General features: G+C 38.4%; 4 protein-coding genes and 1 long non-coding RNA gene across 7 annotated transcripts in view; 4 read left to right on the plus strand and 1 right to left on the minus strand.

Annotated features, from left to right (window-relative positions):
• The first annotated feature begins 11,683 nt into the window (after nucleotides 1-11,683).
• Nucleotides 11,684-12,028, plus strand: LOC116206167 (keratin, type II cytoskeletal 2 epidermal-like). The gene has a single exon (XM_031538962.1). It carries the CDS (start codon nucleotides 11,684-11,686, stop codon nucleotides 12,026-12,028), a length of 345 nt encoding a protein of 114 aa, XP_031394822.1.
• An 8,228-nt stretch (nucleotides 12,029-20,256) lies between these two features.
• Nucleotides 20,257-21,830, plus strand: LOC116197334. 2 transcript variants are annotated; one of them, XR_004155026.1, is made up of 3 exons: nucleotides 20,257-20,536; nucleotides 20,678-20,893; nucleotides 21,230-21,830. It is a non-coding gene; the product is annotated as an uncharacterized LOC116197334 (long non-coding RNA). The 2 variants fall into 2 exon arrangements; XR_004155024.1 differs by having other exon boundaries at nucleotides 20,678-21,830.
• A 679-nt stretch (nucleotides 21,831-22,509) lies between these two features.
• Nucleotides 22,510-29,957, minus strand: LOC116192685 (CSC1-like protein At1g32090). The gene is made up of 11 exons (XM_031521298.1): nucleotides 29,273-29,957; nucleotides 27,702-27,854; nucleotides 27,345-27,480; nucleotides 27,129-27,230; nucleotides 26,801-26,920; nucleotides 26,618-26,698; nucleotides 25,734-26,074; nucleotides 25,257-25,502; nucleotides 24,524-24,848; nucleotides 23,562-23,795; nucleotides 22,510-23,116 (listed from the first exon to the last, which is right to left on the minus strand). Exons 1-11 carry the CDS (start codon nucleotides 29,584-29,586, stop codon nucleotides 22,865-22,867), a joined length of 2,304 nt encoding a protein of 767 aa, XP_031377158.1. The 5' UTR covers nucleotides 29,587-29,957; the 3' UTR covers nucleotides 22,510-22,864.
• Nucleotides 29,958-50,122: 20,165 nt separating this feature from the next.
• Nucleotides 50,123-55,868, plus strand: LOC116206191. The gene is made up of 3 exons (XM_031538996.1): nucleotides 50,123-50,523; nucleotides 52,160-52,487; nucleotides 54,708-55,868. The coding sequence occupies exons 1-3, from the start codon at nucleotides 50,123-50,125 to the stop codon at nucleotides 55,692-55,694; spliced, it is 1,716 nt and encodes a 571-aa protein (XP_031394856.1). The 3' UTR covers nucleotides 55,695-55,868.
• Nucleotides 55,869-70,207: 14,339 nt separating this feature from the next.
• LOC116192815 overlaps nucleotides 70,208-72,089 on the plus strand; it is a 2,997-nt gene continuing 1,115 nt past the window's right edge. The window contains exons 1-3 of one of the 2 annotated variants that reach the window (XM_031521463.1): nucleotides 70,208-70,682; nucleotides 70,769-70,872; nucleotides 70,989-71,073. In XM_031521463.1, the coding sequence (XP_031377323.1) occupies nucleotides 70,461-70,682; nucleotides 70,769-70,872; nucleotides 70,989-71,073 (411 nt within the window). In that variant the 5' untranslated portion in view covers nucleotides 70,208-70,460. The remainder of the gene's footprint in view (nucleotides 70,683-70,768; nucleotides 70,873-70,988; nucleotides 71,074-72,089) is intronic. The other variant, XM_031521464.1, reaches the window with a different exon arrangement.

A 72,089-nucleotide genomic window follows, 5' to 3' on the forward strand; every position in this document is an offset into this window, starting at 1 on the left:
CATACAGAATCATCCTGCAACAAACAAAGTGACTAAAGAGCTCAACAACATCCAAAATCGGCATTTTCAGAGTACATTGCGGACGGTCCTATTTTCCGATAGTTCGCTCGACCATCGGAAGATAGCCAATATTGAACTCCAAAAATCCTTTGCGGTGCCACACAGATGAAAAGTGTCTTCAAACACATTTCGCAAATCATCTACTCTATACAGAATAACTTTATGTATACATAAAACTTTTCAGTGGAAGTCCAAAAATGTTGGTTTCTCAGAGAAAAGTTAATGCCAAATGTCAGACACAGCCATGTCCCACAATTATACAAAGCATGAGTATTGCTTCATATTGTCTCTCAGAAGTCACATTGACTCCTCTAATGACTACCGAGCGGTAGAACAAGCATACATTTTAATGAAAAACCATATCCGAAAACTGGTCTGACAATATCGGCAATCCAAGTTAGTCATGTATTGCCCTGAAAACTACAACGGACATACGCAATTGGGCAAATCAGACTACATAATCCTTTTCAGTTTCCCCGAATGACCACCGAATAATAGAAAAGATCATTTTTAACGGAAATTCATAACCGGATGTCCTTTTCATGGAGACTTGACGTCGAATGGTTGGCTAACCTAGTGCCGCTTATCCCAACGCTCAATGTGAAATCCTCAGACAGAATCTCACAATCCATCTAGGCCCTCAAAACAGTGCTTTTAGAGTTTCAGATGTACTTTTTCAATTCTTCGGAGTCTGTTCTCAACGAACAGAGGTCGCAGCGACCTCCAGATCATCCAAGCAACTCAGAAAGCATTCTAAGAAATCCGGCTTCGGACTCCTAGGATATCTCTGGCTTCACATTTGTAATACCGGCTTATTGGTCAATTATTCAATCTGATTAACAATGCACGTCAAAACGACCAATTCGGAATGTAGACACGAGATACATTCTCAAAAACGGCTAACTTTGCTCTGATCGCCTGAAACAAGCAAAACCGGCTTCCGAGCCCAAAAATCACACGAACATTCTTTTGGGCAAAATGGATGATTTCGGGCTCGTTTGAACCGTTTTCGCGCACACATTGACAATTCAACGTTCGTTTTAGCAACGAGTCTCGAACGCGCGATCAATCGAGACCCGGACTTTGTCCCGGACTTTGTCCCGAACTTCCTCAATGGTCGTGGGACCCACGGGTTGCCCTAGGGCAGCCATGACTTGCCCAATGCCGCCCTCTCCTTTTGGCTTCTTCCTCAAAGGCAACTTGCATTTGTCTTCCATTTCAAAATATCTAAGTGTTTGAAGACAACACTCCAAGTTCATCAATGCTCATATCTCTTCTCCATTAATGCAATGGATGAGGATTGATCTTCATTTTCTCCTCATCTAACCGCCCTTCCCTTAAGCATTTCATTAATCAAGTTTTTCTTCACTTAATTGCACTTAAGCTTATCCTATTTATTGCATTATTGTCATTAACTTAATCACAACTCACTTCATGCCATCTCTTTAGCTTTCTCACTCTTAAAATGCTCTCAAGAACCTAAACAAAACCGCAGCTCAGCTCAGCTCCAGCAAAACCAAGCAAGAAACACCAAAGACTTAAGTCGGAATCATGGTATTTACCATCTCGACTTAAATCTAAACTTCACCAAACTTCATATCCCACATGTTTTCGACCCCCTCTACCCATTTCTGAGCTTATATTTTAAGTTTGAAGCCTCTAACCCATCGGAACAAGCAACCACAAAACCGAAGCCCGTTTTGGTCCTCCTCGGGTCAAAACTCCCAACCCGGGTTACAAGCCTTTCCGGGTCTGTTTGAGTTTCCAAAACCCATCAAAAACCTCCCCACACAACCCTAGGGAATCAAGGAGTCAAGAAATCCAAGAAAAACTCGTCGGTTTTAACCCAGCACGAAGAAACAGCCCTACTGCCTAGTCGGGTCGAATTTTCTGATTGTTCTTGCGGTTTTCTTGTAGATCGGGTCGATCCGAGACTCTTTTCGCAAAACAACCACTGTAGCCACCTCTGGGGGTTAGTTAAGAGTTAGGAGCCATTGACCTTGCCTCAAAATTCTATCGAGAGACACCGTGGTGACGTCCGACCCGAAAACTGCTCAGTAGGGTCTGTTTTTCCAGACGTACTCTGTTTTCCGTGATTTTTGCAGAGATATAGGGGTTAACCCGATAGGTCTGGAGAAAAACGACCACCACAGCCACCTCTGAGGGTCAGTTAGAAGTCGGGAGCCACTGGCCTTACCTCAAAATTCCATCGGGAGACACCGTGGTGACGTCCGACCCGAAAACTGCCCAGTCGGGGTTTGTTTTCCAGACGTACTCTGTTTTCCGTGATCTTTGCAGGGTTATACGGGTCAACCCGATAGGTCTGGAACCAAATGACCACCACAGCCACCTCCAGGAGTCTCTTAGGAGTCGGGAGCCACTGATCTTGCCTCAAAATTCCATCGGGAGAGTCCGTGGTGACGTCCAACTCGAAAACAGTCCAAACCCGACCCAACAAAGGCATGTCTGTGCAATCCGGGTCTTTTCAAGCGAAAACAGTCCAAACTCGACCCAACAAAGGTCCAACCCGACTTTTTACAGTTCCATCCCGCATCCCGGTACTAGGTATGACCATTCTCGACTTAGAGGAGCTAAGACTTTTACATTTTTGTTGTGTTTATAGGGGTTATAAGGGGTTTTATGCATGTTTCAATTCCAAGTTTTAATTTTTATGCAATTTCAATGTTATATCATGCATGTTTATTATCGTTTAACGTGCTAGTAAGTCGGGAAATGCTTAAATTGAAGTCGAGGAAACCATATCGACTCGGAAAAGCCGAGATACCTCTCGGATTAACCTCTTGGAGAGGTAACCGAGGGTACTTTTGACCTTTTCGGGTCAAGACCAGTTTCCTTGCCCCGATTTGAGTTGTTTCCCGAATCTTTATGTTTTCTCACATCCATGGAGCCGGTATTGTTTTATCAATTCCATAAATAATGTGTTTTTGCATGTTTGTATGTTTAAATGCGTTTTTCAAACTCATGGCGATACCAACTTTGTTAAATACGTGTTATTTACCATGTTTAACGTTTGAGCATGCGAGAAATAGTCGAAATTAGGTTAAAGAGAACGCGTGAAACCCGAAACGAGTCAAGGAAACCCACGGCTATTCCCAAGAGGAAAGAGCCGAGAGTTCTTTGACCTTATTTGGGTTAAGAACGGTCTCTTTACCTCAATGAAATCCATTTTTCGGATTTTGTGCAAATTGTAAAATTTCAATATTGTCACAAATCTCGCATGCTAACCACTTTAAAACATTGTTTTTAAAGCAAAATGCATGAATTCATGTATTGGTGACTCTTTCGGGGCCATTTGGGTTCAGATGGTATTTTGATTATTTTGACTAAATTATCCTCGACCTTCCTAGACTCGTCTTGGTCGCTGTGTCATGAGTTGTTTTCATTAAATTAAGCTTTTCGGGTACTCAGACTCCATTCAGTGGATCAATCCATGATCTGTCTGATTATCTATAACCCGCACATTTACCGCATTCGGCATTTAATTTTAAGTTGTAATCCACAAACGGGTGAATCGGGACGCTCACATAATTAAACCCACTTCACACTAACAACTTTTGCATGAATTAACAATTAACTGATACCTTGCGTCGATGAGTTGTCAAATGACGTTAATGCCCTTTTCAAAAAACTTGTCCATTTCAAAACTTGAAATGCACAGTTCGATGTAGCATGGACGTCTAAAAAGGACTTGTGTGTCTGAACTTGAGTTTTCACCTTATTTCAAGTAATTCAGGTTAGGATACATAAGATCTTTCTAGATCACGTCCGATTCGATCGACCTGTTCTTTGACTTTTTCGGGGTTCTTGCATAATCCTAGACGATCCAGGGAATTGGTCAACACCGGCTACAGGCCGAGGTGGTCCGCACTGCGATGTTTCCCTTCTAGATACAATTTTCAAATAAAGGGTAGAATCGTCTTTTCACAATTCAGCGACACCCCTAGGGTTAGCTTGACAGAAACAATATGCTATCATGATAAGAATAGGCTACCTATTCAGGTGCAGGTTCATCTGCAAAGTCTTTTCTTATCCACTAATGAGTTTCTGTCATTCTATCGTAGACTCGGGTAACTAGAACAGTTATCTATGTCACAAAACATGCAAAACGCTGATTAACATTTCACTCGACCTAACCAAATACTAGATAATGGTTAGGCGGAACTCTAGGTTCCAAATTTAGAGTCAAAACACGAGTTTGGCTAATTTAGTGGAATTTCAGTGTCACAATACAGAACAACTGTAAAAGCAATCCATACACACGAGATTTGACTCTATTTGTCAAGTTCTCAAAGCAAAGTCGAATGCAAAATGCTTTACACAAGTTTGCTTATTTAGCATATGGCATTTGCTTGCAAAAATACACCTGGGTTAATAACTTGTTAATCCACGTACACTCGGCAATAACAAACATATTGTCTGCAATTTGCATGATGTTTGTCAATTTTCTGCTCTTGTTTGTCCATGTGAGTCGAGCCCGACCCATAGGACACATTGCACTTAGGGTTCAACGCCCTAACCATCGATCACAGGGTCCAACGCTTTATTCACTGAGAGCACATGTTGAATTTCAGTTTTTCAGTTTTTCCCTGAACTCACGGTGAGTTGGAGCAGAATAATAACCGAACGTGAACTGACTGAGATTTGATCATTTGCTATTTGTAATTTGTTGTATTTTGAGAGCATTATAAGGATTTTATTTTGTACATTTATTTCTGTAAGAATCCTGGACGGTGAGCGAACGGTCCGAGAGTCGAATCAATCGAATCGGTCCAATGCTTGCCCAGACAAGAATAATCCTAAGATTTCGTGGTTCCGGTTCACGCAGGAATTCAAATATCATAGCTTGATGAACTGTAACGCAAGATTGTGAACCGATTCCCCGACAAGCGAGTTTACTTCTCTCTCGGCTTTTCAACCAACATCGTTTGGTTCATCGATTTTCGGTGTCAAAACGTGCAAGCCGAGTGCAGCCTAATTTACGCGATAAATGAAATTAAACTTGCAAGCCTAGCAAACCAGAATACCGAAAAAACGTGCGGGATATAGGCTCGCACGTAACAGAACTCCCGAACACGGGCTTTCCGGTTCCGCACAGATCAATGCCTTTGCAAAACTAGGTATTTCATACCCCTAGACCTAGGTAACTTATCGACCCTCGACCTTTGGGTCGTAAAATGATAAGTGGCGACTCCTTCTCAAGCGTGTCCGTCACGCATCCCCAGGAAGGTGGACACTCTCAAGCCACGCAATCCAAAAATGCGTATGCGGGCCCCGACGAGAGTCCACATTCGGGTTCGTACAGGGGATAGATTTGGAAAAAAATTAAAACCATGGAATAGGTTTGGGGTTTACTTACGTTTCATCGACGAACAAATTAACGCTGTGATAGATTTAGAATAAAATATAAATCATAGACCTTTTTGGGTAATTTTTAAAGTATGAAATGGATTTGAGAAAAGTGTAAAACCATGGGATATATAGCGAAAAATTCACTTATTTTTATATAGATGAAACCGTAACTTTTATTAAAATATTTGTATAAAACAATTTGGAATTTTTTAATGGGAATTTTTACCTCATATAGCTCATGGTTTACGCGTTTTGTCAAATATATCATATGTTTTAAAAAGTGTCTAATATATCTCATATTTTACATTTTTCTTCAAATTTATCATGTCGTTATATCTCCGTCAACGTTTAATGGTCTTGCCATTGTAGCATGGTATATTCGGGATAGATTTGAGAAAAAAATTAAAACTATGGAATAGATTTGAGAAAAAAATTAAAACCACTGATAGATTTGAGAAAAAAAATTAAAATCATGGAATAGATTTGGAGCCTACTAACGTTTCATTAACGGAACATATAACGCCGATGTCAACACCCCATTTTGGTCCACCGGCTCCAGTGGGGTAAAATCATCATTTTGCCGCCAGTATGAGGGAAGTATTTTCGGTTAATTGCTCGAACACTCACGACTTTTGGAAATAGGATATTTTATCAATTTAATGCCAATTTGCCATTTTTCAAAAAATATTCCACGGGCAGTCCTTGAATTTCACGTGCGTCAACATCAATTTTCAAAATTCGGGACGAAAATTAAGGCCAGAAAATATTTTATTGCATAAACGTTGATCCATGAATTTTTCTAAACACAATACCGGTCCTGAATCATTTTTTTCGACATCCAATTGTAAAGACGAGAATTTTGATTTCTACGCGTGTTAAATTTTAATTTTCCAAAAAAAGAATCAAAAGGGGGTCAGAGTCGGTCAGAGCTGGTCTGACCGACTGTTGACCCCTTTTTTTAGGAAAAAAAAAAGGTCAGAGGCAACGGTCCTCTTCCTCCTTCCCCCATTTTTTTGTTTTTTTCTGCCTTCTTCTTCTTCTCCCTTATTCTCTCTTCTTCTCCTTCCTTCCTTCTCCTTCTTCCTGAATGAAAAAAAATCAGAAAGAACCTCAGCTTCGATTTTTCCTCCTTTTAGCTGATTCCCCGCAATCTCCAGCTGGCCCCTCCCTCACATTCGAAAACCCTAGCCACACTCCTCTTCTTTTTTCCATTTTTCTTTCTCAGCTAAAAAGGAAAAAAATAAAAATAAAAAAAATAAAAGGAAGAGAACAGAAAACAGAGGACGCTCGCTCTCTAGGGATCCGGTAGCCGCCACCTTGGAGAGAGGATTTTGATTTTCCCTGAGCTCCTGGATGTCCTCTTCTCGGGGGGCCTTAGACGAACCCTCAGCTCATCATCGAACACCTCACGATCCCCACCCAATCCGACCCACGACGCCGTTCCTCGAACTTCCCCATCTTCCAACTCGCGTCTCTCCCTCGACTCAGTGACCGAATGACCCGCGACCCCGGCAATCATTTTTCTCGCGTACAGAGACCCGCCAAGGGTCACGCGTGATCGAATCACGCCATCCGAACCGCTCGGATTTCTCCTCCCCTCTCTCGGTTCTGTTTTCATTCTCATTGGTTTTCGTGTCTCTTGCAGGTCAGACCAGGTTTCTGGTGAATACGAGCCACGCACGATCACCTTCGGGAATCCACAGGGAGCCCAAAGTCACCCAGTTGGCTCAGAAGAGTCATCCGAGCCGTCGGAGCCACCCACTCCCCCTCTTGGGCTATTCTCCTTTCAGTCGGGCTTGTGCCAATCCGACGGGCGCCTGACTTGCCCAGCGGCCCAATTCGGCCCAACGGCCCACTCGGCCCAGCAGCCCAGTCCAGCAGCGGCCCGTCTGGCCCAGCAGCCCACTCGGCCCAGTCCGGATCTCAAAGGCCCAGTTTGGCCCGCGTCCCAGTCCGACCCAATCCCCAGCAGCCCAATTCGTCCAAAACCTCCTCTATTTACAGAATTGCCCCCATTCTTCTCAAACAAGGTAAATTCCCGACTTAGTGGCATGTTTAGGGTTCCATTTTTTTAATATTAATGTTTGCCTAGATGGATATGACGTGAAATGAGCATTCTTGGGTTGCGTGGGTGATCGGATTTGTCCCGAACTCGATTTTACGAACTTTCCATTTTGTCTCATTTCAGTCCTGAGGATGCATTTTATTTTTTTTAGATCTGCCCCGAATTTAAAAAATTGCTTCAGTCTAGTCCCGGTCTTTTTTGCCATTTTCCAATCGGTCCTAGAATTTTCCAGAATTTTTCAATCATCCCAAGGAACTTTTCAAGTTGTTTCAGTTTAGTCCCGGGGCTATTTTCCGCCCTTTTCAGATCTGCCCCGAATTTTAAAATTCTTTTCAGTCAAGTCCTAGCCATTTTTATTATTTTCCAATCGGTCTTTGAATTTTCCAGAATTTTTCAATCATCCCAAAGAACTTTTCAAGCTGTTTCGGTTTAGTCCCGGGGCTATTTTCTGCCCTATTCAGATCTGCCTCGAATTTTAAAATTCTTTTCAGTCAAGTCCCAAGCATTTTTACCATTTTCCAATCAGTCCTTGAATCTTTCAAAATTTCTAAACTAGTTCCAGTCCCTGGGGCATTTTTCACTTTTCAGATCAATCTGAACTTTCAAATTATTTTCAAAAAAAGTTCTAGGACATTTTCAGTAATTTTTACACAGTCCTGAATTTTTCCAGAATTTTCAAATCAGTCCTTGTTCTTTTAAAATTATTCAATTTAGTCCCCCGGACATTTTCTAAAGATATTCAATCCTTTCCTACTTGGATTCCCGACGTGTGTGCCCCGCTCAAATAATTTTGTTTCAGTAATTATATGTATATAACATGACAATGTGTGTTCTTTTATGTTTTCCCGCTTCCATGAGTCAGTGCCGTTTTATCGATTCTGTTAATGTTATGTTTGTATGTTTATCGTGATCATGGCGGAACCGATTGTGTAAAAATATGTATGTTTATCGTGCTTGACATGATAATGTGCTCTTAATTCGTGTTTTAAACGCTTGATTTTCTCGTTTTAATCGAAACCTCACATGAATCGGTTTAATCATGCAAACTTGACCTAAAATCAATTTTTAAAATTTTAAGACGGTCGGAAATTAGAGTTTACCGGGCAGTCAACTAATGGCTATTCCGATGACTCGAAATCCGTAAACTAAAGCATTTGGCAAATTTCTAATTAACCTAAAATTCTAATTACGGGATAATCGGGAAGTTAAATTTGACTAAATTAAATTACTTGACTTCTTTAAATGAATTGTACAAACCGATTAACAATTTGTAATCACGTCGACGGTTCAAGAACTGTTAGCCATGCCATTTTCAAATTCACAATTTCAAAAGCACCGAGATACGTGCAACGTAATCTTGATTTTCATGCACGCACATATTTACCGATTCAAGGGCATGACTACCGGTTCTTGTCCTGCCGTAATCCTAGCGTAGGTTTGTGCATAGAATTGGTCAAAACATGGGAAAACAAATTAATCACAAACTCGGCTTAATCAAACATGGGCATATAGTCAAGCAGAGGGTTAGGTTTCGGGTTTTAGGTGAAAATACTCTTAATCTGTAAAAGCCATATTGTCACGATACAGAATAATCTAAAAATAACCCACACATTCAAGACTTGACTACAGAGATCATGTCTGTCGAGTCCGTTAAAATAATGCCGAATGCTACATGCCCTATCTATCACTTATTTTGTTTGTTTTAAGGTAGGATTTGTATGCCAAGATACCCCGGTTAATAATCAGTTAATTCACGTAAATTCGGCGATAACAAAAACCCCATTGTTTGTTTATTTGAGCTTGCTTGTTACATTTTTGCACTTGTTTGTTATGCGGATCGAGCCCGATCCTTCAGGACACGATTCACACAGGGTCCAACGCCCCTAACTGTCGATCACGGGGTCCAATGCCCCCATACACCGAGTGCGCATTTAATTTAATTTTCGGTCTTTTCCAAAACCATACGGTGAGCATGAGTGAAATAATGGCCGAACGCGAACCGACCGAGATTCAGTCATTGTAATTTGTCTTTAATTTATTTGAGAGAACAATGTAAGGGTTTATGTTGTATATTTATTCATGTAATAATCTTGGTCGGAGAGTGGACGGTTCGAGCGTTTCTTCGAATTTACGGTGTCAAAACGAGCGAGTCAAATGCAACCCTAAATCATGCGGTAAATAAATAAAATGGCAAGTCTAGCAAGGTAGAGTACCGAAAGGGCGTGTGGGATATAGGCCCACACATAATAGAACCCCTGAATTCAGAATTTTCGGTTCCATACAAGACCATTGCCTTAGCATACTAGGTGTATCCATACCCCTAGACCTGGGCGACTCACCGGCCCTCGACCTTCGGGTCGTAAACAGGTAGTGGCAACTCCTTTTCACGTGCGTTCGCTGCGCGTCCCCGGGAAGGTGGATACTCCCAAGCCGCGTTGCATAGGCGCGCGCATGCGTGTCCCGACGAGACGAAATTCTAGTGCGCACACAGCCGAGATAAATTTGGAGCAAAATGAAAACCACGGGATATATTATATATTTTTTAAAGCATATGATATATTTGAAAAAACACGTAAACCATGAGTTATATGAGGTAAAATTCCTTTTTAATATTATTTTGAAATTAATCACTTATAATATATAAAATCTGACAAAAACGACGTGGAAGCTATCCCACAAGCTCTTTTGATACCCTCTGCTCGTGGTTGAATATCTCTTCAACGGCTTGACCAATTAATATCATCAATGAAATTATAATCATACTTATCCATTATATCGAAACATGAATGATTATGCGGTGAGTAATTAAATATTGAATATTTTTTTGAAAAAATAAAAATCTTCTAGATTCATGAATAAAATTGAAAGCAATATCAAAAAAATCCCCAATAAATTACATATTTTACCATAAATATCAAATAAATTAATTTTTACATACCTTGCAATGCGTGAATTTGCACATAATTAACATATAGTTTTAAAAACATTCAAATGTTAACACTAAATTAATTAAGGAAAAAGGTATGGATGCGAAGCCTGCTTAATTTGTTTTCTTTATAAATAGTTTGAAAATAAGAACAAACATACCATACTTTGGTGACCGATCATATCCTTATCTTTCGGTAATCCTATTTCGTTACTTATACAAAACCACTCAAACGAAGAAATGTGTCATAAAATGACTCGACTATTTACTCAACTATTCTAAGTTATAGCGATTTCATTGATTAATCACAAATCATTACCAATCAGGATCATTTAAAGTCCACCAAAAAACAGGATCATTTATAAATTTTTCAGTTTTGGCACTGAAACTTCTTAAATTAAATATAATGAAAACAGGTCCCTTATTGGATAATAATAATAAGAGTAAATTAACAATTTGGTCCTCGATAGATGCATGTTACATCAAATCTGACCTCAAGAAATTTTTCACATCAAATTGAACCTTGACAAATTAAGTGTACATCAAATGGATCCTTTCGTCAGACTGCCGTCCAATAATGAAAGGAAAAATCTAATGTGACATTCTAAATCTGATGTGGCATTTGTTGATTGTTTTCTTTCATTTTTTTTACAGTAAATTAACAATTTGGCCCTCGAGAGATTGGCGTTACATCAAATCTGATCTCAAAAAAAAAATACATCAAATTGGACCCTAACAAACTAAGTGTACATCAATTGACCCCTTCCGTTAATATCTACGTTAATTTTAACTGAAATTGCTGACGTGTACATAACAGTGCCACTAGCACACAATGATTGGCTGAGTGGGTTCCATATGTTTTTTTTTAAAAAATTGAACTATATCTCCATCCGTAACCCGAACCATATCCGGTAAAGATAAATCTAACAATAAATCTAAAATAATATAATAAAAATTAAAATTAAAAAAGATATTGTTCATCTTCTTCGTGAAAAAGATGAATAGTATCATGGTGGCTCCCCATCATGTGAGCTCTCCTGAGCCAACCATCAGGAGACCCATGGGTGGGTTTGCGATAGACTAGCGGGTCTAGCTCGTGGGGTCGCGACCCTTCTGCTCAGCAGGATCCTGGCTCGAGAGGCATGGTCGTAGAAGCCTCGAGCTCATGGCAGCCTCGACTCAGCATATCGCTTCTTTTTCAATGCCCCAGAGGCTTGCTCTCGGCTCTAGATCAGGTTATGGCTTAGGAAGTGGCTCTAGAGATGGTAGCGACAATGGTGGTGGCAGAAACAGTGGAGGAGGAGGTGGTGGTGGTGGAGGAGGGTCAGGCCATGGTGGCTCTAGCTCGGGATATGGATTCGGAAGTCGATATGGACATGGCAGTAGTAGGCAAGAAGGAGGTAGTAGAAGAGGGGGAGGAGGTGGTGAAATTGGAGGCTCGGGCACTGGAAACGATTCTAGGCTCGTGTTACGGAAGTGATAGTGGCTATGGGAGCGATAGTGGCAAAGGCAGTGGTGGAGGAGGAGGTTCGAGCTATGGTAGTGGGTCGGGATATGATTCGGGCTACAGATCAGGATATGGTTCGGGTTACGGATCGGGATATTGAATTTTTTTTATTTTTTAAAAAACGTATGGAACCCACTCGGCCAATCATCGTGTGCCACGTGACACTGTTACGTACACTTCAGCAATTCCAGTTAAAATTAACTGAGATATTGACGGGAGGAGTCAATTGATGTACACTTAATCTGTCATGGTCAAATTTTATGTAAAAAAAAAAATTTGAGATCGAATTTGATGTAACACAATCTCTCGAGAGGCAAATTGTTAATTTACTCTTAAAAATTGAAGAAAACAATCAACGAATGCCACATCAGATTTTTTTCGTCCATTATTGGATGACAGTCTGACAGAATGGCCTATTTGATATACACTTAATCTGTCAAGGTTCAATTTGATGTAAAAAAATTCTTGAAGTCAGATTTGCTGTAATATACATCTCTCGAGGATCAAATTGTTAATTTACTCTAGTAATAATAAGTATAATGAAAGCAGGCCCCATATTAGAACCATGTTACGAGTTCAAAATTTTCCCTCACTCGTGGCACTAGTTTTGGTTTTTTTTTTTAAATTAGTTTTTTTATATGGTTTTTTTCTTGGATGACGAGGTATATTCGTATTTTGCCTTATTATTCTTCATGACACTCACGACCACCCTGAAAACTAAAGGGACAAATAAGTCTAGCCACATAGGTTGTACATGTGTTCCTTTTTCTTTGGACAACGAAGTGTTTTCAGATTTTGGTGATTTCAAAAAATTTTCATCAGCCGTAGCGTTGGTTTTGGTTTATTTTTATTTTTAGTTTTTTATATGGTTTATGTTGGATAACAAGGTGTGTTCAAGTTTTGCTCGATTATTCTCTATGATTCTTATTACCACCCTATAAACCAGTGGGACAATTAAGTCTGGCCATATAGGCCTGTTTTTTTTTGGATAACGAAGTGTGTTCGGATCTTGTCCTATTATTCTCCATGACTTTCATCACCACCTTGCAAATCAACAAGACAAATAACTGTGTCCACATAGGCCGTACATGTGGTCCTATCAAAAATATTTTTCCTAAATAATTTCATGGAGTATTTTATACATATTTTTCATCATCATATTTGCTACTTTTCCTGTGTGTTTATTTGTTACTTTAAGCGTTTCTTTCTCCCTTTCATATGTTTATAGAGGAGAAAATGTCCACGCTACATGCGATCATATTAAAAATAAAAAAAAAATGTGTCCAAATAACAATATATTGCCTAATAAATAACAAATGATTCAATGTCAAAATCAATTGTAATTATATATAATAGAGCATTAAAATAAGTAAAAGTTCATTTATAAGTTTATATGAAGAGAAGTGCCTTAATAAAGGTAGCTGCTTGCAGGTGGTTTTCTTTCTCTTTTCTTGCCAAATTATGTGTTTTAAACTAATGTGGATTGTTTGAGAATTGACTTGGTCGAAAGAAAGATGGTTGAATATGGATGAATTTTTTTATTTTCTTTTAAAAATTAATTGAAATTATATTGATTATATATGTAATTTTTCGAGAGCTAATAAGGTTTTTTCTTTATAAAAGGATCTTTTTGTAATTCATTTAATACTTTTATAATAGTGTTGCATGTTTGCCGATTATATTAGGGACCATATATTTTATTTAGATTAATAAAGTTGGGTTATAATTGCTATCATTTATTACATTAATATTTTATTATACCGATCTATGTACAACGAATTAAAACTTATTTTCTAAGGCTGCCACATCGTGCTGTAATTTTTTTTATCATTTTAAAAAAAATTTCACAGTTATAACACAAAATCTTCAACAAACTAAAAAACTTCACTCCAAAAATCTTGTGCTTATGCTTCTTACAAATATACTCGAGCTTTTTCAATTTCCGACCTATTCCATTATTAAGATTTTCACTTTCACTTTTATCTAATAATTGTAGAAAATGTTCCCCTCTTCTTTGTAAAGTTTTATTCCTCGATAATTTTTTAATTAAAATTAGTTCTATATTTATCACAGAGCATTGATAAACTTTTCTCTTGTAATACTATTTTGCCTTTCTATTTTCTCATCATGAATTTCAGTCATTAACCATGTTATAATTGTTGTATTATTTACAGATTTTCTATAGCACTATTCTTGGTAATATAACAAGTCCAAACATATCATATTGATTTGCTTCTTATTAAAGATATCTTATAAATTACAATATCCGGTGAATATCGATTGACCAAAGTGACCTAATGAAAGAAAAAAGTGTCTTGTAACTATTAAAAATAATATTTAGATAAAATATAAAGAGATATTAGCTTTTGTATCATGTAACTTATATATTAATATAATTTGTACGAAGTCTAAAGTTTTAATAACAATTAAGAGTTCATTATTTTAATTTTATTTTTACTATATATTGATGTTGTATACTATATCAACATTGAATAGATTACAATTATGATATTATTGGTCGGAAAAATTTCAATGCAGCGGTATCGAGCAAGCACTTTGTTCTAGTACATATAACTAGAAATGTCCGTGCAAATAAATTATTTGTATTTTTTCAATTTACTTGCCCTCAGGTAATTTATTTGCTTTATAAATAATTTGATTTGATTTGATTTCTAAGCAATTTACTTGAAATTTTTCAAGTAAATACATGTCTAGATCACACATGCATTTTAAGCATACGGATCATAAAGTTTTGTTCATTCTTGTTATTTTTTTTCCAACTGGCATATATGTCTTTATAATTTGTTTCGATTACAAAGAGACCCATGGATCTAGTAAAGAAACTAAATATCTTCTCCCTATCCAACTCTTGATGGCAAGTTGGGTCATTTTTTCCACTTGCCCACTTCATTTTTTTAAGTGTCTTCATATTTCAATTTTCTTATTTGAGTATAAAAGTCATTCTAATTTAAATTTGTTAGTATTTAAGTAGTCTCTTCCTACTTATCCCACACTCAATGCATCAGGCAAGTAGGATGGATTTTCCCACTTGCGGGGACCCACTCCAATTTCTTTTTTTTTATTATTTATAATTCCAAATTTTTACAGCTTTTTCCCATTTTGGAGCACTTGATATCCCGAATCGCTTGGGTCACAACTTTGAGCTTGGTCAATCCAGTAATGGGTACATCTCCGTAGTTGTGGATTCTCTCTTTGTAATAATCAAACTCGATCATCCCATGCTAAATGCATGGGGCGAGAGGGATTGCTTCTTTTTTTTTTCCATTTTGAATTTCAGTTTTCTATTTTTTCTTTTTTCTTTGAGTGCGTCACCTAATATCCAAAATTACACTAGATCCCGAATAATCTAAAACTCGAGCTCGGTTGGCACATTAAAGAATTGAAGCCTCCTAGTGGATTTTCTCCACTCTAAACAATCAAACCCAAGACTTTACTTTTGACACGTAATACACTTATAAGTTAGTGTAAGCATGTGTTACCACATGTACTCTTCATTTTTATTATAAACTCTAGCTCGAGTTTTGGGTGGGACTATTTTCACACCCTCAATGACTAATAACTTGTTTGGTTTCAAAGTGTGATTTTAAAATCACATTTTAACTTAATTCTACACACAACAAAACAAAATAACTCATACAAAGTCAAATGGTGGGTCCCATTTATACCACTCTTTTTTCCACAACAAAACAAAATAATTTATACAAAGTCAAAGGGTGGTTTTCATACATAACTTAATACACTCCAATTTTAAGTGATTAGACGATAATACCCTCAAATTAATAAGGCATAATTTTACATCCTTCTTTAGCTAAACTCATTTCCTTAGTCTCTCCCTAAAATTGGTCTCCGTTGGCCATGAATCTCGCACAACGATTTTTCTCCAGAAAAAAATTTTCCTTGAAAAAAAACAAATATTTAAAAAATCATATTTCTTCCCATATATATAATACATATACAACACGTTTTCAAAAGATATTCATGGAGTGAGTTCAACAAATTTTCTTTTACTAGAAAAGATGGAATATTATTTTTGAAAAATATACCAACTGTGGAAATGATCAATTTGTTCACATTAATTGCTTTTTCTACATCACCTTCCTCACGTTTATACAATTCTAATGTCATTCAGTCTCTAAAAAGATTGCTAGTCCTCAAATTTCAAGAAAATAATTTTTCATCAAGCTGGTGAAGGAGGAAAGGGCAATGTATCATGCGGCCATGCGTCTCCATGCTCATCAGCTGGTGCGATTGCGGCAATTCGTGAATGATCGAGCAGTCCTTTTGCTTCGTTATTTGCGAGATCTAATCTGACGATGTGAATAATGGAGCAATTCAACTCAATTTCCATTGAATAATTCAGCACAGTAAATAGGTTGTGCGATTGTACAAAGGGGAAAGAGAAATTAATGGTATATCTACACTATCAGAAATAATACAAAGATTCCTAATATACATTCTATCTTTAATATTCCTTCTATCTTTAATACTCCCCCTCAAGTTGGAACGTGAGGATCACGAATACCCAACTTGGAAAGAATAAAACGGAAGCGATCTCGACCTAATGCCTTTGTGAAGATATCTGCCAACTGAAGCTTTGTAGACACACGATCGGTAGTCACAATTCCCGATCTGATGTGTTCACGCACAAAGTGACAATCAATCTCTATATGCTTGGTGCGTTCGTGAAACACTGGATTAGCAGAAATGTGTATCGCAGCCTGATTGTCACAAAATAGCCGAGCTAGCTTGTTCATCTATATCCCAAGCGAAGAAAGAAGATTGTGCAACCATATAATCTCACCGACAGTTGCTGCCATAGCTCGATACTCTGCTTCAGCAGATGAGCGAGAAACCGTAGTTTGTTTCTTTGTTTTCCACGAAACGGGACATCCTCCAAGTGTAATAAAATATCTCGTAATAGAGCAGCGAGTCAAGGGACAACTCGCCCAATCCGAGTCACAAAAAGCTTGAAGATCCAGAGATGTAGGCCGTAGGTAGATTCCTTGCCCCGAAAATTGCTTCAGATAACGGAGAACCCTCATAGCGGCATCCCAATGATCCTGGCGTGGTTCCTGCATGAACTGTGCCAGAATATGGAGAGAATAACTTATCTCTAGCCTTATGATAGTCAGATATATAAGTCTTCCAACTAAACGCCTGTACTTTCCCGAATCTGACAACATATCGCTGGAACTCGTGGATAGTCGATGCTGTTGCTCCATAGGGAACGGTGATGGTTGCGATGCCAACATACCACACTCAGTCAGAATGTCGAGGACATACTTTCGCTGACTAAGGAAAAGACCTGAGTCTGTTATGGTGACTTCGATGCCAAGAAAATACTTTAGACACCTCAAATCCTTTATACGGAAGCACTTATCCAAATATTCCTTAAAGGAATCACAATGACTAGAACTGTTGCCCACTATGATTAGATCATCCACATAAACGAGCACACCTAGAAAGATGTTACCTCGATTAAAAGTAAAGAAGGAATGATCTGCTCCAGATTGGATAAATCCATATTGTTTAAGCGCAGCAGCAAACTTGGCGAACCAGTTTCTTGATGCTTGACGGAGCCCATATAGCGACTTTTTAAGTCTGCACACAGTTCCATTCTTCAATGCTGAAAAGCCAGGAGGCAACTCCATGTACACTTCTTCCTCCAAGTCTCCATGTAGAAATGCATTATTCACGTCCATTTGGTGAAGATGCCACCCTTTTGCTACTGCCACCGTTAATAGACAACGTATTGTTACCAATTTGGCCACTGGTGCAAATGTCTCGTGGTAATCCACTCCTTCGACTTGAGTGAAACCCTTCGCAACCAGACGAGCTTTGTAACGTTCTATGCTTCCATCAGCCCGTCGCTTCACTTTGTGAACCCATTTACAACCAATAGGGCGTTTGCCATAGGGCAATCGCTCAATCGTCCAAGTCCCATTTAGTTCAAGGGCACGAATTTCTTCTGCCATTGCATCTCTCCATCTTTTGTCTTGGATGACTTCTCGATAAGATGTCGGCTCTCTGTCAGAATCAATCGCAGTTAGAAATGCTCTATGCTGATTAGAGAGACTTGAATAATTAATAAACTTCTCAATGGGATAGGACATACCTGAGGAGTTTGATGAAGTGGATGAACTAAGGGGAGGGGTCTCATAGCGAGCGGTATGTACAATAAAATCCTTGAAATGTTTTGGAAGCCCGGTGTCTCGTTCAGATCGCCGCAAAATCACCCTTTTATCTGCTTCCGAGTTCCCAGGGGAAATTTCCTTTTTCTGATGTGCCTCTCTCCCTTGGAAAATTCAAAGTATCCGAACTACTCCCCCTTACTTCAATGTCACTCCCCCTCTTTTCTACAATACAACCCGGGAGTTCTTCTTCTTGGCCCGAAATAGAAATGTCCACCCCTCTTTTTGGTGCATGGACCCGATCAGAGGATTCTTGGGCTGACCGAAGCCCATTAGTACCCGTAGACCCCTCTGCTTCTCCTTCTTTCTGGCTTCGGCCCATCCGCTTCTCTCTCCAGTCCGCCTCCGGAGTCTTCTGGGCCAAAATGAGCCCCTTTGAAGCTCTGGGCTCCCGGTCCATTACCCTGCTCGGCTGTTGCTATCGAGTTCTGGGCCAAAAAACATCACCTTCACTTCTTGGACTGGTAATGGCTTCTTCAAGGAATAATGGGCCGCCGTCTTCTTGTTGCCTTGAGTTCCCATTTTCCACAGCAAAGGGGAAAATTAATTCGCAAAACCGTACATCCCTCGATACAAATATTTGTTGTTTCTGCAGATCATAGAGTCTCCATCCCTTCTTTCCATGAGGATAGCCAACAAATACACACTTTCGAGACCTTGCTTCAAACTTATCCTTGGTTCGTATGTGAGCATAGCACAATGACCCAAAAACTCGTAAATTCGAGTAGTTAGGGGTTTTACCAAAAAGTACCTCATGTGGACTTTTGTTATCAAGCAAGGGCGTCGGGGTGATATTTATCAAATGGACAGCTGTTGAGACACATTCTCCCCAGAATCTTGTCGGTAAAGAGGCTTGGAGCATGAGTGCCCTTGCAACATTCAAAATGTGGCGATGCTTCCTTTCTACCCAACGCAAGAAGTCTGGTGCATGATGCCTCGTGTAGAGAAAAAATCTTGTAGTTCCCTTGACAAAAACTCCAACCCATTATCGCTTCTCAGAATTTTAATCGCACACCCAAATTGATTCTTGATCAAATTATAGAAATCAACAATAAAACGTCGAGCTTTAGATTTTTCTCGCAACAGATAAATCCATACACCTCGACTGAAATCATCAACAATGGTCAAGAAGTAATTGGCCCCACAACTTGCTTTTACTCTATATGGTCCCCATAAATCACAATGTACCAACTGAAAAGGATATTCAGCTTTATTTGCACTTGATTGAAATTGAGAGCGTGTCTGTTTGGCTCTAAGACATACATCACACTCTTTATTACTGCTTTCTCCAAAACATAAATTAATACCATCTGATTTTATTGAGCGAGATGGGTGACCGAGCCTCCGATGCCATATATCCACGGATTCTGCCATGACTGGCTGGCACTTCTGCGATGTGACGGTCACTCGCCTCAAATAATAGACCCCTCCTCAAAGTTCACTCACTCCAAGCGTCCTCCTCGAGGTGCGGTCCTGGATCACACATAAATTTGAGTCAAATATCACATGACAATTTATCTCCTTTGATAACCGTGCAATAGAGATCAAATTGCAATTGAAAGTCGGTACATAAAGTACGTTAGTAAGTTCCATCAATTCTACAATTTTCACATTTCCCATACAAGTGGCTTGTACCATGCCCCCGTTAGGAATATATATTGGTGCACTGCCTTTGATTGGAGATTACCTCGAAAAATGCTCAAGACACCCTGTCATATGCCTTGATGCTCCATTGTCTAAAATCCTTTCATTCTGCAAAGTCACAAAATTAAATTCATTACCAACGAGTCGGTTCGGGTCGATGGTGTCTTGTGACAACATGGATAATAAACGCTGAAACTGTTCATCGGGCAGAGCCTCTAGTCGTTCGGCCCGTGAGTTTGTTGTCTCCACTGCCTGGGCCGCATTTGCCCAGTCTGGGCCTCGCTGTGTTTGGGCCTTTCCTCGCAGCCCATTGCCCTGCTTGCCTGTACTGGTCCGGGCCTTCTCTTTGCACTCACCTTGGACTTAGAATGCCAAGATGGATATCCGATTAAGGCCCAACACGTATTTTTCGTGTGGCCCATCTTCCCACAGTAGCTGCAGGTTCCTTTCCCTTCCGCCGAGCTCTGCCATCTGCTTCCTCCAGTCCACCCCAACTTTGCGTCTTCTTTGGCGAGAAAGACAGCCAATTCGGGCACGGCTTCCCGAGACCTCGTCACCATCTTCTGCCGTTCCTCGTTCGCTACCATTTTATACGCTTTGTTCAAATTTGGTAGCGGTTCTATGCTGAGAATCGTGGATCGGATCGTATTGAATTCCGAGGTCAGTCCCATGAGGAACTGATAGCACCTTTCCGCTTCTCTCTGTGCCGCAATAGTGGTGCTCGCCCCGCAACTACAGCCCGGATGCTCCAGGTAAAACTCCAGCTCATCCCACAGGAGCTTCAATTTGCCGAAATACTCCCGCACGCTCAATCCTTCTTGTCTGAGAAGACAAATTTCAGTCTTGATTGGAAAAACCCTTGACTGATTTCCTTCCGAAAACCTTTCCTTCAGGTCGTCCCATAAATTCTTGGCGTCCACTGCGTAAGCCACCGTGGATTGAAGGCTTCCCTCCATGGTGTTAAAGAGCCACGCCAGAACTGTGGAGTTGCATCTTTCCCACCGTTCTCTGAGGGGTTCTTCATCTCCCGGTTTCTCGAGAGAGCCATCGATGAAGGCAAGCTTGTTTCTTGCCCGAAGCGCAATGATCATGGCCCGAGACCATGTCAGGTAATTATCTCCGTTGAGGGTGCATGCAATTACTTGAGCCCCTATACTGTCTGATGAAGCTAGCCTGCCCTGCTGTTGCCCTGTCTTGAGCTCTTCTCTTCATCACTGATGTCTGACATTTTGCAATCGAAAAAATTCAATCGATTTGCTGCTCTGATACCATGTGAATAATGGAGCAATTCAACTCAATTTCCATTGAATAATTCAGCACAGTAAATAGGCTGTGCGATTGTACAAAGGGGGAAAGAGAAATTAATGGTATATCTACACTACCGGAAATAATACAAAGATTCTTAATATACATTCTATCTTTAATATTCCTTCTATCTTTAATAGACGAGGAGAAAAAACAAATCACGGAAGAGGCTCTCATTGATCTCTCCAATTTCTCCTCTGAATATATTTTTCCCCGTTTCTGGTGTGCGGCGTCTGCCATAGAAGCCATTTGGGTCTTCCATCTTTGCCAGGAATCAAACGACAGGAAGAGGAGCTGAGGGAGATGAACATACACACACCAAGTCACCAATGGGTACATGCAAAGTAATTTTTCCATTCTTTTTTTTTTTCCTGTAATCTTTTACTATTCTTTTTCTGGAGATCCTGATTCTCAACTAAAGGAGATAGGCTTGTTATCGTTCAGAAAAGTGTGAATTTTATGGGGAAGGAATAGATGGGATTGAAGTTTTAGCTATGGTCAGGGAAGATCTTTGTGCTCGTGACTCCCCCCCAAGAAAAAAGAAAAAAAAAAAAAGAGTGCATCGAAGAGCATGCCATTCCTCTGGCGCCGGCAGCCGCCCCTTGGCAACAACCTGGCCCGACAAAGCCGTGGGTTGCAGTTTTTATTGTTTGTTTGTTTATTTATTTTTATTTTTTTAAGAAAGTGCCACGTAGGCAATAAATGGCCAACTCCGATAATTTTCACGGCGTTAAGTCCAAATCGACTCTCTGTCACTGTCTGTTACAAAACGAACCAAAAGTATCACTTTTTCAAACGTTTTAACACTGTTTCTCATAAAGTTGAAGTTATAGAACTCAATTTTAAAAAATGATAAATTTTTAGGATCATTGTTCTCTCTTTTTTTTCCCATAATTTTAGTATTATTTTAAATCATAATATATAATTCTTTTTAAAAACTTATAATTTAAGTATTGTCTCAACTTTATTGCAATGCAAACATATACTTCTTATATTGGAAAATAATTTTATATAAATTTGTTAAATTACACTTCTTATATTGGAATATATATTGATGAGCTTAGTTAGTACATAAATTTGTTGAATTATGAAGTACGATGTGATTACACTCAATAAAATTAATTACATTATATGAATTCTTATCCAAGAAAAGTAAATTGTGGATTAAAATGACTTCACTTAAAAATTAGATGAACTAGTGGAGAATGATTTAATGCAAGTGAATTTTTATATGCTACACCAAAATTACACTATCCAAGACAAATATCTCAGTAACACGATTAGAAATTATACAATTTAAAGTTGAAAAATAATATTTCCATAAAAAAAAAACTGCGTGTGGGTTTTCTAGTAATTTACTTGAAAAAATTCAAGAAAAAGCAACAGAAATGTACTCCAGTAACCTTCGCCTGTACTCCGATTGAAGATATAAAATATTCATTTTGACAAGGAAAACTCCTTTTGATAAGTATTGCAAGTAAAATTCAGTGCAATGAGTACTCTGCTCAATGATTTGTAATCTTGATTAAGCTTAACCTACGTTAATACTAGAAACTGATGGAAACTCAATTTATCCATCAACTCAGCCAGATAATTACAATCATCGGCATTTACAAATTATGGAACCCAATACGAAAATAGGGTCATTCTCTCACTAGACAATCCATCCTACTACCAGCAGTTATCCCCAGCACACGCTCGGAATAACCGATCATCGTCACTTGGCATCAGGCTTTCTAGGAAATTAGTCCTAAGCAGCTTGAGAACCTGTTTTCTCAGGGCTCGGCCTCACGCTGATAAGTGTAATGTTGCGGGTGCTCGGGATCGTAGTAGCAAACATTACCAGACGTTGAAGTGGGACCTGGGACATGAGTCTGGTGTTTGTTTACTCGAACTTCAACCAACTCTTCTTCTTCATCGACCTCGAAGGATCGGAAGATCGGGTGCAAGTATGCATCTGCTAAGTATGCTCTCAGGTTCAGATCAGGCTCGGCTGTGTGATCGGCAATATCCTTGGCCATTGCTTCCTGTCAAAAGGGAAAGAGTAAGATCATTATCAATTGCTTGGGAGGACAAGAAGAAGAAGCTGCCATCTATAAATGAAAGTACTGATCGGACCAATTTAACTGACACCGGATCCAAACAATAGAGAACCAAGGCCGTACAATTCTGGGTTCACCACTTTAGTTCCTGTATGAAAGATTTTTATGATTGTTCAAGTGGTTAAAGCACACAGATCCACTCCATTCTCAAAACAGCAGTCACTTTCAACATCGGAAAAACTCGAAGACTGGGTTTTGTCATTGTGTACGGTATTCTTAATGTAAATATAGCACTTATCGCCGTTAAACCCCTCAGTGACCAAAATGTACGCTTTTACTGATGTGATTTCTGGGTAGCGAAGCAGATCAAATCCTACGAAAGACTAATGTACTGAAAATAGAAGAACTTCGATGGATCCTAGAAACTAACCTCCAGAGGGAACTTCCAAAATGCAGGTTCGAACCGGTGCTTGCAGTACTTGTGGAATGACAAGGTCAATATGGGCAACGCAATGAGGAAAGGAGTAGAATTGGCTGCCTTTTTTGTACTGAGCAGACCGAACAGAAGTAACTGAGATATTAACAAGCTTGCAATAATGCGGCTGTGTACATGGGGCCAGAAAGCTGCCCCACTCTCGTACCTTTGATTGTAAACATTGATGACCTGGTCACAGATTAAACAAAATCTAAAAGGTCAATCAAAATGATAATGAACAATTTCATGTGAAACCGACGCAGAAAAAAGAGCACATAAGCCTAATTGGAAAACTTGACTATAATTATAAAACTTGGAATAGCAAGGTGGACCTCTCCCAACTGGACAGATCCATCCATTTGGGTGGCCAGTTCTTGCACTAGCTCGTTATTACTTAAAGCAGGCTCCCTTCATCTTAAAGTCATGAACAGTAAAGTTGGCACCGAGGTGATGGTGGAATTGTGAATGAAGAATCCTTTGCGCCTCATTTCAATTCTATCTGTACCATGATTGGCCTAAATTTAACAAATGTATACGTTTCAATGAATTTTATTTTGCTCTCATATCTATAGAAGGACCTATCGACCTCTGGACTGAATCAATGACTCCGTAAACTCAAAGCTCACTGGTTCAGTGTGCAGTCAGTTCAGCATACTTTGGGTAAAATATCTGAATGATAAGATTTTTGATGAATACGTCTTATACGTTTGTAAAAACTACTAGTAATTGCATAACTTTAAACCTGAACAAAGTATTCCCTCTATCTGTATTTTCTGAGGTCAAATGCTATTATATGATCATTTCTACTGAACCATTTCCCCTCGTTACTTTTAACATAGTAAACCTTGACACCCATGCAATTAGCTGAAAGAAACAAATATATATATATATATATAAGGCATGGTGAAGAAACTGACCTGATGACGGTACACCAAGTATGCGAAAGCAAAGAAGACCACAATGAACGGCAGAAGAATCGGGGTCACCACGGCGTATACAAGCCCCAGAAGAAAGTAGAGCTGAAGGCTTGGGATAGTTTCAGGGAAATCCACTCTCGGAGGATTCATTGCCAGCTCCCTGTCCCTCTGAGTCTTGACCAAAAACATGTTCTTGAGATGAAATATGATTAATGGTTTTAACCGGAGTATCTCACTCGCAATCCCAGCCCAACCATCGACCATTATATAAGTGATGAAGAATGTGGCCTTCATGGGTATCGAAACACCAATCGTTCTCGGGATCCTGCAGGAAAACAAAATTTATCTTACAGATTTTCGCGAAAATTCGAGTGGAAAATAACTGAAGTTTAGCAAAAAAACTGAACTGGTTGAGCTATAGATGCATAGATCTAGGATTCAATTGTGAAAAAAAGGAGCCCACAAAACTGATATGAAGAACACAGAATGTCATTCGAGTCATGAGCATGAGAAAATAAGAGACCACTTCAAAGCAAGGGGGCTGCCTGTTCACTAAGAAACCAATCTGAACTAGCAGATTGTCAGTAAGATCCAGCAAGTTCAATGGGTTAATTTGTGTATGCCTATCTTTTTAAAATAAACCAGCATGGGGTCCAATTCTTGCTCAGAGTAGTCCAATGAACTATCCAGTTTCTAAAACCATGTGTTGCAGGCTTCGAGATGGGAACCATACTGTGTAGGCGCTTGGTGCAAGAATGCATGCAGCTGCTCAAAAGCCGTTCCAGTTACTATGCTTCCCAAGAAAACATTCACCAACATGAAGAAATAGTACTTTGCAGCCGTTCTTCGTTCCAACATTGAGAGAGAGATATATCCCTCCATTTTCGACATAAACATTAGAATTGCTGGAAGGACGAGCAAGAATATCTTAAGAGCTAATCCAGGTAGGTAACCCTGTAGAAATGATTTGACGAATTCCCTGCAAGGACAATGACAATCATTCCAGGATTAGCTTGTAGTTTGAACAAAATTAGGAAGTCAAGGGGAGAGAAAACTGGGAGTAAGAGATTATTGGCACTTCACAGGATATGATAGAAAATAAAAGGCCGGAGTCAAACATGTGTTTTGATATGTTTTGAAAAGAAAACCCAAAAGCTTGAGAGCTTCTCTTATTTTTTTCTCAAGCCAGATAGCGAGAAAGTATGCTTACGTTTCAATCACCGGCCTGAGGAAAGGAGCGACCCTCACGAGGCCATCAAGATTTGCGAGAGACTGAACAAAAGCAATGGGTATCATGTAAAAGAACACCAGTGCAAAAACTAGCAGCGATATCACAAGTCTCCGAATAGTCAGTGAGATGAATGGGATGGATAAGTTCTTCCAATATACATCTCGAGGCTCTGGTGCCCAGCATGTCAACCACTTGGTGGGGTTCCTGCTTTGCTGTGTCTGCGCACAAACAGCAGCACCCCATCGCGAATCGAAGGATACGAAAGCAACAGGTAGAACAGATTTTGGATCTTTGATTATCGTCTGACGCTCTAAGGCCATCTGTGATAGAAAAACAAGTGGCAGAAAAATTCAGAGTCACTGAACATAGTCACTGGCATTTGTGTTAGTGTGCCAGGTACATGTTTCAACTCGTGTAAGTACTGATATAGAATTGAACCAAAGACCAAACTTACCAAGCTACTTTATGGATAGAACATAGGTTTAATGGGTTCAATTAGCTAATATATAACGATGACATAAAAATAAAAATCATGACAGATAAAATTAACAATTTAAAGTGTTGACAGGTTTAATAGTAGAGACGGTTCACTAAGCGCCATAAATGAGAAGGCTCTTATCAGGAATTAACATATTTAATAGGGAACAATTGCAGATCCAAGGGTATGGTTCTGGATAGGAAGGGCCTTTCTTAAGACTGTAGTAGATCGATATTTGTGCACGGCTTCAGCTTTATTTGATCTAAATTACCGTCTGTGTTAGTGTGAATCCCAATCATAAAAATCTCTGGCATCAGGATATTGCCTGCCATGCATGTGATCAAGATATAGAAATCCATTCTCATCAAATAACACCACAGCTTACTGTTTTCTCAAGATCCTTGATCTGTTGCTTGTAGTGCTCAATTGAATCAACTCGCTCACCCCATAGCCCCCAGAAACCTTTCTGAAACAGAAGTTAGAACCTAAAATTTAGGATACCACTAATTGAAGAGATGAATTGTTTAATGTTACCAAATACCAAGTGCAGCTTGCAAAAGATAATAACCTTAGTGGTGGGTCGCTTATTGGGATTCCTTTCGAACTTAAGTTGATAGTAGTCTAGCCAATTCTGGAGCCGGTCTCTTTTCTTCGAAAGTTTGGCAAACTTGTTTGCATTGTAAACTGCCTGAATCGGGCAATAAAATGAATCATAATCACAAAAGGAAAGAAAAAACTCGAAAGGGAAGTCTTTCTAAGTACAAGGAAGCAGCTCAAGTTCTCAGCACTCTCCTTGACCTCTTTCACTTTCACGAAATTTAAACCATGCATAGTTGGTAATCTACTGCTAGATCAAAGAGTAGATAAACAGAAACAGCCCCATCAGAAATTATCACCTGGTGGCAAAGATAGTGATCAGGGTGATTAGTTCGAAAGAACTGGTCTACAGCGTCTGATATTGACTTTCCTGGAGGACGAGGAACATTCTGAACGACTACCTGCAAAGAGGGAGGTTTCACCAAAGTTTACCAAGTACAGATAACATGAACAGGAGGGAAGCAAAATCATCCGAGAAAGGACAAGTCTGGTGATGGATATGAAATTCAACTTACAGTGAACTGTTCAGCTCGCCTGCTTTGTGAAGCCAAGAACTTCAGCCTCATTGATGCTATGTAGTCGTACTCCTTGTAAAGCATGAAACATGTCCATATGGTGAACAAGTATTCCAATCCAATGTGGACAAAAAACCTGAAACAAAAGTTCTACAAAAAATCAGGACAAGCACTGCTAGCATTTACATGAAGTTCTGATTATTCAATTTAAAGAACTGAATATGGGAGCAAAAAAGTTGGAACTTCTTTCTAATAGCAGTAGAAGTTTCTCCTGTAAATTAATAAATGCTATCAAATATTAGATCACCAGCCTGGCTCATTACTAATATGATTGACCAGAGGCATATGTAGAGTTACCTTAGCGATTTAGGACGGACGTTTGATATTGACAGCTTATCAATGTCACTCGTAACCAAATCTCTCTTCAGAAATGATAGCATTCCATTAGACAGATTGACTGGAAGAAGAACAAGAAGTGCAATAACTGTAATTGGCACAAAAATCTTCAAGCTGCATGAACAGTAAAACAGTTAGTCGGATATAAGGCACTTATTCAAAATGCGGCAGCAGACATCAAAAGTGGATAGTCAATAAACTGCAGCATAAAGATGTGCTGTTTCAGCAAGTCTCTGACACAACTAGAGTGAATAATGAGTGCACCTCCCTTTGCAGAGGAAGGAATAAAGACTGTTCCTAAGCAAATTCTACCTGAACAAGTATAAGGAATTCAAAAAACGACAGAACAATGTTTGATTTTTTATTTTTGCCTAATTTCATACATCAAGGAAATCAATATTCATCTTCTGATGACTAAGCAAGAATCAAAGTTCATCTTCTGCTGGTTAAAGTCCCCCAGTAGACATTAGCAAGTTAGCACCAATTAGGGAAGTGCAGAAGCAGCAGTTATAACAATGAGCTAATTCATCACTACAAAAAAATTGGACTTTCCTCCATTTAGTTCACCTTGCCTCTTTCTTGCTGTCACCAAGCTTTCAAGAGCCTAAATCTCTCAAAAGAAGAATCTCAAGTCATCGGCACTTCTTATATGATGCAATCGTACTATCTCTAACTAGACTGATAGAGTCTGCCGTTCTTAACCGAGAACAGCGACTTGGAGAAGACCTATAAATTCTCATGTAACGTCATATAAACAGAGAAACTGTCTTGTTACACTGGCAGTCCTCGTCAGGAAAAGCCTAAGTACCAGCCGGCCACGTAGATTCACCAAAAGTCGAAATCATTCTCCTGTTCAACTTATGAGGCTTAATGTGATAGTCCTATAGCTATGCCTGACCAAGAGATGCCCAAATTCCAGTCAGGAAACCTTCATAGACACTTAGCCGTGAGTTTCTCCATAACCATTCGTTAATTCCCGACAACCATTGCCAAAAGCCCCTAAAGAACAAGTCTTCTCCAAATGGCTGCCTCCACGGTCTATGGTTCTCACTATTGTTAAAATGACCAATCTTGTTTAAGCATAAGTCCTAGAACAGTCGAACGATGAAGATCCAGCATTATCACTAGTCCAACCCTTCAGTTATGACCAGGTCTTTTAACCCGTACAAACAGAAGCACAAACAAGCATCACAAGCTCATAACAGAAGCAGACTGGACTAACAGCCCAGAAAGCACAGATGAAAAAAACAAAGAGAATAGTAGGACCAACCATTTTGTCCCGAACGTCAACATCAAAGGTGACAACTTTCTTAGGTGCAACAACAATGTAATACAAGTTAGTTTGTCAACTCTCATGCAGCCTCCTATAAAAGCATAACCTTGCAGCAAACCCATATCAGACACCATTCAACAGTTCCCTCATGACTAAGCCCCAACTCAATCACAATGTGTGCATGCAGACAGAAGAGCAGACTGAACAAGACCCACAAAGCAGAAAGAGGCGAACTGCAATAACTAGAGCAGGAGCATACCCAAGAACGTAAATCCTGAGGAAGGCAGCAGAGTCGAGGCCGGCGTGGTCAATAATCTCAGCTTCGCTTATCCTCATGGCCTGGGGCATCCAGTTGAGGAAGGTGAGGTAGGTCCTCAGGTTGAGGTTGACGAACTTGCCCACGAAGTTGCCCGACCGCCGGGGGCTGGTTCTTGAACCGGTGATGTACCATTTGGAGAAGTAGACTCTGTCGTTGATGGGCTGAATCCTGAGGAGGGCGAAGGCGAGGAGGAAGGCGAAGGCGATGAGGATGTTGATGAAGGCCGAGACAGTTATGTCCTGAAGGGTCGCCATTTCGAGCAGGAAGAAAGGAAGGAAAGAGCAGAGAGCAGGAGGAAAGAAGAAGGGAAGAGGAAGGAGAAGCGTGGGGGTTGGGAATGGGAAGACACACAGAGAGGGAAACAGAGGAAGGAGGGAATGTTGGGGTTCCTGGCTTTTTTTTGCCCTTTGTTTTTTTTACTTAAAAATGTTTTCTTTCTGGTCTCTTCGTTGTCTTTTTCGTTTGAAGGCGAAAAGCAGCCATGGACGGAACTGAACAGAGGGAGGGGATGAAGGCGGTGGGTGAGGAAGAAGAAGAAGCAGAAGGATGAAAATGGAAGGAAGAAGGAAAGAATATTTCTACTGTTCTGCAGCAGTGCCGCTGGGCAGGGGAAACTGCTAGAGGACGGAAAGTTAATGTAGTGTTTGGTTTTGAAGGTCTCTTTTACTTCACTTCACCTTATCCTATTTTTCTACCAATTTAATAATATAATTATTACTTTTTATTTTTTTTTAAGTTCCATAATAAATTCTCATAGCGTATTTTAATTATTATTATAATGAATTATTTAATAATAAATATTCTATTAACTTTTACGTCAACATACATACGTACGAGTAAATATTGGAGAAGTATTATTCATTTATTTGAATGTATAACACTCAATAAAAATATTTAAAAGTGGAAAATTGACTCCACAATTAATCAATAGATTCTCACTTACAAGCATTTTAATTAGTTTTTACTCATTTAAAATGAATAAGAAATACTCATTAAATATTTTCTCATATACGAAGATAATTTTTGTTTTTTCCTCCTATTTAATAATGAATTATCCTCTATTTTTTTAATTATTATTACAATTAATTTTTAATTATAAATTTCCCAATCTACTAATACTTATTTTGTCCAAACGTGGCGGAATAGAGTAAAATTGAAATCCTACTCTGAGATCAATTTTTTGTTTATTACTCTAGTATTCGAAAGCCCAATTGGTAATGACACTGACTAATTCAAAATCAAGTCGACCCACTAAATAATAAAGTTATCTCAATATAAATTTTTTTCGTTTATAAAATTCGAATCCGAAATCTTATTTAAAAAGATCAAGTACGATGTAATATGAATCGACTCACATTGGTTAAACATTTTACAAGAGAAGGTGAGGACTGTTATCTGGTCGTCTTCATACTTTTAATGAGAAAAAAGCACATCTTCATGTGATATTATAGTCGGTAAGTGACCATTTTCAACGGAGCAAATTTCAAAAGAAACCATGTGTTTTTTTACCTACTTTTCTGTATAGTCAAAGAATATCGTAAATTAAAGCGCAAACTTTCAGATAGTGTATGTTTGTGACCAAAAGCTAATTCCATCAATTTTTTATTTACATATGCATATATTTTAACTCTAAAAAAGTAATTTCACAAAAAAATTTAAAACAGAAGGGAAAAAAAGTGACAGTGGGGGTCATCACCGGCAACCACTGTACCATTGAGTTCGTCGACGACTTCTAAGGACCCCAATGATCTCACTGGAATTGATGGTGGCCGGCGATGGATCTCCACCTCTCGCTCTTCGTCTTCTCATCAAGTGAGAAGAGAGGAACACAAAGCGGCAGTTGAGGCCCACCGTTGGCCACCGCCAACCACAATGAGGTCATCGAGCTCCCAAAGGACACCGGAGGTGAACTCCCCGGAGGCAGTGTGGTGGTTGTGGCCACTCTCCCACTCCTTGTAATTTTCTTATTCACTTCTTTTCTTTTCAATTTTTTTTAGGATAAAAAGCACAAACTTCCCTTGAGGTTTTGAAAAATTACGTCCACCTCCATTTGTTGGCAAGATATGCACATAATCTTGTTTGACTTTTTTAGATCAAACGGAAAGTAAACGCAGTTATTTTTATTCATTATTATTTTCTTTTTCCCTCATATTATTGGGAATGACACCACCAAATCCAAACGAAATAAAGAGGATAGAGGAGGGAGAAATCGTCTTCAGAGGGAATGAGCAAGCACATCATTGAATTGCTTCTCTCCTTTCGGAATTGCGATCTAGGACAAGGAGAAGAGCAAACACAATTGCTTTTCTTCTGAGCAAATTGTGATCGAATTAGGGTAAGCTATTGCTTCTCTTCTGCGCCATCGAAATAAGGCAAGGAAAAGAAGATCATGATTACTCTATCAAGGGTTAATTTCATCAAATAAATTTTTAGTGTTCTCTATGTCCACTCTTGCTCATGTTTACCCAAACTTCTCAAAATTTCCATGATCGCTTTAGAGAAACCGATGACCCTGAGGAATCCCCAGTAATATGAGTGAAGAAAGGAAGAAAAAAAAAAAAAGTGGGGGAGAGTTCGTGATTCAATTACTGCAACTTCCGTTTTTTGACTATTAACAAAAAAAAGTAGGCAAGGTACCTTTTCTTTTTTAATTTGCCCATTTCTTTAAGTATCAGCTTAACTCGATTACAACTTACAAGATGCTTCAATTTGAGAAAATTTAGGGTTAGAATACAGCTGTGAATATATCGGATACTTTTTTTTCTTTCTAATTTATTAGTACAGAGTAGACATAGGTCAGCAAAGAATTGCCACAGGTAAAATAAAGTGGTAAGCAGCCTACTCACATTTTATTAAAACATTTCAATCAATCAATTATTACATACATATATATATATATATATATAATGAAATACAGGATGTGATTGCGTCACATTACCGAAATTTTACAACCTAAGATTCATCGTCTTTTCAGTGCTTGGAAAATTAATATCTTTAATGAAATTATCACCACGCTTAATTATTATTTAAAAAATCGAAAAGACTTCTTAATTTGTGAATAGAAAAATTTTGGGTGAATTTATAGTATTAAAATTTTAGGAAAGAGATTCAACTAAAAAAATTTAAAGAGATGATTGCCCATTTAATCCGAGAAATTCTTATATATAATGAATATATCAAACTAATATTACAAATTAATAAGAATTTATCGATTTCTCTTTATTTTTAAAAGTAACACAAAAAAATTTACTATAAACAAAAGATATATATTTTTGTATAATTAGTGTTACAGTGCCATGTGATATACGGATACATTCGGTCTATCCCTAGCAGAAGACTCTACTTGGAAAGGTGGTGCAAGAGTTGGATCGCCAACCGGAGGTCATGCGTTGGGTGTGCCGCTAAAACCCTTTCATTTCTGTTTCCCAGTGGCGTATTGAGATGGTCTTTTTCTCTCTCGCTTTTCTGTATTTAATTAATTTAATTATATGATTATTTATTCAATTATAAATAAATTTAATTATATTAATTATTTATTCAATTAAAAAAAGGACAAAGAAGACGTGAACCTCCGATGGAATCTTTCACACGCGGCGCATTGAGATGGTCGCTTTTCAGAACAGACGGCGGCAAAATCTTACGAGACTTGCGGCGGAGATTAGTATGTGGCAATCCCTTTTGGTTTTCTTGATAGGTTAAAAAAAAAAAGCAATTCCTTTCGGTTGTTTTGCCCTTTTGTTGTACCTACTACAACCAAATTACCTTTCTATGTACCCACTACACCCTTTCTATGTACCCACTGCACCCTAATTACCTTTCTATGCAAAAAAAAAAAAAAAAACACCTACTTCACTTTCGACTGCACCTTTTCAATTTGCTACTTTCTAATTCTAAGACTATGCCCAGCGGCAGGGTCTCTCCCCCTGGGAGAGAAGTCACGTGACGTTTTCCTTCCCTCCGACCCCAGTTGGGGTGTATCTTAAATGAGAGACCTAAATGAGCTGCTATAGCATGGCTACAGTGGACATTACGCGGCAACAACTTTAATCATTTTCAACTTAACTTTTTCATTTTTAAATCTGACCGTTGGGGTAATGTAGGACATATAGTCAAAAGCTATAGGTCCATGACCAATTGGTTTTTCTTTTTTTTTTTAAATATGTATGTAGCATCCAACGAAGAGACTCAAAAATAGAAATGGTCGTTGAAATGACGAGTCTTTCTTTTTTGTCAAATGTGTCTCTAAATGATATGGTGATTATATGACGGTGATTTGCTTGCTTCAAAAATTTGAATTTAAATACCGTGAATGGATATAGTCTAATAACTATCGCTGTATTAGTTCGGATTTTCCATCGCTAGAAGATTGCGTTTGTTTTAGCTTAATTCTAAGAATAAACTATCAATTTGATCCTTGAATATTTAAATTGCCGTCAATTTAAGTCTTCAGAGAATTTTTACCATCAAAATGGTCCAATATATTCGATTTCGTTATACAAAATGGTCCAATAGTCAAATTCATTAATGGAAATCCTACGTGGAGGCTAACGTGGTTCATGGATTAAAAAAAATATTATGTCACCCCCGTAAGGAGGAGAATACAAGTTCGAATCCTGGGAATTGCACTTGTTGGGAGGGAGAATAACCTTTAATTCTCAATCTCCTTATTGGATTAGTAAGACTCCATTGGACTTCTGGAAGATACAGAAGCGAAAGAAGAAGAAAAAGAAGAGCTGTTGGGCACTGTGGAGGTTTGCTTCAATAAAAGGGGGTTCCAATTCTTCTCCTGCTTCGTATACTTCCCCTAAGAACTCGCCTTACATCTGCAACATGACTGTGAAAGAGCAGCTCGAAAGGTGATGTTTATGTTCTTTCACCTTCCCGAAAATGCAGAAAATTCGGAGATTTTCCAATCAGATGGATCGATTTGCTCCTTATTTGCGATCAAAATCTCTGATTCTTCCTCCCTGTAGTTTGGTCTTCTTTTTTCGTGCCGTAATCAGTTCCTGCAAATTGGTTTCTATGAATATGTCCTCATCCTTCTCCTTTTCTATTCCATTAAGCCAGTATCAAATCAGGTAAAAATCGAGGGGCCTAAGATCGTGGGGCTCTTGTTTAGATTTAGAATCTCACGTAGAAAAATTAAAAGGAATTAATTGGATTTATATGAAATTGAATTTCATAGCTTATCAACTCGAGTTTTTTGGTTGAAAATAAACATGAATCCATATAAGAACAGTTAAAATTTAATACCTCTGACATTGGTGAGATCACCGGAGATGCCTGAGGGGCCGGAGGCCTGAAGGGGAGACCCACTCCGCCTCCCACGTTTTTTTTCCCCCTAAATAAATTCTTTTAAAAAAAATTCTTTTAGACGTGTCATACGTTTATTGGGTTTTAGAATTTTGTGAGCCATGTCAGCCTCCATGTAAGATTTCCATTACAGTTCCATTAACGAATTTGACGTTAGGATTATTTTGTATGACAAAATTAGGAATGTTAGGCCATTTTAATGGCAAAAATTTTCAGAGGACGAAACTAATGGTAATTTAAACATTCAAGGACCAAATTAATAGTTTACTCTAATTTTAAACATTTAAAATTAAGTGCCAAAAACTTCACAATAAGTTCTCAATTAAATTTTGGCCCAAAATAAATGCTTAATCGAATTAAATAAAATAGAGTTTGGTAGAGCTAAAACTAAAAAAATGTTGAACTAACGGTTAACAATGCTTCATCTGCCATTGCAGAACTTTGGGGTGTTGTTTCAGGTATAGAGCTGGCCCAATCGCTCAACTTTAGACGAATCATTTTGGAGGTGGACTCTCAAATTATAAAAGGAAATTATTTCTGATGTTAGCATGGCGCTTCCTTCGGTTCGTAGACTTCTATTGCTTATTAAGAACTACCATGATCGTGGTTGGGTAGTGGAGATTCACAACACCTACAAAGGCTAATATGTGTACAGATTGGTTGGTTAGACATCCCTTTTCATTCCCTTTGGGATTCCACTTGTTTGATGTTATTCCGAACGGTCTAGGCACTTATTATTAGAAGATATTGTAGGAAATTCTACCCATGTTTCTATTTTGTTTAATTTAATTTTATGACTTCGGCCTCTAATTCACTGGAAAAAAAATGGGAAGTGTTGAAATTTTGAAGCTTTAAAATTATATTTACGTGATTATCCAATACTATAACTTAGAAACCAGAAGCTGGAGAATTTGACGTTTTAATTGATTTTCACCAAGAGGAATACAAGATATAATTGATCCACCGAAAAAAATACAGGATATAATTGATAAGTTTGATACCAATTCTGGGTGAGGCTAAGGAAATGCGGTAGTATTAACAGCATAAGCCCTGATGTATGTATAACCATACGCTTTTGGCGAGCTTCAACGCCTCTCCTAGGCAACATGCTCAAGCCCCTATGTTCCGTTATACACATCCTCAGAACTTATATCATTAATACCACTGACTCCCTAGAATTACCTCGGATCGAATATTTAAGCGACATTATTCTTTCTGATGTGCAGGATCCTCCTAAGAGGCAAGCATAGAGCATAATCAAATCCTTTCTGATGTGCAGGATCCTCATAAGAGGCAAGCACAGAGCATACTCAAAGTCAGCTCCTGGTATTGAAGAATTACTTCGAACTCTAAGAACCCCTTCTGTCCATAAGAGAAAAGTTTAGAAGGCCATGAAGAGAGTATTGCAGAAATATGAGTTTATTGCCCGTTCTGATCTGAAAATTACAGAAGACGAACCCGCAATTTATAGGCGGGTGTCAGTAGAAGAGGACAAACAAAGAACAGGAAACCCCCTGCTGTCATGCAGGATAGGTCAGCAATCACGGGCGCGAAAATTGCGCCGGTTACACCAAATGAAAATATTCAACGCTGCTACAATAACTGCTACAGTGACTTTGCTACAATGACAACCGACAAAATAGTGAATATTTTTAGGCTGAAGTAGTTGGATCGTGTCCGCTTTCGATTGAGTCATCGCTGCTGTTGTAATCACTACCCATGACCCTTTTGTTGACCATTTTTCTCTACTTGTCTTTTATCTTGTGCATAGCCCAATCAATGTTTTCAATGGTCAAGTCATCATCCCACCATTCACGTGCATGTGACTGTGTAGGTAGGACAGGCTGAGGCCAACTGTCGAGATCATGCAGATTTGCAGTTCCACTTGATCCTGCCTGGTCACTGGCCTAGGCTGCCTGTTGGGTTTGGTCTGCAGTAGGAGGATTGAGATCCAATTGCATGAGATTTTCTAGTTGCATGAGGGCTTCTGGATAAGGAGAATATCAATCTTGTGAGTCAGGAGGAGGGATAGAGTCAGGAAGATGCTGATCTTGAGAGGCAGGAGGAGGAGCCGGATTCTCCTCATTGTATTCTTTTAAGGCCTGCTCAAGACTAGGCCAAGTGCGCTGATAATCCCCCGGATAGTCCCAATCCATAAGAACTTGGGTTGGTGGCCATATGACCTATGGGACTACGCCATTCTTTTCACAGATAATCCGTTGGAATTCTCTGTATGCAGAGTCATTATCTAGGATATCTGTGAGCAGAGTCTGCCAGACCTCTGAAGAGTAAGTCTGTTGAAACTCTGATGGCTCTCCTTGGGCTCGAGCCTAGGCTCGAGTGCTTCTTCTCCTAGGGGGGCCAACGTACCACATCTGCTGAAACAGAACTATAACATGTCTTTCCCCATATGGCGTCGGCTTTACCCTTCTTGCTTATTCAGTGAAAAGTCCTTCCCATTGCTGAAAGTGGTTTGAACCATTCAAGGAACTTGATAAAATGAGTGTCCGAATTCCTTTCTTTAGTAGGGTAGCTGATCAAATCTCGCACAGCAGCATGACGGCCGAAAAACCTGAGCATTTCTGTTAGCTTGAATTGGATGCCAATGGTATAGCAGTGGCATGCATACCAATAGAACCATTTCATGTCTTCAGGATACGGCGCAAGTACGGAGTATCAAAATAGATGGATGTACGGGAAGTGAGGATGCATCCCGAAAGGAAGGAGAGTGAGTCCTCCATGGTATCGGAATATTCTCCATTGATACCGCCAGAGGAGGTTGCGTGCCTCAGTCTAAAACTGTTTTTCTCGTACTAGGTCATGGACTTCAAGGGGTATGTCCCCCCTTATTCTTCCAGGGCTTCTCCAATGAACACTTGCTGCTTGGTTTTGGGCTCACAGGGTTGTGAACTGCAACCTTGAGAACATGCAAATTACAGGCAAAACCTGTAGAGTCTGCCGGGTCAGTGCTTGTTCCTTCCTTGACAAGAAGTCCGCCAGCATATTGTGTTTTCCCTTGATGTGTTTAACTTCAAAGTCAAACTTAGATAACCATTCTGCCCACCTGAGCAGTTGAGGGTGAGGCAGTTGCTTCTGCTTGAACTGCAACATCTTGGGGAAGCTGGACATATCCATTTCCACCAGGAATTTGTATCATACCAGGTGGAACTCGAACTTCTTTATTCCATTCATAATCGCCAAGTTCTCCTTGAAAGTGGAGTGATAGTGTTGTTCTGACGGTTTGAACCTTCCACTCCTGTAGCAACAGATATGGTGCTTGCCATCTAATTCTTCGAGTAGGACCGCTCCCCAATATCTGTCACTTGCATCAGTCTAGAGGATCATTTTTCCCGTGGAGGGAATCTGGAGTGGAGGTAGGGACTGCAGTTGAGCCTTAAGCTCTATAATTGCTTTTGTCTGGTTTGGTCCCCACGCAGGGGCGTCATTCTTCAGCATCTTTTCCAATGGGCGAGTAAGCTTGGCTATCTTCGGAAGGAAATCTCTGAGGTAATTGACTGTGCCAAGAAACTGTTGGATCTGCTTCTTGGTAAGTAACTCCTCAAGGTACTTGAGTAGCTCCTGAGCCACATGTGGCTCTGGTTTGTACTGGCCATTGGCAAGCTGCATGCCAAGAAAATTGATCTCTCATTGACCAACTACTATTTTCTTCTCAGAGAGCATGATTCCACAGTCTTGACCAATCTCTGAGAATCTTCAGAGCAAAATGATATGGGCTTCTTCTGATGGCTAAACAGAAGGATGACATCGATGTATACAAGGGCCTGGTCCATAATAGGAGCAAAGACCCGGCACATAGCCTTCTGAAATAGCGACGGAGCTGTCTTGAGCCCAAAAGGCATGACCTTCCACTAGTAATAGGCATTTGGGATACAAAACCCAGTTTTGGGTATGTCTTCTGGATGGATCCCGAGTTGCCAAAAGCCCGCCTTTATATCAAACTTTGAAAATACCTTGGCCTTTGAAAGGCTAGAGAAAACGGTATGTTTGTTCGGTAGTGGAAATTTGTCATCCTATAGGAAGTGGTTGAGGGGCTGATAGTTGATGACCAGCCGCAGCTTTCCTCCGACTTGCTCAGACCTCTTGTTGACATAAAAGGCCTCACAAGCCCATGGTGAATCAGAGGGCTCTATGAGATCTTGTTGGAGTAACTCAGCACATTTAGTGGTGGCAAGTTTCTGATGCTTAGGGTTCATTCCTGAGTGACTGGCTTTAGTAGGATTGATGTCCTCGTTCTTCTTGAATGGCAACTTGACAAAGAACTGCTCATTTTTCCATAACGGATGAGGACACTTCTTGAGGAACTCAGAATGAGAGTCCGCACAAGAATGGTGTTTTAGCTCTTGCACCTGCTCACTAAGGATCTGCTTGACTTCATCATCCTGTGCCATGAAGAGTCGATGGGTTTGCACATACGGTTGAAAGTAGTACTTAAAACGGACTCCTTCTGGTGTCATCATGAGCTTGTTTACTTTAGTGATGATATCCCAGCCGACGACGATATCCTTCTTGGGTAGGGCTGAACCCAATACCCTAGTAATGAGATAGCATCCAGGAAAGAACTGGATCTTAAGGGGTCGGCTGATGAGATGAATGGAGAACACCTCGCTGGAGACGGTGCTTAAATGCTTGATGTGTGGCTTCCAGCATTCTGTGGGTAGTACCTTCGAGTTCATGATAGTCTGAGCAGCTCCAGTGTCAAGGAATGTAATAACCTTGATAGGTCTTGCATACTTGGATGTGAAGATTGAGACTGGAACATGATGAACTGAATTCACCAAGTTAATCCTTTCAGTATCCTCTGCTGCCATATAGCAAGTGTCTAAGTCAGACCCTAAAAAGTTAGAGTCTGAGTCAGTAAGAACTTCCAGAGCTGCTATAGAAGATGGCCCGGCTTCTTCATCCAGAGAGAAAAGGGATTCAACATCATCTTTTTCCAGTGAGATTCCTGTTGCATTTTCTAATTACTGGACAAGCCTTACTCCTTGTTTCGGGGCCCTTGGACAGTTCTTAGCGAAGTGGCCTGGTCGATTGCAGATATAGCACCTAGAGGATTTGTACTTTCTTCCAAACCTGCGCTTCTTCCTCAAGTACTTCCATTTCTTTCCAGAATATCTTCTAGACTTTGCTTTTGACATTTTCCACTTCTTATAGTGCTTCTTCTTCTTTGTTGGGTAGCTATAATCTTTCTCCCTACTTGAGCATTTGATGTACAACTTAGGCCGTTTGCAGGCCTTTTCCATTGACTTGTCTCCCTTTAGGACTTCCTTGATGGCTTGTTTCTTCATACAGGCATCTTTGAGGGCCACATGAATTTCCTGCTGGATTTCTCCAACAGTGCAATCAATAATTCTTTTGCCTCTAACCTATAGTAACCTTTCTGCTGCTCCTACTAGTGATGCAAGAGTAGAAGAGAGGAAAAGTTGCTTCAAGGAAATGTCCGCTCCGAGCTCATAAAATAGCCGTACCATATGCTTGAAGTGTAGGTTCAAATGCTTCCTTTTGTAGGAACAACACTTCTTTTCAAAGAACTCTTTTCTTTTGAGTTCTCTGAGATCTCCAGGATGTCCCACAAAATAAACATGCAGGATATGGATTGCTTCGGTAGGGCTACTTACAATGAACTGGACTTGTTCTTGGTCTGCTAGTCTAATCCACCAGTTACGTAAAGTCCCGGTAAACCGAGATACGAAATCTGTTATAATCTCATAGTTGTCACGTATTGTGAGTACTATAGTAGTGAGATAGGCCAAAAACTCCTGGATTTTGTCTGGCCATTTCGAATAGGGAATATCGTCTAAAGTAAAGACAAGGTTCCCTCTGCTGCCGCTTGTGGTGGATCCGCCATTTCAAATCTGGCATCGTCCGAATCAACTCCATCTCCCCTTCCCATCATCTTTAACAGGGGATAAGAGTCTTCTGTCTCCCATGAGTCTTCTGACTCTTTGGGAGAGGTCTCTGATTCTTCTTCTGTTATTGAGTCAGATGTTTCTTCTTTAACCACCATCTGACTTTCTTTGCATTGCTTCTTAAGAAAGGAGCTCAGAGGATTTTCCTTAAGGAAAACCATAAAGGCTCCCTGAGGATCTTCTTCTTCATCACTTTTGTTCCTCTTCTCCTTTTCTTCTTTTGGAGGCTTAGAGGCAGATGGAACTAGTTCTAGAGGGGTTTCATACACATCCTTCTTTTAATCCTAGCGTCTTCGAGTTGCCTCTGTAGTCTGTCTTGCTCTTTCCCGTATTTCCACAAGTATAGCCTTTTTAGGCTGTTGTACCTCTTGAGGAGGAGAGAACAGTGAGAGCCTTGCAGGCTTATTCCTTTCTCCAAATGGTCTCTCCAAAAAGTGGAAGAGGCTTGTGGTTGGGGAAGTTGGCGGTGATGGTGTTGGAGTCCCAGAGAGAACGCAATTTGGTTTTTGAGTTTGCGAATCTCTTCCTCCTTTTTATCCAGATCAATCTAGAAATATGAGATAGCAGGAACGTTCTGGATCTCCTTAAGTCTCTTCTGGAGTGTCCGGAGGGGTGACTGGGTCTCTTGATGGTGTCTGTTAACCTTGCCATCAAGCTGGCTGACTTTTGCCGTTAGTGAGTCCACCTTAGTCCCAATGGACGAGAGAACACGGTTTTATGAGACCGCGTTTTTAGAATGCCAATTAAGTACAACCTCCCCAAAAGTGACAAATCTGGGTCTCCTTTGCTTATCTCTCGAAGTTGGATTTGAGACTTTGAAGGCATGAGTATACCTCCCTTCGCCATCAGTAAACTGTCCCAACTGAGGGAACTGTTCATCATAACCAAGCGAGGTTGGACGGAACATACAGGCGGGAGCTGCTTGTGGAATAGCAGCGAGTTCGCCTTTTTGCTCCATCTTGTGGACAAGCCTCTCAGCAATAGAGGATGGCACCATATCCTTGAGATAGTCTTGAATTTCTTCAGGATTTTCCCACTTATGCTTTCTAACCCACTTGAGAATGGGCTTGTAGCAGGGTAGCACCTTCTTCTTCTTTAGAACGGTCGATAAACTATTGTCTGCACCCGGATCTGGATTTGGCTTGGGATCTGCTTTCTTCTGGGCCTTTTCAGTACAAGGAGGGCCTTTTCGTTTTTTCCTATAGCAAACATCACAATCACCACAGTCGCAGACATCCCAATAACAGTGTTTTCCTCCAGGTTCACGGAAGAAATACACTGGCATCCCATTACCCTTAAAAGAGTGAATAAGATGCATCTGCTTCTACACCTTCGGGTTGTCCCGCACTCCTTCTTACGCGGGCTGCATCATCATCATTGTTTGGAACATGGGGGGCGCGGATGGTTCTGGGTTCTCAATCGGACGGTGGTCAAACGAGATCACGACCTTTCCATCTGGTCTTTTTCCAAACTTGGGCTCAAAGGACTGGATCGGCTGAGCGTTTTGATGGAGACGCTCATAGTTGGTGACCCAGGTCTCTGAGAGCAACTTCGCAAGGTCTACTTTGGAGATCTGTCTGGGAACATGGACGCAAGTGGGTGCGTTCATGGAATCCACATAAATGATGAGGGCCTCCTCAGACCCTTGGAGCGAAAGATCCAGAGCATGGTTATGGACTCGGTAGGCCATCTGGTAGTGAAGGGTGGCCGCCACGGGAGAGAAAGAAGGTTGTTTAGAGAAGGCGGTATAAGGGTTTATGAGAGGAAGATCAGTAGAGGAAATCTTATCATCCTTACTGAGGTATGAAACCTCATAGAGGGCGCCAAGTTTGCTTCCGAAGGACTTCCGGAAATGAGTCTCAACAGTGGTATGGTATTGTAAGTAAAAATTGTGAAATGAAAATATAAAAGACTAGAAATACTAAGATAAAATATGTAAATAATAGACGGATATGATCAAAAGTTAGTATGATCTAATGACTGAAATTCATGTTCCGTCATAGAATACAAGTTGGGGTTTCATTGTGGAATGTACCTTAAGTTTTACTTGTCTAAAAAAAATTTGAAGTTCTAGAATTATATTTACATAATTGTCCAATATTATGGTTTTCTTTCAATTTTGACCCAGTCTCATATTAATTTATTTACATTTAAAAGATGAATTTTTTTTTTTGAAAATTAAATGAAATCCCAATAAAGAATCATGAATTCTCGATCAAAAGTGTTGGCTTTGGCCTAGCCACCACTAGCCTAGAGAGATTGTCCCCGAACCTAAATGTCACAAACAATCTCGTGTTGGCAGCAGTTGTCGACATTGGAGCGACCAACACTCAAAATCCCCGAAATCCAGAGATATGATCGGTAAGGATGCTGTCACCAGTCATTATTGCCCCTATAAAGATCGTTGGTAATCGGCATCGGAAGCCCCCATAACTCAAAATTCTCTTCTTTTCTTTGTTGAAGGGAGAAGAAGGTGGAGATCTAAGTAGTGGTGGCACAGTCATTAGCCACCATCGCCCTTGCGGAGGTCAGTAAAGGCAATGGTGTCGGACGGCGATGACCATACCAGTGATGGAGCACTATCGCTTGAAGAGAGTTGGTAAATTCTAAGCAGTCGGTGAGTTTGAGATGACCACCACCGCCAAATCAAGGTCACCAATAATAATTTTTCTATGGTGGTCACCAACAAAATTGAGGGGGCCGTGAAGGTCATCATTGGAGCCTTGATTGTTTGCTCCTCTCCTCGCTCTCTCTCTCTAAAGATCAGTGATGTAGAGAAGAAATGGGATTACTTTGCAATTAAAAAAATTAATGGGCACCATTGCAAGTTTTGAAAAATACTTGATTGACTGAGCAGTTAAGCAAAAATATAAGTAGATTTAAGTTATTTTAGGCCTTGTTTGGTTTTAGAGTAATTTTTTTACTCTACTCCACTTATCTTAAATTCATCAACACAATTATTAGTTTTTCTTTTTTCTTCAATTTTTTTTATCTTAACTACCATTCAATTCAATTTTTAATACTAAATTCTTTCAACAATTCATTATTTTTTTCCACAATTCAACTACATAATTATTACTTTCTCTTAACTATTCATTATTTTTCTCACTTTTTTCCCCTAATTCAATAACACAATCATTTCTTTTCATTTTCTCCCTACACCTTATTATTACAAGCCAATTAATACATAGTTGAAATAGAGTTGAATTTAACTCTACTCCATTTCTAAACAAGGCTTAATGATTACGATGTTTTTTGAATTGGTAGATTCTACAATGGAAACCCAACTTTGGTTCCATGATAGAACATTAATTCAACCATAAGATCCCATCAATTTTTAATCTTATCCGTCCACTATTTACATATTTTGCCCGTAGTATTTCTAGTCCTTCATATTTTTATTTCACAATTTTCGCCTACAATATTGTGCCACTATTCCTGAATCTTCTCGCTACACGTACCAATCACATTTGACTACGTCACCCATCATTGCTACGTCATTAAACCGGACCATAAAAATCGATTTTAAAGAAAATCAGTCTAATATAAGCCAGACACGTTAGCTACACGTTATCGGCATGTAAGCGAGTTTAATTTATGGACACATCAACGACACACCATCAACACGTAAGCAACCCTCCAATATTATTGTACTTTACGTGTGGTCCGATGGATTCGTGACGCCATTAAAAGATTTATGAACCAAAATGTTGTCTTTAATATTAAAAGGACTAGAAAAAAAACTAGCGTTTCACCGTGAAACATAATTTGGCATTCCATTGTAGAATTTGCGGTTTGAGTTATACTAATGATAAAGATCACCCAATTGCCAATCATTTCCCAAACAAAATAATAATTCACCATCTTATTGTTTTTTAAGATCATGCTGAACCTAATTTAGGGCAAAGCAAGTTGCACAAATATTATCACAAGAAGCAATTATTAGACTAGGCAAACATCGATCAGTTTCATAAATTATTGCGACACATGTGTTGCTTCTTAGAGTGCCAAGAGACTAGATTAGTCCCACAAAACGGCGTTTCCTGTCATTGAGCGTCTATATTCTTGACATCGTCGGTATATAGGTCCTTTGAAGATTGAGGGACCTTAATATAGATGAACACTATATAAAGACGAGCCCGGAGATACAAACGAATGCACTTAGCAGCCTATATGTGAGTGGTGCATGAAACAATGCATGTACTGACTATCCAAATTACAGCATAACATATGTCCGATCTGGTAACTGTGATATACTGAAGATCAACCACCATACTCCAAAGTACCCACTAGATTTGTCAAAATCATAGATAGGGTAGTTTGGAAAGTTAATGGGGTCTCTTATGCAGATGCCTCATCAAAACCAAATTTATGGAGTGTAAAAAAGATTCAGAGATACGCTTGTTCGGGATACTTAGGGACCCCGGTCCGGCATGAAAAATTTATCTATCTATTTATATACTTAAAGAAGAGTTTTAAAGAGCACTCTTCTTGACTTGATGAGGCAATAACTTATTGATTAGTTATATTATATTTTCTTTTTTCAAAAGCTTCCCTACATTTTTTCTTTTTTACATATCTACATGCTTAAAGTTAATTAAAGGAGAGCTTTGGGGTGTATATCTTGGTTTGTAGAATGCATGGGATCTTAGCCACAGGAAGATCATTCTGGAAGTGGACTTGGAGGTGCTTCTTGGTCTCCTGAAGTCGGCTAACATATGTGCTCCTCAGCTTTCTCATTTACTTGGGGCTATTAAACGTGTCTACAGAGGAGTTGGTTTGTCAAACTTCAACAAACTCACGGAGAAGGTAACATATGTGCAGATTTGGTGGCTCGACTGGCACATTCAGTTTCCATCATAGTTTTAAAAAATCGACTGGAGAGCGAACCAATCGGGCTATGCGTTCAAGGGTTTTTGGATTTTACAGGGGTTCAATGGTTGAACCGGATTTCTTAAAAATAATTAAATAGTTTATAAAACATATATTTAGTCTAATATAAAATAGTAAAAGGAGGCATTTGCATAAATCTTTATATAATGTAACTTGTGTAACAAAATTAAAAACATTTTTTTTTAACTCCAGAAGCTGACAAAAACGCATTTGCAATTGAAAAAGAAAATAAAAAAATAAGAGTAAATTGCACCATATATCACAACTTTTACATGTTATCTTAGTTTTATCCCAACATTATTTTTTTTCTAAGGTATCCTAACGTTAATGATTTGGTATCAAATCTATCAGCCGTAAATATTCCGTCCATTTTTTACGGAATTGATGATGAAATTTCCGATATAAGGAAAAAATAACATCATATATCCCAACTTTTTTGTTATTTCTCAATTTTATCCTAACCTTTACATTTTTGCTCAATTCTATCCCAATCTTTTTGTTTTTTTCTTCAATTTTATCCCAATCTTTTCATAATTTCTCAAATTTATCCCAACCTGTTGGGATCAGTGTTATCAAAACCGGACTGAATATCAAACCGATCGGGGCATGTGTTCACGGGTTTATGGGTTCAATCGAGGATGGATCGGACTGCACGTTTAATTAAAAATTAAATAAATAATAATATTACCAATGAAAATAATTATAATTTATAAATATGCAGTAATTACAATATTACTAAGAAAAACCATTAAAATATAGTTATGAATAGACATTTAAGATGGTCACTGAGATAAATTATAAAGGAATGGTAAGAGTGCACAACAAAAAGTTGATAGCTCAATGGATAAGTGGGTGAAGTAATAACTTAGAGGTCTAAGGTTCAATTCATTCTCCAATCATAGTTATTTTGACAATTTAAAAAACAAAAAGAACCCATAGAACTGGCCGGTTCACATGAGTTTCCTTGAAAAATCGGCCGGTTCTTTGGATTCATGGGTTCATTCGTGCACTTTGGGTCCACCAGTAGAACCGGATCGATCAAAGTGTCGGTTTCCAATTTGACCGATCGAACCGGCCGGTCCAATTTGATTTTGATAACAGTGGTTGGGATAGGTTCAATTCCTTCTCCAATCATAGTTATTTTGACAATTTAAAAAACAAAAAGAACTCATAGAATTGGCCGGTTCACATGAGTTTCCTTGAAAAATCGGTCGGTTCTTTGGATTCATGGGTTCATTCGTGCACTTTGGGTCCACCAGTAGAACCGGATCGGTCAAAGTGTCGGTTTCCAATTTGACCGGTCGAACTGGCCGGTCCGATTTGATTTTGATAACAGTGGTTGGGATAATATTAAGAAAATAATAAAATATTGAGATAAAAATGAGAAACTAGCAAAATATTAGGATAAAATTGAGAAAGCATCAAAAGGTTTGAATAAAATTGAGAAACAATAAAAAAAATTGGGATATACGGTGTATTTTTCCCTTATATCGGGAATTCCGTCATCAATTCCGTTAAAAATGGACGGAATATTTTTGACGGGATACATTTGAAGCCAAACCATTAACATTAGCATACCTAAAAAAAATCGACGTTGAGATAAAATTAAAATAACATACATGATACTATTTTTTCAAAAAAATAATGACAATTGAAAGGTAAGTGGAAGATGTCCACATCCTGTCATCGTCTTCTCATCCTTTCCCCGCATCCAAGAACGACAAAGTTCAGCCATTTCAGAATATTTCTTCTCTTCTCAACTGGCATAACAACGCCTTCCCTCCCCTTCCCTCTGCTTCTTGAATTCCTGCATCTTTCTTTTGATCTAAGCCTCTGTCGTCGCCAATAAAGCAACCATGGTCATCGAAAGGAAGCTCGAAGATGAAGCCTCTCTCTGCCATCGCCGCCGCGCCAATGAATTTGTGCTTGTCGCTGAAACCGAAAGGAAGCTGGAAGCCTCGAAGCCGTTGTCATGGAAAGGAAGCTTAAAGCCTCGAATCCCTGTTATCACCGTGCCATCGTTAATGGCTTCTTGTTCTTCCACTGGTTGTTTGTCTTTTCATTTTTGTTTTAATTTGTTAATAGATCGGTTTGACCAGCGGTTCGCATGGGTTTGTGGGTCTTTTTCAAAACCGGACAGTTCCATGGGTTGAACCTGATCAAGGTTGCAAATAATAGACAAAACTGAACCGAGTGAGTGCCCGGTTCCCGGTTGAACCGGTCGGCCGGGTCCGATTTTAAAAACTGTGGCTGGAATGTCATGTTTTCCCTAGCCATCCGGCCGGTATAAATTCGTTACTCTTAGGCGACGCTGTTGCAGCCTTCATACCCCATTTTTGTTCAGTTTAATTGTCGTCTCTTTTTACGTTTTACACTTTCATCCCTTTCTGAGCTATGACTCCATGTAATTCATTGAAAAAAAGTTAAAGGAGAGTTCCAAATTCATTATACTAGGGTCAAGAGCCTTCATTGTAATCGGAAAGGAAAAAAAAAAGGAGAACTCCAAAGTTTCATTTCTAACTTTCCCACAGTTTTTTTTTTGTTAAAATTTTTCCCTAACTTCATTGACTTGCCAAAACTTTATTTAATGCTAGTTGATACCTACGCGCCACGCGTAACGTTTTATCAAATCTTTTACGATAAAATTAGTTAATCAACACATATAGTATATGGATCAATATTGATTGAAAAATGAAGTATATTAAAAACCATATATCCTACAAATAAACATAATAGGTGCTAAAAAAATAGTAAACATATATACTTACTCAAATATTATGAAAATGCAAATCATAGACATTAAGAGATAATAACATGTATATGTGGAACATATATTGTGTAGGGATTAGGGTGTATGAAAAACTATAATGAGTTTATATGTGATGTGTAAAATGAATTTTCATAAAGAATCACATATATAGGGGAGTTGTTTTCAATTATGGAGAAAGCATTTAGTTTTCCAAGTTTTTATTTTATTAGATATTATCACATATAAATAATATGGACATTTGTTTAAAATCCGTTGATTATAACCCTAAACAAAATATAATAAAGATACATTTAATTGGAATTGAAAAGATAATTTGCATAGAGCTAAAAATTCTATAAAATTTTGTTATATGGCATAACCATATTCCGTGCCTCATTTTTTATATATTATATTGATTTTGCTCAACAAGTTAGGTTTAATCAAATTGCTCTATATTTTCATGTGTGGAAATCATGTTAGAATTACTCAAATATATATATATATATATATATCATATTTAAGAAACTTCAAATAGTTTCAAATTAATATAATTTGAATAGATTCGTGATATAAATTTATCATTAACATAACAACGATATAACGTGGGTACTTTTTTCTTGTTTATGAGAAAGTAGGGATGTAAAACGTTCAACGAGAGCGGGTACCTCTGTGGATAATAAAGTGTAATTTATTCAACATTTATTGAGAAATTACTAAATATTGAAAAAAAAAATTCAAACATGTATGGATATTAAATGCAAGCATGCACATTGCGCGAATTTGTAAAAAATTAATATAATTAATTTATTTGATACATATGGTAAAACTTTTAAATTTATCTTGAGTAATTTTTTATAATTTCTTTTAATATTTATTGGAAAATTATTATTTTTTTATTTTTCAAGAAAATATTTAATATTTATTTGAGATTCAAGAAGTTTGTTTCATTTTTCATAAGAATAATTAATTATGATTAAGGATAAAAAACAGACAGGTAGACGAATTTGTTGAAGAATTAAATGCGCCGACAATTGAGAAGAAATCAAGTACGAACTGAGAATTTATAAAACATGCACTAATACGTACACCAAAAAAAAATTGCACTAATAATGGATATTATTTAACTTATCGAGACGATTTTCTATTTTTAGTAAAATTTATTATCTTTATGAGCCATTGGATTGGATTGAATTGTGCGTCATAAATATTGCTAAATTTAAAAGATTAAAAAATTGGGAGAAAAAAATATTATGGAGTATAGATTTATCAACGTAAAATTATTACATTTACTCTTTAGTGAATCGATCCGTCTCTATTGAATTAGCCATGGTTTAATTGAGTTTTCGAATAACAGAGCTAGGATGAAAAAAAAAAAAAAGTAAAATTATTGGCTACATCTTGCTTTTCGTCTTGTCCTGTAGTGAGGCCCTTTGTATCGATTTTTAAAATTTGTTTCCTTCGGCCAGATTAATCATTGAGCCAGAATTTCGACTCAATCAGCTATAAACAGCCCCCAGAAACAACAAACAAAATCATTATGTACGACGAGGAGGACCGATTGAGCATTGACCATGGCATCATTGACATACCCTTCCGTCTCATGACAATACTACACGTTCGTATGAGTTAAGAAAACAAGGGAGCCGAGTGTGCAAGGAATTATACCAATTAATATGCCTTCGTCCATGTCATGCATTGATCTGAACAAACCGATGCCAATATATATGCAATCCTCCACAAGCTCTCTCTCGATAACTTCGCACCCCAGCTGTCCCCGTAACCCTTGTTCATATAGATCTTATAAATCAATCAATACAAGATTAACCCACATTAATTCAAGTGGTCTCCGATCAAATCTTCTTCAATTTATCGAGCAAAGAATTAATAATATCAATCAAGCAACTCGTGATGCCGTCTCCATCAAACAATACTCCGCCCGACAACAGCAGCATGATGCCAAAGCATACAGCGCAGTCCACTGCTGCTGAAGATGACGCAGCTAGGTCATCGACCGGGCAGAGGGCTGATGCGGTCAGCCCTTGGTTGAGGGAAGAGTCTCCATCGTCTAAGACGCTGGTGGGCTCGGGAACGATGAAGGGGGATCGATACAAGAACCCGCCATCAAGGCTGGAAGTCCTGGGGTGGTACCTGTACGGCCTGTGCTCGCACTTCATTCAGACTGTCCTCATCCCGATCATCTTCCCTCTCATCATCAGCCAGATCGTGAAGGCTGACTCACTTGCCGAGCCTCCTCATGGATGGAAGCAGAGTCGTAAGGGGTTGCCGTGTAATCTCGGGGAGATGACACTGTAAGCTGATCCGATTATTGTTAATTTTAGTAGGCTCATGAACATTCTTATATTTATAATCAAAATAAATTAAATACAGTAGCTTCTATTCCAAAAAATAAACGAAACAAAATAATAAATGGTCAGTTCAAGTGGTTTGCCTCTTATTTCCTTAAGCAAGGTCTTGACAAAATCTTGTGAAGGAGAAAGTCACGCTGGGAGAATTTTACTTTTTAGTAGATAGAACCATTTCGAGTTATATTAGTAGGAGTCTATCGGGTTTCCGGATATTAGATTGCATACCGAAAAGAATAAGTGAAATCGTGCATCGCTAGTAGCCCGGTTCTTAAATTAGTCAAGAATTATGGCATTTGGTCCCTCAACTTGTCGAATCAAACATTAGGTCCTCAGGCTGGTAACTATCCAGGACTTCGTAAAAAGCCTTTCAGGGGGGAAAAAAGAATTCCAGGACTTCGCTAATAGATAATTTTCGAAATATTTACTGTAGTACTCTATTTTTATGTAATTTCACATTAATAAAATCAAACAAAAACATCAGGGGAATTAGTGACCGCCCAACACCAGTTTTTTTACTACTATCGATATCGATATCGATTTGATATCTATAAGATAAAGCTGAATAATTTCAATGGAAATTCTCCCTTAACTTGACAAGTGGCTTATAGTAAGGGCCCTTCCCTCCTTATTTTTATTTTTAAAATTTTTTCGTCATAAATTGTAAGTAAGTATTAATTTTATCGTGATCTAATTCTAATGTTGCATTCCCAGATTTATTTTTAGTCATCCAATGTCTCCCTAATTAAAATTGGAGTACGATTAAGGTAATTAATTTATGAATAACAAACTCTAAATTAGAGACATTTCATAAAAATTTCAACAGAAATTGGAAACAAATTTCAAATTTTGACTTGAAGAAGAACTCAATGTAATATTTTGATAGTAGCTCATCATAATTTTCAATTACACGCACATTTACATAATTTTTCTCTATTTCATCTTTTCTTAAATATTTTAATAATACTCTTTGAACTAAATTTCAATTTCTGTATATTTTGGATAAAATATATATTTTATCAATCTAACGTCATTTTACGTTACAATAATATGATATGTTTCACAGACATAATAATTATAAATGATAAAGAGATTTTGCTGCAAATTGAAAATAAAAAGTACGAAATAGTTTTAATGACTTTGAAATAATAATCTAATTATGAATTGAGATCTAATTACTTATAAAACAAACTCACAGCAATACGCAATTTTTTCACTAGTAATACTAAAAGTTCATCACCGAGTGCCAGCCAAATGTATTTAAAGTTTATTGGGTATTACATATATATCAAAATTTATTTATCCTTACACAACTGATGTGCGATAGAAAACATTACAAAACCTTATTAATCTGGCAAACCAGCCACCGGCCATTGGTAGGGAAGGGGAAAATGGAGGAATTAGTCGGGATCCATTGGACTTTCAGATACCGTACACTCAAAAAAAATTATAATAACACATAATTTGTTCCTTTGAAATATTAAATATTAATTCCATTAATTAAATCCTTGATAATTACTAAATTCCGAATAATTTCTCAAAAGAAACGGAGAACATACCAATTTCTCGATTTTGACCACAGGTACGAAGGTTTAACCCAAAAGATGATCAAGATCAACAACATTCACTTATCTGCTCTAGACTGGGTCACAGCATCGTGGGTCATTGGCCTAATTTTCGCAGCTCCCTTGTTGGGCTCCCTGTCTGTCCACATGGACGGTGGTTCTAACCATCTAATCGCAGCAGCCGCTACACTCATCGGTGCCTTGTTCTGCTTCCCCGCCGGATTTATCAAGAATGATTGGCTCTTCCCACCGTACATCGCCACCGTTGTGGCTGCGTATGCAGTGGCCAGCACCTGCCACACTCGCCAGCTCGGCCTCATGGTCCGCGGCTTTACTGGATCTAAGGTGATCGGTCCTTCTCAAAATTTAAATCTATAGTTGTACTTAAAAGTTTAAAATTACTTCATCCAAACTCCATTCAGTCATGAATTCAATTATTACCTCTAAAATTTCCTACACTGCCTCTCATATGTCCCCCTAACCTCATAAGCTTCTTTCCTTCTCTCTCTCTCTCTCTCTCTCTCTCTCTCTCTCTCTCTCTCTCTCTCTCTCTCTCTCTCTCTTTTATTTATTTATTAAGGATATTGGGTAAAACTACTGTTGGACTCTACTTTGTTTTATCTTATACTATTATTTAAGGGTTATTTGCACCGATAGTCTAAAAAGTTTCATGAATATTTCAGGTTGGTCCAAAAATATTTTTTTGGTAACTTGTTGATACAAAAAGTTTCAAAACCGTTTCAATGTAGTGCATTTGGTCAATTGCCCCTGACGCCGTTAACATTTTACTGACGTGGCGCGTCCTATGTGTCACTTTTATTATGTGGAACCAATCATAGTGCGCCACGTCATTTAAGAGGAAATAAAATCTAGAAAAATTCAAAAGAAATATAAAAAATACAAAAAAATAAAAAATTAGAAAAATTATTAAAAATTATTTTAATAAAATTTTATTTTAATTTTAAAATAAAAATAATTTTAATTTAAAATTTGAAATTATTTTTAAAATTAAAGGAGATAGTTTAAAAATTAAATTTATTTTTATTTTAAAATTTAAAATTATAAAAATTATTTTAAATTCAAAATTAAAATTAAAAGTTTAAAATTATTTTTAAAAGTTTTTAAAATTTAAATTATTTTTTAAAATTTTAAAATAATAATATTATTATTTTTCTAAATTTTTTCTATTTTTTAAATTTTATGTATTTTTATTGGATTTTTTTAGATTTTATTTCTTCTTAAATGACGTGACACACTATGATTGGTTTCACGTAATAAAAGTGACACAGGACGCACCACGTCAGTAAAATATTAATGGCGCCAGGGTCAATTGACGGAATGTACTACATTAAAATGGTTTTAAAACTTTTTGTACCAACAAGTTACCAAAAAAATATTTTGGACCAACCTAAAACATTCATGAAACTTTTTGGACCACCGGTACAATTAACCCATTATTTAATCAAGAGTTTGATTTTGTAATAACCTCCACATTCATAATAAGTTGAAAAGTCGAAAATAACATTTTATTCTTATTTTAAGTATCATATAATTTAAAATAAAATATAAAAGTTGAAGAACAATATTATTCTCCTATCTCTCTTTCTTTTCACACTCCAATCTCTCCTTATTTTACTGTATCCTCTCTCAACCTCTCAATCACACATTCTATAATGTTATTTTTTATTTTTCAAATTTTTTCTTCAATGCTTACTTATATTTTGATGTATGCCTTCCGCGTATAATGCTGGTACACTCTACTGATTATTGATTAGTTTGTTATTCGTACGGAACTGAGAATAAGCAAGAGGAACTTGTTTTTTCTTTTTCTTTTTCTTTTTTTAAATAAAGGATGCTCATAGTCTGTCGTTTTTGGCTAGGAATGATAAAATAGAAAATGCCCCACCAATAAAAAATAAAAATAAAATAAAAGAGTATGAAAAGCCATTGATAAAACTCAAATTCAATATCCTCTTAATTATAGATTGTGGACGAGTGCCTCGCTTCACGCCCACTCGAAATAATTTATTGCTTAAGTGGTCCCTAAATATTTGATTTGTATTTGCTACATCTCAAAGGGTACTCTTCAACTTATTTTTCATTTATGATGACATATTTTTACCAGAAAGAAGGCTGGTAGGCTTAGTAAGAAATAGAGAAAGAAAGACCTTTAAATTTCTTTTTTATCTGATCTAGCAAAAAAAAAAAATCGAAAAACTCTTGATTTACAACGGGGATATTCCCCTCCTCATCTATATACATATGCATTACTTTTGATTACGGCGTATATATTTGAATCATTCCTAAGATTCTCATTGAAAAACCTCCGAGTCTGATTACCCAAAAAAAGACCCATTTGAGTCTTCCTTTCCTCATTAATGTGATTGCTTCATGGAGTTTCGAAATAAAAGTACTCTGAAGTTATCTGATCAAACTCCATATTTTCAGACGTCTTATTTTTAGAAATATCTCTACTTGATGATCAACTTTTATAAATTTATTTTCATAAATCCAATTTACAACGCTAGTGAGAACTTAGTACTAAATGTTTGTTGAATTGGGCAGCTGCTAACTACCCAATTTCCCATAAGAAGAGCAATCTCCAGTTGGCTTTCCCTCTTCGGTGCGGCTGGTAGTGGCTTTGGTTCCGCCGTGATCGCTGCCTTCACCTACTACATGCTTAACAAGGACGAGAAATTCATTAGCCTTTGGGTTGTCTCCATCTTCAGCGGTATCAAATGGCTTACCGGAATCCTCCATGTTATCATTGCCATGCTCGGTTCCTCTGAACAGTCTCCAGCCACTCCGACTCCCCCCTCGTTGGAGGTCCCCCACTTCCTCTCCATCTCTAGCCACCCTCATGCACTTGGAACCCTAATAGCCACCTTACTCTCCGGCTTCACCACCATGAGCATCTTCACCGGCGGAGTCCTGTACTTGGTAGGCCAGCTCTGCATAAGATCACATACCCTCCTCTATTTTTGGCTCACTTACTTCCTCTTTCCAATGTTCGCTCTCCCACTGCTGCACCCACTACAACAGCTAATTAAAGCGAACGCCGTGAAGATGAATGTTCTTGGGTTAATCATCTCCCTAGTCACCTCGGGGTTCGGGTTCTACTTCAAGGACGATGGAACATGGAGAACAAAGGATATACTGTTGTTCGCCGCAGTCCAGGGCTTGTCGGCTGGGATCCTCCATGCTTTTTCTCGAGTTCTGATAATGGACTGCGCACCGAGCGGGAAGGAAGGAGCTTTCGCGGCGTGGCATTCGTGGGTCATGGGTATCGGGATGTGCATTGGGTTTGCTGTGGGAAGTTCTGTTGATGGTTTAGGATCTTGTCTTGGGGCAGCCTTTCTTGCTGGGCTCGCTGGCATTGTGGTTTTGATATTTGGGAATGTGAGTGATCTTGTTGGGGCTTTGGGTGCTGGGCATGTAGGGGAAGATGAAAATGAGGACGACTCCGACGACGAAGAAGACAGGAAAGAACAACTTGCAACCAAGGGCCGGCATGGCTCGGGACTCTCGAAGGAAGAACATGTTTCTGTTTAGAACCTGAAAGTTATCATTTGAACTCGGATCTCATGGTTGATCGTTATATATTGAATTGTGGATTATTTGCCATAACTAAAAGGAATAGCAAGATCATCACATACCTAATTTACTATGGGTGATGCTACCATGATTGGTAGCAAAAATAACCACCATGATTATTTTTATTCTTGATCGTCGGATCCCCTTACCTAAAATCCTAGTCGTACACGTGTCATATATCCTTGTACCTTAATATTCACCCCCTCATAGTTTGAGTACGCCACGTATCTTCTCGTCGACACTAAGTTTTCGCCTGTGAGTGATCTAAATCCACTTTGATATTAAAACAAATCGAAATGCACCAGTTCAATCAGATGAAAAACAAATAAATTACTTAAAAGAAAAAAGAAACAACAAATAATAAAAACCATCTTCTGTTTGTACACTCTCAGTCGAACAATAACCAAATTCCTCAAATTGAAAGAGAAATTCAATCTTGCCAAATCCATAGAATTGAAAGAAAAATTCAATCTCGTTGAAGCTTAGCGCCGCCCCTCGATCACCCGCCAACCTAGGAAAAGATGTGGAGGGACTCGCTAGCATCAGTTCTTTTGAACCCAGGTATTGTCGGGTTCCATGTTATCAAAACTTTCTCACCCATCATGGAAGCAATTGCTGGCCTCGAACAGGCAAGAACACGTGCAGTACTTAATTGGTAGCTGATTGGAATGCAATTGATATGTTCAGTAGCATATTATTCCGATGCGGATGTGGTTCTACCTTTACCATGGACTTTCAGATTTTCTAATTATACGTCATTGAAATATTATCCTAATGCAAATTATTTCCACGCCGTGGCAAACAGCTCCAAGCAGACTAAGATAGTAAAAGGTCGACGTCAATTTTAGAGATTTGACGAGTTGAATTGTTTTTTCAATATGGGAGATTTGGTTCTTGTTCAATCGGGAGAGTATAAAAAAAAACATTTAGTGTTTGTTTATTATTATTATTTTAAGTAATTAAATTATTTTTTATTAGATTGACCGGTGCATTTCAAATCAGTTTAATATCGAATTGGATCCGGATCATTCACGGACAAGACTGAGCGTTGATGAGAAGATGCGTGGTTGAAAATATCGATAGTAAAATTATAAGAATTGAATCTTAAGATAATAAAATCTAGGACATGGGTAAGGTAGGATTTTATGTAAGGGGATCTGATGGCTAAGAATAAAACAATCGTGACGGTTATTTTTGCTAACCAACCTCTGTAGAATCTCCAAATTTACTATGGAGTTGCAACTGAAAAAAATAAAAAGATAATAAAGATTACCTAAAAGAAAAGGATTAGTTTCAATCCACAGCCTCCATAAAAGGAAAATCTTTTTTTCCCCTATTTCTTTTATGGGTAAATAACCTAAAAAAGAATGTACTATGCAAAAAATTCATAATCTAGCACGTACGTTAAAAATTTTCTAAAAATGCACAACGTTTCAAATTGTTCCCTAATCTAACACGCCATCACCTTCCGTCCATTCTCTGCCGTTAAATTGCTTACGTGGCCGTTAAATTTGACTAATTGACCGTTAATTGCCACGTGTCACCATATCATTGGTTTTCCTTTTCCATTCAACCCTGTGCATTTTTCATTAATGGCCAATGATATGGTTACACGTGGCAATTAACGGTCAATTAGTCAAATTTAATGGTCACATAAGCAAGTCACGGCGGAGAATGGACGGAAGGAGACGGCGTGCTAGAGTAGGGAAAATTTTGAAACTTTGTGTTTTTTTAGAAAATTTTTAAAGTTCGTGCTAAATTAGGGAATTTTTGAATAGTACGTACTTTTTTAGCTTATTTACCATTTCTTTTATGTTGTAGAGGTCGCAAATCGGGGCCTCTAAGTAGGGGTGGGCACGGAACGGTTCGCGACGGTTTTTAGCATAAACCGTATCCGTCCCAAATTTTCTGTTTATGAATTTAAGTAACCCTATCCGTATCAGAATGAAAAAACCGTTCCGAAATAAAAACCGATTTTCCGGACTGAACATATATTGAGAAAATAAATAAAAAATTATGAAATCAAGACCTTAGTAGACTCCAATTCATTCATCAAAGATTCTACACATCACGAAGACAAAAATGAGGATGATCTTATTAGGGATTTATATTATATTATTGGACATTCATTTGATTAATTATAATATATTATTATTTATATATATATAATGCAGATACCAGTATGTAAAAGTGATATGGAAATCGTCGAACTAACTTTAGGGATTCAAAAACAAAGATTCTACTTACTTTTATATTATATGAACATTAATAATAATTATTAATAATATAATTAAAATATATATTCGGGATTGGAAGGTTAACCGCAGTTTCTAATTTTGAAAACCGTAACGTCCCGTAAGCAATTTTTCCTTCAAATTCCCGAACTGGATTATTCCCATAACTGATTAATTTTGGTTTATTCAGTTCGTTTCAAAACGGTTTTGTGGGACGGTTTAATTTTCGGGATTTTTTGCATAGCCCTACGGCCAGGCACTTTTCTTTGTCCATGCATGCTGGCCTAGCTCGATAACTATGCAGGCCATGGAACCTTGGCTCAGCCCGGCCCGCCACTCTCAATCCAATATCCCAATAAGCTAAAGTCCTAAGACTCTTGACGTCCATTTGGCCTACTGTCGACTCGACATTTGGCCGAACAACTCCAACTCTACCCCAGCTCAACATTTAATAAGAAACCACACGGAAGGATTAGGGCTTCATATTTTCATTTAATTCATTATTTGGCTTATTTTTAAAGGAAGAAAAAAAATTATCGGGCTTTTGGGCTGGCCCGGCCCAAATCGATAAGTTTCGAGCCACAATGACTCAGCCGAAGCCCGGTCTTATTGGGTCAGGCCTAATTTTGCCACCCCTGCCATGGGACCATTATAAGAAAATTGAAAACTTACTGAAGGATACGAATTGTTAAAAGTAAGAATCCGACAAGTAAAAATTAAGAAGAATTTAATAGATTTACAAGAGATTGAGTATCGCAACCTATCAGCTCGAACTTTTGAGTTAGAGATAAGTTCAATCGCTTATAGGCCGAATGAAAATTTTACATAATATCAGACCACGTGACACGTAATGGTCTACACATTGCCACGTGAGGGAGCAGTCTGCGAGTTTAGATCCCATATAGAAAAGTTAAGAAGAATTTATTGGGTTAAATATATGACTAATCGCTTATAGGTCTAGCGAAAATTTTATAATGGATAGTCCCATTGTAAGAATCAAAATTGAAATCTCTAGATTACCAAGTAAGAGCGTGTGCTAGGGAATGGAGATATAACAATAGGGAAAATGATGAAATTGGTGCAAAAAAAGGATGCATTTGATGCATTTTCGTTTCTTGGGTGGTCAAGTGATGAAAAAACTGAAAAGGCACCACACTAATACAATTAGACGAAAGGCCTACGAAAATGATATTGATGACCACTATCAAAAGATGCTGATATTACTACATAACCATGATTATTAATGGGGAAAATGACAGTATTGGCCCTATTTATTTGCCAATTTTTGACATCTAGTCCTAAATGTTTCAGTTTGGAAAAAAAAAGTCTTAAAAAGTTTGAAAAAGTGTCACTTTTGGTCCTAAATCTAACTGACTATTACCGTCCGCCTACGTGAATCTAACGCCGTCAAATTGGCCGTTACTGTGATGACGTGGCACGTTCCCTTTGGACCGATTTGGTTCGGGTCCGGATGTTGGGTCTCGGTTCGGTTCGGGTCTGAATGTCTTCTTTTTCACCCGACCAGCTCTGTTCTCTCCTTCCTTTCTCCCTCTCTCTCTCCTTCCTTTCAAGCAGATTGGGGCACCTAAATGTATATATTTGTATTTTTTTATTTATAATCAATGAGCCTGGTCGATTTTAGGGTTCCTAGTAGGGTGATCGAGCAGCTCGATTTCCGAGTTTGCCTTGTCGGAGCTTCCAATCTCCGTGGAAGTAATATAAGAGGCTCCTGGAGTTTGGCTTCAAGAGAAGCATTGATCGCTTCTGATCCAATCTCGAAATCATCCTAACACACGGAGCACTGTAAGTTCTCCTCAATGGTTACAGTGGGCATCGCTTCAACGAAGATGAACAGTAGTTTGGGGAGCTTGATGTGCAGAGCTAAGCCCATAGAAGACGATGAACAGTGGTATTTTTTTTAAAAAAAAGAACAGGCAATTTTTGGATCCCTCGAAAATGCCTGAGAAATCGAGTGGGCTCATGTGAAGCTTTGATTCGATTATATGTGGGGAAGGAGAAGACGAAGAAGAGGAAGATCTGCCCGTGATCGGCGATTTGGAGGGGCGGCGCTGGGTTCGTGGAGGAGAGTAGCAGCTCTAGGGTTTTGAGGATGGGAGGGAGTCGGGTGAAGAAGAAGACACCCGGACCCGAACCGACCCGATTATGGAAGGGACCCGACATCCGGACCCGAACCAACTCGTGACCACTCACGACGCGCCATGTCATCATTTAACGGATGTCAGGTTTCACTCCGAATTGGTTCGGTTCGGGTCCAAATGTCTTATTCTTCTCCACCCGAAATGTTGCCCCTACAAACCATGCTCTCCACCCCAGAGCCACTCCTGCAAACGGGCACCGTAGAACCACGCAAGCCAGCTCTGTTCTCTCCTCCTCTCTGCCCGCAGACCGCCCGCCTCTACTACCACTCTCCCTCCAACTCCGACGACTCCTAGTCCCAAGTCCGTGACTTCCAGCATAGTAGCGGCGGTCATTTTCCCCTTTTGTTGCTTGGGAGTTCTTTCTTTGTCATAGATTTTGTTGCAGAGCACTCACATAATCAATTTTGTAAAAACTAAAGATGAACTTTAGTTCACCGAAATAAAATCAGAAGTTCACCCAAAAACAGAGGATCTATTTATAGAGCAAACATATGAGATCATCGTTTCCTCGAATTGTCATATCAAAACCCTAAAACGCTTATTATCGTTTGGGTCCATTTCCCGCAAGAGTTTTCGAGTTTTCCTTCTAGATTATCTCTTCCAGTCCATTTCCCGCAAGAGTTTTCCTTCCAGCAAATTGAAACCCTAGCCAAGATCTCTATATTCCTTGAGAACGAAGCAAACTACACTTTCATCGAACAACACTTTCAATCGATTTCAGGAAAGGGGAGAGTTTCAATCGAAGAGCTCAATTTCGGATTTTAGGTTCCTGGTAGGGGAGAGTTTCAATCAAAGAGAAGAAGATTACATGAAAGGATGAAAGTCGGTTCGGGTTGAAACGGTATTAATGGGAGCAAGTCGGGTCGGATTAGAGCAAGGAGTGTTGAAATCGCGGATTTCAAATCGGTCCAATAGAAACGTGCCACGTCACCACAGTAACGGCCAACTTGACGGCGTTAAGTCCACGTAGGCGGACGGTAACGATCAGTTAGATTTAGGACCAAAAGTGACACTTTTTCTAACCTTTTAGGACTTGTTTTTCCAAACTGAAACATTTAGGACTCGATGTCAAAAATTGACAAACAAATAGGACCACTAGTGTCATTTTCCCATTATTAATGTGAGAAGCGAAATCCTTTCCCACATATAGTTTCACCTAGTAAGTAGTCTCTGAAATTTGTAAGTATAGACGTATACGGATATTGGCCCTTGAGCGCAAAGGCAGAAGGGACCTTGGTTGCATGGCCCAACTATCAAGCTGGCATAAAAGTTGACCTTAGTGATCCTATGGTGCCAAATAGAAGGGCCGTCGATAAATGGATAAAAGTTACTCTAGGGATAAAAAGTTAATCTTTCTAAGAGCTCACATTGACAGGAAGGTTTGGCACCTCGATGTCGGCTCTTCACTACTTGAGGATGTAGTATGTTTAACAATCAATTAAACGACAAATATCAATTTGAAATCGTGTCGATGCATATCCATAATAATGCGATAGCATGTTAATAATATCAACAAATTGTCAGCACCCAATTTTGGTCCACCGGCTCCAGAGGGGCAGATTCGTCTTTTTGCCACCCGTAAGGGAAGTATTTCCGATTAATTACTTGAGTATTCATGACTTTTTGAAAATAGCAAATTTTCCTAATTTAACACCAATTTTATGATTTTTCAAAAATAATACTATTTGGAACATTTTCGAATTTCGTATACATCGACATCAATTTTCAAAATCCGGGACAAAATTCGAGATTGAAAATAATTTTATCACATAATATCGATCGACGAATTTTTCTAAGCACGATGGCGGTCTCGAATTATTTTTCCGACGTCCAATCAAAAAGACGGAATTTTAATTTGTACGCGCGTCGAATTCGAAAAAAAATATATATATTCAGGTCAGGGCTGCTGACCGCTGCCCGGCTGCACTATTCTTCTTTCTCCTTCCAGCCCTAATCGAAGGAAAAAACCCTGGAGATTCGATCCGAAAAAAAAAACCCTAAGCTCCTCTACACACACTCTCTCCGTTTTTCGAAACCCTAGCCGCCACACACTCTCTCTTTCTCTTTGGATTTTTCGGAACAAAACCCGCGGCTCGGGACTTGGAAGGGGGACGACGAAGAAATCCCGGAGCTCACCGACTCTCTCCGAAAAAACAAAACCCTCAGCTGATCCGAGACCTCCCAGCTCGAAACTCACATCCATCCTCAGCTCACGGACGTTCAAAAACCCGATATTTCACGAACTCTCTCAAAAAAAAAAATCGGAGCTCGTCCCCTGAAACCCCGAGCTCGTGAACACCCGCAACTCCAAGCCGAGCCCGTAACTCCTCCCACCGCTCGACTCCCCGGTTCTCTCTTCCTTCCCTCGCACGTGGCTCGTCCCTGGCGCCGATACCATCGCCCAATCCGGATTCTCTCGCGGCTCGGCCACCCTTCTCCTTCTTCTCCATTTTTCGTTTTTTTAATCGGGTCCAAATCTCCTTTGTCCAGATCTCGCTGCCCAACAGCCACCCCCAGCGACGGCCCAGTCCAGCGGTAGCGGCTCGGTCCACCAGCGTCCAGTCCGGCCCAGTCCGCCCCCTCATCGGCCCAGTCCAGATCCCAGCCCAATTCGGCCTAACCCAGTCCAGATCTCAAGGCCCAGTCCAGCCCAATCCTCCCTCTACAGCCCAACTTCTCCGGTAGGAATTTTTATTTTTTTTATTTTTTTTATTTACAGAATCACCCCGCAACTTCCCGAACTAGGTAAATCCTCTATTTAGTGGCATGTTTAGGGCTCCATTTCTGAATGTTTATGTTTGCTTGAATGAATATGATGTGAAATGAATGTTCTTGGGTCGCGTGGGTGATCGGATTTGTCCCAAACTCGATTTTACGAACTTTTCGTTTCGTCACATTTCAGTCCAGAGGACGCATTTTATTTTTTTTCAGATCTGCCCTGAACTCTAAAATTTATTTTCAATCAAGTCCCGGTTATTTTACTATTTTTCAATCAGTCCTTGGATTTTTCAAAATTTTTCAAGCATCTGAAATAACTTTCCAAGTTGTTTCAGTTTAGTCTCGGGGCCTTTTTCACCTTTTTCAGATCTGCCCCGAATTTCAAAATTTCTTTCCAATGAAGTCCCGGTCATTTTACTATTTTCCAATCAGTCCTGGAATTCCTAGAAATTTTCAAGCATCCCAAGGAACTTTCCAAGCTGTTTCAGTTTAGTCCTGGGACCATTTTTTCGTTTCTAGATCAGTCCAAATTTTCAAATTCGTTTCAAACAAGTCCTGGGACATTTTCAGTAATTTTACATAGTCCCCAACTTTTTTAAGAATTTTCAAATCGGTCCCCGAAACTTCATCCGAATTTTCAAATCAGTCCATGCTCTTTTAAAATCGTTCAATTCAGTCCCCTGGACATTTTCTAAAAATATCCGACCCTTTCCTACTTGGATCACCCACCGACAATGTATGTGCCCCATTTAAATATTTTATTTTTGTAATTATATGTATACAACGTGACCATGTCGGAAATTAGAGTTTATCGGGCAGTCAACTAATGGCTATCTCGACGATTCGAAATCTGTAAACCAAAACATTCGGCAAATTTCTAATTAACCTAAAATTCTACATGCGGGGTAATCGGGACGTTAAATTTGGGTAAATTAAATCACTGGACTCTCTTAAATAAATTGTACGAACTGATTAATAATCTGTAATCGCATCGATAGTTCAAGAACTGTTAGTCATGCCCTTTTCAAAATTCACAATTTCAAAAGCACCGAGATACGTACAACGTAATCTTGATTTTCATGCATACACATATTTACCGATTCAAGGGCATGATTACCGGTTCTTGTCCTGCCGTCACTCTAGTGTAGGTTTGTGTTTAGAACGGGTTAAAACATGGGAAAACGGATTAATTTCAAACTCGGCTTAAATCAAACATGGGCAAATAGTCAAGTAGAGGGTTAGGTTTTGGGTTTTAGGTGAAAACACTCTTAATCTGTAAAAGCCATATTGTCACGATACAGAGTAATCTAAAAATAACCCACTCATTCGAGACTTGACTATGGACATCATGTCTGTCGAGTCTATTAAATGATGCCGAATGCTACATACCCTATCTATCATCCTATTTGTTTGTTTTAGGGTAGGATTTGTATGCCAAGATACCCCGGATAATAATTGATTAACTCACGTAAATTCGGCAATAACAAAATCTCGTTGTTTGTTTATTTGCGCTTACTTGTTACATTTTTACACTTATTTGTTATGTGGGTCGAGCACGATCCTTTAGGATACGATTCACTGGGTCCAATGCCCATAACCTTCGATCACGGGGTCCAATGCCCCCATACACCGAGTGCGCATTTAATTTAATTTTCGGTCTTTTCCAAAATCATACGGTGAGCATAAGTGAAATAATGGCCGAACGCGAACTACCGGGATTCAGTCATTGTAATTTATCTTTTATTTGAGAGAATAATGTAAGGGTTTTATGATGCATATTTATTCATGTAATAATCCCGGTCGGAGAGTGGACGGTTCAAGTGTCTATTCGAATTTACGGTGTCAAAACGCGTAAGATGAGCGGAACTTAATTAAGCGGTAATTAAATAAAAAAATGGCAAGCCTAGACAAGCTAGAGTGCCGATAGGGCATGCGAGATATAGGCTCGCATGTAACAGAACCCCCGAATTCGGAATATCGGGTTTCGCAGACCATATGCCTTAGCAATTAGGTGTACCCCGTACCCTAGACCCGGGCAACTCACCGGCCCTCGACCTTCGGGTCGTAAACAGGTAGTGGCGACTCCTTCTCACGTGCGTCCGTCGTGCGTCCCCGGGAAGGTGGACACTCTCAAGCCGCGTTGCATTTAGGCGCGCGCATGCGTGCCCCGACGAGACGAAATTCGGATGCGCACACAAATTACTCAAATTGATTTCAACAATGTTTTTTCGATCATTTTTATGTAAATTTTGACCTGATGTCAGCTCAAATGAAATACCTTAGTAAGAGATTTTTAATCCTATGAAGCCATCAATGAACATCCTAAGTTTATCAAGAAAGCATAAACTCGGGAAAAGAAATAGAAGGAAAAAATTTAAGAAGCCAACCTCCATCATCTCCTTCCAACAAAAGTATTAGGTAATTTATCAAAAAGGATATAGCGTAGTGGTGCACGTCCTCACCTAGCAACCAAGATGTTCTAGATTCGATACATGGTGGGACTACCTGTGCTCATTTATTTACTTGTTTTATTGAGCCTCCTTGTAATAAAAGAAATATAAGATGTTCTATTACAAGAAATCATTATGGAGACATCTATATATATAATAACAAACTATATTAGTCAATGTTTCGTGACCTCCTAAAGATGAAACCTCGCGAAGTCACGTAATCTCTTGCATACCTTTTCTTGTAGTCACGTCATCCTTTTAATTATGTAGATATTATGCAGTGAAATTATAATGAAATATTTATTGTGAATATACCGTGGAATGTATACATTATCCTTACATTATAGGAAAGTTTCATCGTATAAACAATATAATGGGAAATAAAAAAACAGGTTTCAAATTATATATATTACAAATTACAAATAAATAAATATATATATATAATATAATATGGAAAGATATAAAATATAGTATAGAAACTTATATAATATATATTATATAATATGGAAAGATATAAAATATAGTATAGAAACTTATATAATATATATTACATATAATTACAAAAAGATATATATTAATATTAATATATTAAGAAAATCAATTTTTATATATATTAAAACAATTTTTTTATTTTTTATGAATATAATATATATGCCTAATAGATCATGTAAAGGAATGTGAAGTTTCCTTCACTAAACAATTTTCTAATTTTCTTTCAATAATGAAATTTGAGTCCACCTATATATTATTTGTGAATCTTCTTGAGTCAATGGATTTTTTGTCATTTATCCATAACTGTAAGAATTTTCTCTATCTTCTCTTTTCGTTATTTTTCTATTATGCATAGGATTTTCCTTTATTTTTTATTTTTTATTCATAGTATATCAAATTTTGAGGTGTTATTTTCCCACTCGATCATCTATAATGGTAAGTATACACTCGATCTTTGTCTTTTCGTTACTTTTCAATTTTGCATGCTAATTTTACTTTTATTTATATTTATTTATTTATAAGTTATAAAATAGTATATTCTGAGGTCTTATAATTGTTTAACAAGTGTAAAAAGTACGATCTAAATATAATTCTTGGAAAAATAGAATAAAATTATGGGATCGTGAGATACTGTAAACGCAAGGAGTAACGAAATCATCAATATAATGATAAGATCACAATATTTGAAGGATTCTTTATTAATTTTTAATTTTCATGATAATATTCACAACATAGAATATAATTTTTTAATTTTTTTATTGATAAGTGATAATTCCTTCAATCTTTAGAGTTTAAGAAATTAATTATTTAAAAATTGAGATTAGTTAATTCTATATTTTTGGAGAAAAAATTTACCTTTGCTATTAGTGATGTGCGCATATATATATATATATATATATATATATATATCCACACTTCAACATTGTAATCTAAGAAATATTTTTAACACTTTTCCTCCTAAAATTTCTTTCATATAATACAAATATTACAAATTTAACTCTCTTAATTTGTGAAAGTTTTCTTATGATAAGAAAATAGGGATATGATCATAATTTAGATGTTGGTATATATATGTATCCAAATTTTCAATATACACTATCCGATAAATATGTTAATAAATGTAATTTATTTACTTCTTATAATTTTATAGTTTGTAATGTATGTCTATACATATTACTGAATCGAAATTAATAATTTTCAAAGCTGGAATAAATTTATTTTTCAAAATGTATTTACATTAAATAATTTATCACTAATTACTTCGATTTCTCGAAACAATTATCTTTTTTCTTAAACAAAACAATTATCTTAGATGACTTATTTTTTAGTCGGTGATTCCATTGGTAAGTTTTGGTTGTGATAATTGTCGTGGATATTCACCATTCAAAATAATTGTCATGGAGAAAAAAATTAATTTTCTTAAACTACGTACAATATATCATTTTCTTTTTAAGTTATTTGCTATCCTAAAACAAGTATTTGAGATTGTGCATCTTCCTGTATTTGGAAACCGGCACATTGCTTTGTAATTATTTTTCCATTTCAAATGATATAATTTCAATTATTTTTACTTTTAAAAGATATTGATTTTAGATTGCGTGACTTTGGTTTATTAGGATATGAAAATCCTACTTAGAACATCAAAACTTCGGTTTTTTGATGAAATAATAGTGATCATCCAATAAACTAAATTTAATTTTCAAGTGAAATAATTTTTTAACATATAAGTTTTTTGAAAAATGCGTAATGTATTTAATTTTAAATATTACTTTGTATAAAAAATTAATAATTTTTTCGGTAAATAAAACATTTAATAATTAATCTGGCCCAGCACGTAGATTCTTACTTAGCTTTCCTTATAATAGGTGTATAATCATAGAAAAATTCAAGAATCGGTATTATGCGGAAAAATATTTTTTTTTGTCCTGAATATCATCCCGAATTTTGAGAAATAGAAATTACTACGCGTACGGCCCGAAATTCCCGCATTTTCAATCAAGTATCAGAAAAATGATTCCGGGATCACCATTGTGTTCAGAAAAATTCAGGGATCAATGTTGTGTAGAAAATATTTTTCGGCATCGAGTTTTGTTTTGAATTTTGAAAATTGAAGTCGATGCACGTGAAATCCACATACGTCCTGTCGAGTATTTTTTTTCCTGAAAAATTGTAAAATTGGCATCGAATTAGGAAAACGCCCCATTTTCAAAAGTTGTGAATGCTTGAGCGATCAACTGAAAATACTTCCCTCATATGGGTGAAATAAATGACGATTTTACCCCTCTAGAGCTGGTGGACCAAAACGGAGTGCTACACCAGGCACGCAGCTTGTAGAGAGTGTCGGTCTTCTGACCCGGTGCCACAATCAACGAATCCTTGGAGAGTTTCCATCTCCCACTGCTAAATTCATTACTGTAGCATTCATCATCAAGCTAACTCGTCAAGATTAGGTTAAGGCGAATTTCTAGAACTTGCCTCACCTTCTTCAGAAACAACTTGCAGCGAAGCTCGGTCTCTAGATAGACATCACAAATACCGAAAATCTTTCATGACTGTCCATTTCCCATTATCACATAACCATAGTCTTCGATAGTATAAGATGAGAAGAAATTCCGATGAGAAATGACATGAAATGAGGCATCTATATCTGCAACCCAGATAGAGTCTTGACACGTGAGATTCACATACATTTCATCACAAACACTGTAGGTCTCTCCATCAGATGCCGCTGCAACAGTGCCGTCTTCCTCCTTACTCTCACCGTTGCCATTCCGATTTCTTTTCAGAGCTCTACACTCCCTTTTGTAGTATCCCACTTTTCCACAGTGATAGCAAGTAACCCATTTCCTCGTCTTCGACTTTGGTCTACCCCTCGATTTGTCACGTGAGTTACCATGCTTGGAAGATGAATTTCTACTTTGACTTCTCCCCTCTTGTTTAGTAACCAAAGCTTCAGACCAAATGAAAATTCCAGAGACTTTTCTTCTAGTCTCCCCATTAAATAAACTGTCTGTCACCGTGGCCTACGATACTTCCCATTTGGTGTATAATTTCTCAATGCAACAACAAGCATATCCAATTATCTAGTAGAGTCCCTAAAAGTAGACAAGTCTGCAACTCATTCAGAAGTACTATCTCCAAGTTCATCAACTGGTTAACAATATCTTGAAAATTACTCATGTGTACAGCCATATCACCTTCATCATAGTAACAGAGATGAATAAGCTTCTTTATGAGAAAGAAATTATTATATGGTGTCTTCCTCGCTAAGAGATTTGCTAACTTATCTCACAAAGCTTTCGCATTTACCTCCTAAGCAAGATGATGATAAATACTATTGTCTATCCACTACCGAATCAAACTACTAGTCTTCCGATTTGCGCGTTCTCAAGTCTTGTCATCCTTATCTTTTGGTTTAGCCGAATCCCCTTCAATGGGATCGTACAAGTCCCTGCAAAATAGAAGATCATCCATCCAAGACTTCCATATAGAGTAGTTGATTGCATTCAACTTGAACATAGATTCCGTAGATTCCTCTATCTCGAAAACACCGAAAAACTCAAACTTCTCTAACCCGAGGCTCTAATACCACTTATTGGGAAGGGTGTGCTCGGCCAAATAATAACGCAGCGATTAGTCTTCCTTTTCTACTAGTGTAATCGAGATAAGAACCAATCAAATTAACCAACAAGTAATAAAGAAAAAGAATACCAAGAATTTTACGTGGAAAATCCCGATGTGAGGAAAAACCATCGGACTGACTCCGAAGCAACCATCCACTATCAATGAAGATTACAGAATATTTTTCATCAAGGATAAACCCTTGGATCAACAAACTCAAGAGACACACTCTCTTGGATCATCAAAACACCAAAATTCGTCACTCACAATGGGTGGATTACAAAGTCAGCTGAAACAATACCTACAGAACTCAAATAGAAATTCCGACTGTTCAAAACTTAGCTCCACATGCCGTGAAGCTGCTGCCAAAATTTCGTCTTGATCGGAGTTTGTTTGACATTCCGATCAAGGTCTGATCTCTTTAGCTGGTTGGATTGAAAAACTGCTCTGCTTCTTCTCTGTTTTGCGCTGCTTTCTGTTCTGTTACTGTTCAAATCCGAAACCCTCACGGCTGCCCTCTTTTCTTAGTTGTTTTGCTGAAAAAATTAACCCTCACAGGTGGATTTTTAAGTCTATTAAAACCCGATAAAAATCCAACACGATTTGAGTCCACCTTCCTCTAAATCTAAGGAATATCCAACTGTTGTTACTCATCCAAACACCCGATCAATATTTTTTTCTCATAGCAATAGCATAACTTCGTCCAAAGTATCACTTTTCAATTTACTCTTTTTACTAATTTACTCTTTACAATAGTGGAAGGGTTTGTGGGCAGAATTTATCCATCCCATTTTCAATCGTGCCTCGGTTATCCGGGTTGGATTTCGTTCCAAGTCAGGAATCATCTTATACCTATTGCGAAACACCCGCTCGCTGCCGTCTCGGCGGCGTCTTCCCCAAATCGAACTGAGCTCCATTGGCGAGAGAGGGCTACGAGCCGGAGAGAGCCATCGTCTTCCTCTCGCTCCCTCACCCTCACCTTGATGCTGTAGCGAGCACTCTGCAGAAACCTCAAACAAACCCATTCCCTGCAACCCGTTTCCTCCAACGATGCGGCGATGCTTCTTCACTGGGCTCCGCTCCGTGGGAGGGCTTCAGTCGAACCAATTCCTCTCCGCCTCCACTCCCCGCCGCCTCCTCCACGCTCCTCCCCTCATTCGCCGGACCCTCTCCTCTGCACCATCCAGGAACCCGATGAGTCTCAGTAGCTTTCCCCCGTTCGCTGCATCTCCTCTGTTCCGTTACCCCACAATGGCACCCCCCGCAGTCTCTGTGAGTCAATTGCAAATTCTTCTTTTTGTCGAATGTGTATGTATTAGTGAGTGACGAATGTTGGTTGTCGATGTGTTCATGTGAAGTTGGTCCAAGTGCGGGGAGTGTCGTCGAGAGACCGGAGGAGCAAGAGGACGCCGACGACACCTGTTGTTTCCAAGGTCAAGAAGACCAAGACGAAGTTCTACTCGTATGTTCAATTTCTTTTTTTGCTCAATCTGTTGCATTCTTCCTGGTCTTATCTCTGTGTTACTGTTGGTCGGTCTGTTGGATAACTGGATCAATATAGGCCTTAATTGTTGTCAGGTCTTACAAACAGAGGTTTAGGGTGATGAATGATGGGAGCATTAGGCGCTGGAAGGAAGGCAAAAGGCACAATGCCCATTTGAAGGTTTGATTCCCTTTCCTTACATTCCGTTTCGATTAGTTGAATATAGTGCCAACAGTGAATTGTCTTCTGGAAAGCATAGGATAGGTGGGAATGTTCGGAACCTTTTGCCTTCAACGGTATAGCGGGCTTGTTCCTGTAATTTAGTGGACTAGATGCTTAGGCTTAGCTTATTGTAATTTGGTGGATATTTTTATCTTGATTTTGTCATGGACTTCAGAATAAAGAATGATCCAGAACTTGGCATTTACGTTTCTTGAAAGAAACGGCTTCCTTGATTCAAAGGAAGCAAGAGTCCACGATCAGCGATTCTTATGGTTTGGTAATGTTACATGTCAGTTTATTCCTAGACAAGGCTTTTCATTAGTTATGACGTGGGCATATGGGATATAGTAAATATAATGTAGACGTGAATCAGGAGGAGGTAGATTGTTACACTGCAGTGCTATTTGGCGGCAAGTAGTTTCGTCTGGTTCTTTTTTCTGCATATTTGTGTTATCTAAGGCTTGCAGTAAACACACAGATCTTCCAATCAATAATCGCAAGGACAATTGCAGCTATCGGGATTAAAAACTTGCCCGTATTCTTATTTATCTTCATAAGGGATGCATGTAGAAAAATGTTTTACATGCTATATCATTTATTTTTTGTGTATATGTGCATCAGGAAACTGCCTATCCTAGCGTTAGCAATGTCAACCTTCATTCATGGTATGACAGCTGGAACAATGTCTAGTTGTGCATCTACAGAATCCATGTTGAGCTGATGGAACATTCATATTTTGAATATGATATGTAGACTATGTTGCATCCCTTCCATTCTCAATCTATATAAGGTTTTTATGGTTTATGTTTGAGCTGAAAATTGGCCGGGATAAGAATTCATTAGCCTGAGCAGATAATCACTAACTAGTCCGCAATAAAACTGAGATGAAAATGCTATTATGTTCATTCGATTTCTCTTTTAGCTACAGGAAGGAATCTGATTTGTTAAACCATATCAAGTTCCCATCTCATGTT

This window comes from Punica granatum, chromosome 1 (genome assembly GCF_007655135.1).
Source record: "Punica granatum isolate Tunisia-2019 chromosome 1, ASM765513v2, whole genome shotgun sequence".
Classification (NCBI taxonomy): Eukaryota; Viridiplantae; Streptophyta; class Magnoliopsida; order Myrtales; family Lythraceae; genus Punica; species Punica granatum.

Coding starts and splice junctions, on each gene's coding strand:
- LOC116206191 (XM_031538996.1), top strand. CDS start 50,123: ATGCCGTCTCCATCAAACAATACTCCGCCCGACAACAGCAGCATGATG. Junction 50,524..52,159: donor AATCTCGGGGAGATGACACT/GTAAGCTGATCC, acceptor TTTTGACCACAG/GTACGAAGGTTTAACCCAAA. Junction 52,488..54,707: donor GCGGCTTTACTGGATCTAAG/GTGATCGGTCCT, acceptor TGAATTGGGCAG/CTGCTAACTACCCAATTTCC.
- LOC116192685 (XM_031521298.1), bottom strand. CDS start 29,586: ATGGCGACCCTTCAGGACATAACTGTCTCGGCCTTCATCAACATCCTC. Junction 26,699..26,800: donor ATAAGCGACCCACCACTAAG/GTTATTATCTTT, acceptor CTTCTGTTTCAG/AAAGGTTTCTGGGGGCTATG. Junction 23,796..24,523: donor ACTTGGTGTACCGTCATCAG/GTCAGTTTCTTC, acceptor ATCTGTGACCAG/GTCATCAATGTTTACAATCA.
- LOC116206167 (XM_031538962.1), top strand. CDS start 11,684: ATGGTAGCGACAATGGTGGTGGCAGAAACAGTGGAGGAGGAGGTGGTG.